Source organism: Cherax quadricarinatus, chromosome 23 (genome assembly GCF_038502225.1).
Source record: "Cherax quadricarinatus isolate ZL_2023a chromosome 23, ASM3850222v1, whole genome shotgun sequence".
NCBI classification, from domain to species: Eukaryota; Metazoa; Arthropoda; class Malacostraca; order Decapoda; family Parastacidae; genus Cherax; species Cherax quadricarinatus.
The window spans coordinates 25,012,320-25,084,408 of NC_091314.1; positions in this window are offsets into that span (position 1 = coordinate 25,012,320).

Genomic DNA, 72,089 nt, shown 5'->3' on the forward strand with positions numbered 1-72,089 from the left:
AGAGAGGTTAGGAAGTATTTCTTCAGTCATGGAGTTGTCAAAAAGTGGAACAATCTAGAGAGTGATGTAATGGAGGTAAGATCCATACACAGCTTTAAGAAGAATCAAGATAAAGCTCACGGACACAAACACAAACACACACACACAGATCTTGGGGTGAGTATAACACCGAGCATGTCTCCGGAAGCACACATCAATCAGATAACTGCTGCAGCATATGGGCGCCTGGCAAACCTGAGAACAGCATTCCGATACCTTAGTAAGGAATCATTCAAGACACTGTACACCGTGTATGTCAGGCCCATACTGGAGTATGCAGCACCTGTTTGGAACCCGCACTTGATAAAGCACGTCAAGAAACTAGAGAAAGTACAAAGGTTTGCGACAAGGTTAGTTCCAGAGCTAAGGGGAATGTCCTATGAAGAAAGATTAAGGGAAATCGGCCTGACGACACTGGAGGACAGGAGGGTCAGGGGAGACATGATAACGACATATAAAATACTGCGTGGAATAGACAAGGTGGACAAAGACAGGATGTTCCAGGGAGGGGACACAGAAACAAGAGGCCACAATTGGAAGTTGAAGACACAAATGAGTCAGAGAGATAGTAGGAAGTATTTCTTCAGTCATAGAGTTGTAAGGCAGTTGAATAGCCTAGAAAATGACGTAGTGGAGGCAGGAACCATCCACAGTTTTAAGACGAGGTTTGATAAAGCTCATGGAGCGGGGAGAGAGAGGGCCTAGTAGCAACCGGTGAAGAGGCGGGGCCAGGAGCTAGGACTCGACCCCTGCAACCACAAATAGGTGAGTACAAATAGGTGAGTACACACACACACACACACACACACACACACACACACCCCGCAACCTCAACTAGGTGAGTACACACACACACATACACACACACACACACACACATACACACACACACACACACAAGCAAACACACGAACACACACACGCGCACACACACACACGTATTTACACACGCGCACAAGCATAATATATATATATATATATATATATATATATATATATATATATATATATATATATATATATATATATATATATATATATATATATATATATATATGTCGTGCCGAATATGTAAAACTGGTCAATTAGCAAGAACTCATTTAAAATTAAGTCGTTTCTAAAATTTTATCTTATACATTTAAAGAAATATTTTTTTCATTAATGTTGATGTAAAAACTTATAAATTTGCTCCAAAAATAACTTAGAAAACTTACCTAACCTTATTATAACAAGAACAATTGATTTTAGCCCAATCCAACTAAATATATTTTAAATACTTTTACAGTAATTTAATACTAAACAAACACAATGAAATATATTTTTTTCGTTAGGTTCAGAATGATACTTGCGAAATTATTGCATACACAAATTTTCACTTTTCCTATATGGCAAGATGAGCGTTGCTATTTAAGCCAAGATCGCAAGTTCTGCCTATTCGGCACGACATATATATATATACATATATATATATATATATATATATATATATGTATATATATAGACATATATATATATATATATATATATATATATATATATATAGAGAGAGAGAGAGAGAGAGAGAGAGAGAGAGAGAGAGAGAGAGAGAGAGACAGAGAGACAGAGAGAGACAGAGAGACAGAGAGACAGAGAGAGACAGAGAGACAGAGAGAGAGAGAGAGACAGATATAACGCCGGGAGCAATGGGCTAGTAACCCCGTCTCTTTAATTTACTAAAATTAATAATAATAAGAAAAACTTTTTAAAGCTGGGATGTTTGAATGTGCGTGGATGTAGTTCAGATGATAAGAAAGAAATGATTGTCAGTGTTATGAATGAAAAGAAGTTGGATGTTCTAACTCTAGTCGAAACAAAGCTGAAGGGGGTAGGGGAGTTTTAATGGGGAGAAATAAATGGGATTAAGTCAGGAGTATCTGAGAGAGACCTAAGGAAGGGGTAGCAATAATGTTAAAGGATCAGTTATGGACGGAGAAGAGCGAATATAAATGAGTAAATTCAAGGATTATGTGGAGTAAAATAAAGGTCGGAAGCGAAAACTGGGTTATAGTAAGTTTTTATTCACCCGGAGAAGAGAGAGAGAGAGAGAGAGAGAGAGATTTTGGGAGTGTTTAGGAACTTTTAAAGCAGGTGAGAGAGTAATTGTGGTAGAGGATCTAAATGCTAAAGTGGGAGAAACGGTTAGAGAGGGTGTGATGGGTAAGTTTGGGGTGCCAGGTGTAAATGATAATGGGGACCCTTTGATTGAACTTTGTATAGAAAAGGGTTTGGTAGTAGGTAATACATATTTAAAAAAAACGATTGATAAGTATAAAAGATATGATATATTGGGCGTAATGACAGTAATTTGTTGGATTATGTACTGGTAGATAACTGAGTGGTGGACAGGCTTTAGGATATTCATGTTTATAGAGGGGCCACAGATATATCAGATAATTTTTTACTTGTAGCTACAGTGAGAGTAAAATATAGATGGGATACAAGAAGAATGGAATCAGCAAGTAAGAGAGAGGTGAAAGTTTATAAAATATAGGAGGAGGCAGTTAGGGTAAGATATAGACAACTATTGTAATTAATATCATAAAAAGGAGCGACAAGTATTGGAAGAAAGATGGGCTAGTGAGATTATAGGTGAAATTAATAAGTGGAGAAAGCCTAGGGAATGAATGGATTTGACAGTTAAAAATAAGAGAGGAGAGTTATTATATGGAGAATTGGAGGTACCTCGAAGACGGAGGGAATATTTTGAGGAACTGTTGAATGTTGATGAAGATACGGAAACTGTGATTTCGTGCATTGGGCAGGGAGGTATAACATCTTGTAGGAGTAAAGAAGAGGCAGTTGTGAGTGTGGGGGAGGTGCGTGAGGCAGTGGGTAGAATGAAAGGGGTAAAGCAGCTGGGATTGATGGGATAGAGATAGAAATGTTAAAAGCAGGTGGGGATATAGTTCTGGAGTAGTTGGTGCTCTTATTCAATAAATGTATGGAAGAAGGTAAGGTACCTAGATATTGACAGAGGTCGTGCATAGTCCATTTCTATAAAGGGAAAGGGGACAAAAGAGAGTGCAAAAATTAAAGGGAAATAAGCCTGTTATACTTGGTAAAGTGTATGGTAGAGTTATTATTGAAAGAATTAAGAGTAAGATGGAGAGCAGGATTGCAGATGAACAAGGAGGCTTTAGGAAGGGTAGAGAGTTTGTAGACCACGTTTTTACACTGAAACATACAGGTGACCAGTATTTAGCTAAGGACAAAGAGGTTTTTGTTGCATTTGGGTATTTAGAAAAGGCGTATGATAGGGTAGATAGGGGTCAGTGTAGCAGATGTTGAAATGTGTCGAATAGGAGGTAGGCTACTGAAGGCAGTGAAGAGTTTTTTTACGAGGATAGTGAGGCTCAGGTTAGAGTACGTAGGAGAGAGAGAGATTAATTCCCCGTAAAAGTAGGCTTTAGAACAACCATGTCACCATGAGTCAATATATTTATAGATGGGGTTGTAAGAGAAGTGAATGCTCGGGTGTTTGAACTCGGTTTGGGATTAGAAGATGAAGAATCTAACACAAAGCGGGAGTTGTCACAGTTGCTTTTTGCTGCTGACACTGTTCTTTAGGGAGATTTTGAAGAGAAGTTGCAGTGGTTGGTGGATGAGTTTGTAAGGGTGTGTAAAAAGTGAACATAGGAAAGAGTAAGGTGATGAGAATAACAATAAATTTAGGTAATTAAGGACGGGATATCAGATCGGAAGGAGGGAGTAGGAAAGAAGTGAATGTATTCAAATATTTGGGAGTGGACTTGTCAGCAGATGGGTCTATGATAGACGAGGTGAATCATAGAATTGATGAGGGGGAAAAAGTGAGTGGTGCACTGAGGAGTCTCTGGAGACAAAGAACGTTAGTCTTGGAAGCAAAGAGGGGAATATGTGAGTGTATAGTTATACCAACGCTCTTATGTGGGTGTGAAACATGGGTGGTGAATGTTGTAACAAGGAGAAGGCTGGAGGTAATGGAGATGTCGTATGTGAGGGCAATGTGCCGTGTGACTATAATGCAGAGAATCTGTAGTTCGAAAATTAGGAGTAGGTGTGGGGTTACTAAAAGTATTATCTAGAGGGCTGAGTAGGGGTTACTTAGGTGGTTCGGACATTTAGAGTGAATGGAACAAAATAGAACGACTTGGAGTGGAGGGAAGGCGGGGTAGGAGTCGTCCTAGGAAAGGTTGGAGGGAGGGGGGTAAAGGTGGGTTTGTGTTCGAGGGGTTTGGACTTCCAGCAAGCATGCATGAACGTGTTAGATAGGAGTGAGTGTAGACGAATGGTTTTTATGGCTTGACGTGCTGTTAGAGTGTAAGCAAAGTAACATTTATGAAGGGATTCAGGGAAACCGGCAGGCCGGACTTGAGTCCTGGAGATGGGAAGTACAGTGTCTGCACTCTGAAGGAGGGGTGTTAATGTTGCAGGATTTTTAACTGTAATGTAGGCCCGCCTCTGGCAAGACATTGATGGAGTGAATGGTGATGAAAGTGTTTCTTCATTTTCGGGTCACCCTGCCTTGGTGGGAAACTGCCGATGTGTTGATAATATATATATATATATATATATATATATATATATATATATATATATATGTGTGTGTGTGTGTGTGTGTGTGTGTGTGTGTGTGTGTGTGTGTGTGTGTGTGTGTGTGTGTGTGTGTGTGTGTATGTATATGTATTGAGAGAGAGAGAGAGAGAGAGAGAGAGAGAGAGAGGTGGAAAGCTAAGGATGGCTGGGTTCACAGGAGTTTTGTCACATAGTGACCAGTGTACTACTAAATTCAACATCGAGAGACACTTGTGGGACACAGAGTATACTTGTATATCAGAGTATGCCTGTATATCATAGTATACTTGTATATCAGAGTATGCCTGTATATCATAGTATACTTGTATATCAGAGTATGCTTGTATATCATAGTATACTTGTGTAACAGAATATACTTGCGTAACAGAGTATACATGTGTAACAAGAGTATACATGTGTATCAGAGAGTATATATGTGTATCAGAATATACATGTATACCAGAGTATACATGTTTACCAAAGTGTATGCATGTATACCAGACTATACATATGTACCACAGAGTATACATGTGTATCACAGACTATACTTGTGTACCACAGAGTATACATGTGTAACAAAAGTATACATGTATATCAGAGAGTATATATGTGTATCAGAATATACATGTATACTAGCGTATACATGTATACTAGCGTATACATGTTTACCACAGTGTATGCATGTATACCAGAGTATACATATGTACCACAGAGTATACATGTGTACCATAGAGTATACATGTGTACCATAGAGTATACATGTGTACCATAGAGTATACATGTGTACCACAGACTATACTTGTGTACCACCGAGTATACATGTGTAAGGAGAGTATACATGTGTACCACAGAGTATACATGTGTACCACAGACTATACTTGTGTACCACCGAGTATACATGTGTAAGGAGAGTATACATGTGTACCACAGAGTATACATGTGTACCACAGAGTATACTTGTGTACCACCGAGTATACATGTGTAAGGAGAGCATACATGTGTACCACAGAGTATACTTGTGTACCTCCGAGTATACATGTGCAAGGAGAGTATACATGTGTACCACAGAGTATACATGTGTACCACAGAGTATGTAAGACACACCTAACATTATAGCTAAAGATTATAAATATGTGTGAAGGTAATAAATCCTCTGGCATATATAAATTATAATGTCATTATCGACATATACATTGATGTTCATTATCCTGGAGCAGAATACGTTTACAACCGCTGAGTTAATCCATTACTCCACCACTCGAATCCATTAATCCTCCTTCATTTCAGTCCACTTTGCTTCATTAATCAGTCACCTCATTCCATTAATCCGGCATTTTAGTTCATTAATCCCTCGATTTAGTCGATTAATCTCCTGTTTTCATCAATTAATCCATCTCATTAGTTCATTAATCTTGTGTTTAATCCCTTAATCCGTCACTTTAATTCATTAATCCGTCACTTTAATTCATTAATCTGTCACTTTAGTTCATTAATCCGTCACTTTAATTAATGCATCCGTCACTTTATTTCATTACTCACTCAGCTTAATTCATTAAACTGTCACTTTGATCAATTAATCCGTCACTTTAGCAAATCCGTTGCATTAGTCAACTAATCCCTCACTAATCCATTAATCTGCCACTTTACTACACATTAAATCAACGACAGAAACATTGCATTTTTCTGCTATAAAAACTCTATCTTTATCGACAATTTATATATTCTATATATACTGAAAATAAATTATATATATATATATATATATATACATAGCAACAATTCAATAGACTTAACTAATTCTTTTTCCAGGGAAACAATAACCACAAGTAAAATTTAGAGGCCTTTTAATGTCACATTGTTTCTTAAGTTAGAAACATATAAATTATAAGTCATTTGCGTATCTCTCGTATCTTACGAGTGCAAGAATATATATACAGAAGTATTTAAATGACCTTGAAGTATCACCACCATTCATACTTGTAAACTTACGTTAGGTTATTATTATTATTAAAGATTCGCCGGTATTCTCCCGGCCCGGGCCTTTTCCAAGTGGTGGCCCGGCCCTTACGTTAGGTAACCTCACAGTGTTCTTCAGACCGCCTGTGAGTAATCAAGATAATTTAACACGGGACGTAAAACACACGTTTGTCACCTTCGAGTTCCATCTATCGTATTCTCAAAGGAATAGGGTTCTGTTGCAACAGAGATAATGACCAGCTGCTACTGCTTGCTGTGAGGAAGTGCGACCTGAAATGAAGTGGGTCATTTCAGGTACCCGAGACTGGTCGTTACTCAAGCACTTTACAATACCCGCACTGTTACTCCTAACCTATGATGTTAAGTCAACTTACAATACACATAAATTGAAAATGATTCCGTTTAGTAAGGTACTATGACCCCAGATAATAAGATATAATCGGACTTCTTTATTTTAGATATTAATAAGGAAGTTCGCAATATGGTATTAAGTGATATTTCGGCCCAGAGTAATGTGGAAGGTGAGCAGCTGTAACTATATAAATTCTGTGTTCAGCATTTCATCAATATTCTCTATAAACATCGACTCTCTTTCCTGAACCATTGAATGGAGGTGAAGGGCTCTCGATCCAAGGGATTAGATCTATCCTCCTCTCCCACGAATCAGACCTGTCTGCCCCCGCCCCCAGGGGCTTCATTACCCCTACTGGTTTAGCGCTTCCCATAATTATAATAATCTTGAATATAATACTCAATTAACTTTAGAGATTAATGCTGTAATTTCTTGTTTTATAGTAACAATTATAAGCAATAATAATCCGTTAACAATTATTAATAATAATTCATTGGCAATTAAGTTACTGATAATTAGCCATTATATCTCTGTAATGGCTAATGAAACCTGGCTAAAGTACTCCTTGATTGTTGTTGTGGTGGTGGTTGTTGTGGTGGTTGTTGTGGTGGTGGTTTTTGTTGTGGTGATGGTGGTTGTTGTTGTGGTGGTAGTGGTTGTTGTGGCGATGGTGGTGGTGGTTGTTGTTATGGTGATGGTGGTTGTTGTTGTGGTGGTAGTGGTTATTGTGGTGATGGTGGTGGTGGTTGTTGTTGTGGTGAGGGTGGTGGTGGTTGTTGTTGTGGTGATGGTGGTTGTTGTTGTGGTGGTAGTGGTTGTTGTGGCGATGGTGGTGGTGGTTGTTGTGGTGGTGGTGGTTGTTGTTGTGGCGATGGTGGTTGTTGTTGTGGTGGTAGTGGTTGTTGTGGCGATGGTGGTGGTGGTTGTTGTGGTGGTGATTGTTGTTGTGGTGATGGTGGTGGTTCTTGTGGTGGTGGTGGTGGTTGTTGTTGTGGTGATGGTGGTTGTTGTGGTGGTGGTAGTGGTTGTTGTGGTGGTGGTTGTTGTGGTTGTGGTGGCGATTGTTGTTGTGATGATGGTGGTGGTAGTTGTTGTGGTGGTTGTTGTTGTGGTGATGGTGGTTGTTGTTGTGGTGGTAGTGGTTGTTGTGGCGATGGTGGTGGTGGTTGTTGTGGTGGTGGTGGTTGATGTTATGGTGATGGTGGTTGTTGTGGTGGTGGTGGTTGATGTTATGGTGATGGTGGTTGTTGTGGTGGTGGTGGGGGTGGTTGTTGTGGTGATGGTGGTGGTTGTTGCTGTGGTGGTGGTGGTTGTTGTTGTGGTGATGGAGATTGTTGTTGTGGTGGTGGTGGTTGTTGTTGTGGTGATCGTGGTTCTTGTTGTGGTGGTGGTGGTTGTTGTTGTGGTGATGGTGGTTCTTGTTGTGGTGGTGGTTGTTGTTGTTGTGGTGGTGGTTGTTGTTGTGGTGATGGTGGTGGTTGTTGTTGTTGTGGTGGTTGTTGTTGTGGTGGTAGTGGTTGTTGTGGTGATGGTGGTGGTTGTTGTGGTGGTGGTTGTTGTAGTGGTGGTTGTTGTTGTGATGGTGATGGTGGTTGTTGTGGTGGTGGTGGTTGTTGTGGTGGTGGTTGTTGTGGCGATGGTGGTGGTGGTTGTTGTGGTGGTGGTGGTTGTTGTTGTTGTGGTTGTTGTGGTGGTGGTTGTTGTGGTGATGGTGGTGGTTGTTGTTTTGATGGTGGTGGTTGTTGTGGTGATGGTGGTGGTTGCTGTTGTGGTGGTGGTGATTGTTATGGTGGTGGTTGTTGTGGTGGTGGTTGTTGTTGTGGTGGGTGTTATTGTGGTGATGGTAGTTGCAGTAGTGGTGGTGGTGGCGGCTGTGGTGGCTGTTGTGGTGATGGTGGTGGTGGTTGTTGTGGTGGTGGTTGTTGTTGTGGTGGTGGTGGTTGTTGTGGTGGTTGTTGTTGTGGTGATGGTGGTGGTTGTTGTTGTGGTGATGGTGGCGGTTGTTGTTGTGGTGGTGGTGGTTGTTGTGGTGATGGTGGTAGTTGTCGTTGTGGTGGTGGTTGTTGTTGTGGTGATGGTAGTTGCAGTAGTGGTGGTGGTGGTTATTGTGGTGATGGTGGCTGTGGTGGTTGTTGTGGTGATGGTTGTGGTGGTGGTTGTTGTGGTGGTGGTGGTTGTGGTGATGGTGGTGGTTGTTGTGGTGATGGTGGTGGTTGTTGTTGTTGTGGTGGTGGTGGTTGTTGTTGTGGTGATGGTAGTTGCAGTAGTGGTGGTGATGGTGGTTGTTGTGGTGATGGTTGTAGTGGTGGTTGGTGTGGTGGTTTTTTGTGGTGGTTGTTGTGGTGGTGGTTGTTGTGGTAATTGTGGTGGTTGTGGTAGTAGTTGTGGCTGTTGTGGTGGTGGTGGTTGTGGTTGTGTTGGTTATGATAGTTGGTGTGGTGGTGGTGGTTGTTGATGTAGTGGTTGTTGTTGTGATGGTTGTTGTGGTGTGGTTGTGGTAATTGGTGTGGTGGTGGTTGTTGATGTGGTTCTTGTGATGGTTGCTGTGGTGGTTGTGTTGGTTGTGGTAGTTGGTGTGGCGGTGGTTGTTGATGTGGTGGTTGTGGTGGTTGCTGTGGTTGTTGTGATCGTGGTGGATTGTGGTTATTGTGGTTATTGCTGTTATGGTGGTAGTGGTTGTGGTTGTTTTTGTTATTGTTGTGTTGGTTGTGTTTGTTGGGTGGTGGTTGTTGTAGTGGTGGTGGTTGTTGTAGTTGTGGCGGTTACTGTTGTTGTGTTCGTGGTTGTAATGGTTGTTGTGGTGATAGTGGTTGTTATGGTTGGGGTTGTTTTTGTAGTGGTGTTGGTGGTTGTGGTAGTGATTGTTGTGGTGGTGGTGATTGTGGTTGTTGTTGTGGTTGTGGTTGTTGTGGTGGTTTTAATCGTGCCTTAGGCGTGTTGTTATGGTGATTATGGTTGTGGTATATTAGGGGGAGTGATGGTGTGGTGATCGTAGTTGTAGTGGTGACAGTTACTCTGTTGATGGTGGTTGTGGTGGGGTGATTGTGGTTGTGGTGATGGTTGATGTGTTGATCGTCGTTGTGCAATGGTGGTCGTGAATGTTGTAGTGATGGTGTTTCTGCAACAGTGACTACTGCAGCAGCTCCAGTGACTGATGCAACTGCTACAGTGATTGCGAGAACAGCTACAATGACTGCTACAACAGATACAGTGACTGCTACAACAGATACAGTGACTGCTACAACAGATACAATGACTGCTACAACAGATACAGTGACTGCTACAACAGCTACAGTGACTGCTACAACAGATACAGTGACTGCTGCAACTACTATACTGACTGCTAAAACAGCTGCAGTCAATGCTACAAGAGATACAGTGGCTGTTTTAGCAGCTACAATAGCTACAGTGACTACTGCAACAGCTATAACGCCTGTTTCAGCAGCTACAGTGACTGCTGAAACACCTACAGTGACTGCTACAACAGCTACAGTGAGTGCTGTAACAACAACTGTGGCCACAACAATGACAGTAGCTGCTACGGCAGCTACAGTGACTGCTACAGCAGCTATAGTGACATACCACATTTACAGTGACTTGTAAAACAGCTACAGTGAATGCTACAGCATCTACAGTGACCGGTACATCAGTTATAGTGACTGCTATAACAGCTCTGAAGTTAAAGTGACAGCAGCTGCAGCAACAGTGACAACAGCTTCAGAAGTAGTGACTGCTGCAACAGTAACAGTGGCTACAGTAACAGTGACAGCAGCTGCAGCAAAAGGGACAGCAGCTGCAGCAACAATGACAGCAGCTGCAGCAACAGTGACAGCAGCTACAGCGACAGCAGCTGCAGCAACAGTGACTGCAGCAACAGTGACAGCAGCTACAACGACAGCAGCTTCAGCAACAGTGACAGCAGCTGCAGCAACAGTGATAGCACCTGCAGCAACAGTGACAGCAGCTGCAGCAACAGAGACAGCACCTGCAGCAAGTGACTGCAGTAATAGCAACAGAAACTGCAGGTGCAGCAAGTGACTTGTAACAGCAAAAAGTAACAGCACCTGCAGCAAGTGGCTGCTGTACAGCAACAGCAACAGAAGGTGCAACAACAGTGACAGCACCTGCAGCAACAGAGACAGCACCTGCAGCAAGTGACTCCTGTAACAGTAACAGGAGCTTCAACAAGTGACTGCTGTAACAGTAACAGCAGCTACATCAAGTGACTGCTGTAACAGCAACAGTAATCACAGCTGCAGCAACAATAACGGCAGTTGCAGCAACATTGACTGCAGCAACAGTATCAGCAGCTGCAAAAACAATAACTGCTGTAGCAGTAGCAGCAGCTGCAGCAGCAGTAACAGCAGCTGCAGCAACAGTGACAGCAACTGTAGCAACAGTAACATCAGCTGCAGCAACAGTAACAGCAGCTGCAGCAACAATAACAGCAGCTGCAGCAACAGCAGCACAAGCTGCAGCAACAGTGACAGCACCTGCAGCAACAGTAACAGCAGCTGCAGCAACACTGACAGCACCTGCAACAACAGTAACAGCACCTGCAGCAACAGTAACAGCAGCTGCAGCAACAGTGACAGCACCTGCAGCAACAGGGACAGCACCTGCAGCAACAATAACAGCACCTGCAGTAACAGCACCTGCAGCAACAGTAACAGCAGCTGCAGCAACAGTGACAGCACCTGCAGCAACAGGGACAGCACCTGCAGCAACAATAACAGCACCTGCAGTAACAGCAGCTGCAGCAACAGTAACAGCAGCTGCAGCAACAGTGACAGCACCTGCAGCAACAGGGACAGCACCTGCAGCAACAATAACAGCACCTGCAGTAACAGCAGCTGCAGCAACAGTAACAGCAGCTGCAGCAACAGTGACAGCACCTGCAGCAACAGGGACAGCACCTGCAGCAACAATAACAGCACCTGCAGTAACAGCAGCTGCAGCAACAGTAACAGCAGCTGCTGGTGTTGTGTTGATTATTTTGTTCTTGTCATCAAGTAAATCACATTAACGTCGTGTTAATTATTATTCCATTATGTAAATTGTAAGGTTGGGGAGGTAGGTGGGGAGGCCGCCCCCCCTCCCCACCCTCAAGTTCATGGGGAGGCCGCCCCCTCCCCACCCTCAAGTTCATGGGGAGGCCGCCCCCTCCCCACCCTCAAGTTCATGGGGAGGCAGCCCAGGACAAAAATGGTAACAAACTAACAGAAACAGACACACACACACACACACACACACACACACAAACCTAACCTAACCTAACACATTAGCTCATAAATCCCCCCACCACACACACACACATTTTTACGATAAGCTGAAGCAGCTAGAACATCCCAACAGGATAAAAACAAAATGGGCTCTCAAAAGGGAGGACGTAAAGATAAGGGAACCGATGATGGCTGCTCGGAAAAAGAAGAATGGGTAGAACGGCTCAAGAACAAAATGGAACAACAATGGGAGAAAAGGTTAAACGAGCTTTGCAATAATATGTTAGAGCAAATATCTGCAGAGAGCAAGAAATAGGAATCACAAGCTGTAGTAGCTGAGGCAAAGGTACAGAGATTGGAGGAAGAAATGGATATGCTGAAGAAGGATCTAAAGATGAGGTCCGAAAGGAGCAAGATGACTGAAATGGGAGCATCAGCAGACAGCGAGGGGACTGAAGGAGGGGATGGATCTAAGCAGTCTTTTGCAGCAGTAATTTCAGGCCATCATGGTGTTTGGGAGATGACTACGGAAACAGCAAAGGAGATGCTTAAATCAGATCCAGAGATACAGAGGGAAAAGAAATGGGAAGAGGACAGGGAGAGGTCAATAATTATTCATGGGTTTCAGGAGGCTGAAGGGCAGACCTATGCTGAAAGAATGCATTGGGATAAAACAGAGATTAAGAACATCATTGCAATAACAGGAGAGAGGGACATGTCTCAGGTAGAAAATTTTCACAGACTTGGGGGGTATTCGAGGGAAAAAAATCGACCAATCAGATTAACATTCAAAACAGATGTGGTAAGGAACAGGATACTACAACAGAAACCACTGTTAAAGGACTCTCCAGATTATCAAAAAGTGTTCCTCAATCGAGATAGAACACGAAAGGAAAGGGAACAACTGAAAGTGAGGGCAAGACAGAACCAGTGGAAGGAAAGGGAGATAGGACAGGCAACGACAGACAGGAAAACTCAGACTTTGGGGGAACATCAAACACAAATGCTTACAGAAACCTCTCAACCCCTGTCACCACATATCAGCCAAACACAGTAAACAGAACCGAACCTCACTCCATAGCCACCATCCCCTAAGCACTAATTCCACAATCACAGCGGCCTCCCATAATATTGTGCCTTGCCTCCCACCCTCCCAGCCTGCACCTTCCTCTTCCATCTCCCAAAATACAGTAATGGAAAGGAAGCTAAAGGTATGGTACACCAATGCAGATGGAATAACAAATAAGAGTGAAGAGTGGCAAGAACGCATCATTGATGCATCACCTGATATCATAGGACTAACAGAGACAAAGCTTACAGGGATGATAACAGATGCAATTTTTCCACTTGGATATCAGATTATGAGGAAAGACAGAGAGAACAGAGGAGGGGGAGGAGTAGCATTGCCCATAAAAAAACCAGTGGAGTTTTGAGGAGATGGGAGGAATGGAAATAAGGGAAACAGACGACTTCATTGTAGGAACACTTCCGACTGGTGGTCCAAAGGTGATGATAGCAGTGATGTATAACCCACCACTTAACAACAGGAGAACAAGAGAAGAGTATGATGTGTGCAATAGGGCAATGGTGGATACACTAGCTGAAGTGGCCAAGAGGGCTCATATGGGTAAGACAAAATTGCTTATAATGGGGGATTTCAATCATAAAGAGATTGACTGGGAAAACCTAGAGCCACATGGGGGACCAGAAACATAGAGGGCTAAGATGTTGCAGACTGTATTGGAGAACTTCATGCATCAACATGTTAGGGATACAACCAGAGAGAGTGGAGAGGATGTTGCAGCAAGGCTGGATCTCATATTCACCTTGAATAGTTCTGACATAAGGGATATCACCCACGAAAGACCCCTTGGCGGTAGTGATCATGATGTCCTGAGTTTTGAATATCTTGTTGAGTTAACAGTGGAGAATGCAGCAGCACGAGAACAAAGAGAGACACCAAACTTCAAAAAAGGGGACTACATCGGAATGAGAAGTTTTCTGCATGAAGTGCAGTGGGAAAGAGAACTGGATGGAAAGACAGTAAATGAAATGATGGAAATAGTGACCACTAAGTGCAGGGAGGCAGAGGAGAGGTTCATACCAAAGGGCAACAGAAAAAAATGGTAAGACCAGAGTGAGCCCATGGTTTAACTGGAGGTGTAAAGAGGTCAAAGCCAAGTGTGCTAGAACATGGAAAAGGTATAGAAGGCAAAGGACTCAAGAAAACAAGGAGCTGAGCAGAAGAACCAGAAACGAATATGCAGGGATAAGGAGAGAGGCCCAGAGGCAATACGAGAACGACATCGCATCAAAAGCCAAATCTGAACCAAAGTTGTTATACAGTCACATTAGGAGAAAAACAACAGTCAAGGACCAGGTAATCAGACTGAGGAAAGAAGGAGGGTAGCTGACGAAGAGTGACCAAGAAGTATGTGATGAACTAAACAAAAGATTTAGAGAAGTATTCACAATAGAGTCAGGAATGCTTCCAGCAAACTGTGGAGGTAGGGTGCACCAGCAGGCGCTGGACACAATACACATAACCAAGGTAGAGGTGAAGAAACTGCTAGACGAACTCGATACCTCAAAGGCGGTGGGCCCAGATAACATATCTCCATGGATACTGAGAGAGGGAGCAGAGGAACTGTGTGTGCCATTAGCAGCAATATTCAGTAAATCTATCGAAACAGGGCAGTTGCCTGAGGCGTGGAAGACAGCACATGTAGTTCCAATTTTTAAGAAAGGAGACAGACAGGCAGCATTAAACTACAGACCAGTGTCACTGACTTGTATAGTATGTAAAGTCATGGAAAAGATTATCAGGAGAAAAGTAGTGGAACACATTGAAAAGATTGCGCTCATACATGACAGTCAGCACGGCTTCAGAGATGGGAAATCCTGTGTCACAAATTTACTTGAGTTCTACGATAAGGTAACAGAAGTAAGACAGGAGAGAGAGGGATGGGTAGATTGCATCTTTTTAGACTGCAAGAAGGCTTTTGACACAGTACCACACAAGAGACTGGTGCAAAAATTAGAGGAGCAGGCAGGAATAACGGGGAAAGTACTGCAATGGATCAGGGAATACCTGACAGGAAGGAAACAACGAGTGTTGGTACGTGCTGAAGTGTCGGAGTGGGCGAATGTGTCGAGTGGGGTTCCACAAGGTTCAGTCCTAGGCCCGGTGCTGTTTCTTGTATACGTGAATGACATGGTGGAAGGAATAGATTCAGAAATGTCACTGTTCGCTTATGATGTGAAACTGATGAGGAGAATACAAGTGGGCGAGGATCAGTTAAGATTACAAGGGGATCTGGACAAACTACAAGTATGGCCTGACAAATGGCTCCTGGAGTTTAACCCCAGTAAGTGTAAGGTCATGAAGATTGGGGAAGGACACAGAAGACCGCAGACGGAGTGCAGGTTAGGAAACCAACAGCTGCAAACGTCAGTTAAATAAAAGGATCTTGGGGTAAGCATTATAACGAACATGTCCCCCTGAGGCACACATCAATCAAATAACTGCTGCAGCAAATGGGAGATTGGCAAACGTGAGATTGGCGTTTAGACATCTGAGTAAGGAGTCATTCACGACATTGTACACAGTGTACGTAAGGCCTATACTGGAATATGCAGCGCCAGTATGGAACCCTCACTTAGTCAAACACGTCACGAAATTGGAGAAAGTACAAAAATTTGCAACACGATTAGTCCCAGAACTGAGAGGTATGTCTTATGAGGAGAGGTTAAGGGAACTCAACCTGATGACACTAGAGGATAGGAGGGATAGAGGGGACATGATAACAACGTATAAAATACTAAGAGGCATTGACAAGGTGAACAAGGATCGAATGTTTCAGAGATGGGATGCAGAAACAAGGGGACACAATTGGAAACTGAAAACCCAGATGAGTCATAGGGATATTAGGAAGTATTTCTTTCGTCTTAGAGTTGTCAGGAACTGGAATAATCTGGAGAGTGAAGTAGTGGAAGCAAGTTCCATAAACAGGTTTAAGAAGAGGTATGACAAATATCATGGAGCAGGGAGAGAGTGAATTAGTATCGACCAGTGAAGAGGCGGGGCCAGGAGCTATGACTCGACCCTGCATCCACATATAGGTGAGTACATATAGGTGAGTATACACACACACACACACACACACACACACACACACACACACACACACACACACACACACACACACACACACTCGCAGGAATCAGGGATCAGATGACAATGATACTGGTAGGGAGGAATGGATGGAGGAGTAGTGGAAAAGGATAGAACAAGAATGGGAGAGAAAATTAGGAGAGCTTTCTGAAAAAATGGAGAAAGAGCTCTCTGTGAAATGGGAAAAGAGGTTGGAGAAGGAGACGAAGAATTGGGAGGCACAAGTCGATACTGCAGTAGCCAGGGTAAAGGTCCTAGAATTTGAGGTAAACAGGCTGAAGCAAGTCTCAGGGGTAGTGACCAGAGAAGACACACCATACGAAGCTGAGAGGCTGAACAGGAAGGAAGGAGATATGAAATATGCTAAGGTCCTATCAGCCTGCAAAGAAGGGCCAGGGAGTGGAAGGGAAGAGCAGATGGGTGCAGATGGAGAGGGAGATAAGTCGAATGCTGAGGCACAACCATGCTACCAAGAGCCACTGGAAAAATCAAGGGAGAAAATGGCCACATACAGACAGGAACCAGAGTCACAGAGGGAGAGGCAATGGGAGGAGGAAAGGGCAAAATCAGTGTTTATCCATGGGCTTCGGGAGAGAGAGGAAAGGACACACACTGAAAGACGGCAGGAAGAAAGAAAGGAGATTGAGAAAATCATCACGGAAATAGGGGGAGAAGACATGGACGAGATTGTAAATTTTCAGAGAATAGGGGGGTACTTGAAGGGGAGAAACCGACCGATCAAGCTGATTCTCAGGACAGAAACAGTGCGGAACAGGATCCTCCAAGAAAAACCACGGTTGAGAAGCTCGGAAGAGTACAAAAAGGTGTTCCTAGACAGAGACAGAACACAAAAAGAGAGACAGCAGCTGAGGGAGAGGACAAAAAAGCGAAAGGAGCTAGGAAAGGAGACAAGGATGGAACCAGCAGAGGTCAGTCAGAGCAGAACAGAGCAGCAAGAGCAAGCACACACACAACTATCCTCAGAACCCCACAACCTATCACACCATCCCAACACACAATACAATCCATACCCACAGCTTCCACCCAACCCCCAACCATAGAATCCCACAGTATACTACCAGGTCTCCCACCCCCACAGGCTCCCCAAACCACAGTGTTGGAAAGGAAACTGAAGGTATGGTACACAAATTCTGATGGAATAACAAACAAGTGGGAGGAGTGGCACAAAAGAATCAAAGAGGCATCACCAGACATCATAGCAATCACAGAAACCAAACTTACAGGTATGATAACAGATGCCATCTTCCCAACGGGATACCAGATCCTGAGGAAAGACAGAAGGAACAGGGGGGGGGGGAGGAGTGGCATTGCTGATCAAACACCGATGGAATTTTGATGAGCTGGAGAGAGGAGACAGCGGAGAAGAAAGTGATTGTATAGCGGGAACGCTTCACTCTGGAGGTCCCAAGGTGATAATTGCAGTGATGTATAACCCACCACAGAACAGCAGGAGGCCAAGGCAAGAGTATGACGAGAGCAATAGAGCGATGGTTGACACACTGGCTGCAGTGGCCAGAAGAGCTCATACATGTAGGGCAAAGCTCCTGATCATGGGCGACTTTAACCACAAGGAGATCGAATGGGAGAACTTGGAGTCACATGGGGGCCAAGATACATGGAGGGCTAAGATGATGGAGGTGGTACTGGAAAACTTCATGTACCAACACGTAAGGGACACTACAAGAGAGAGAGGAGAGGATGAACCAGCAAGACTGGACTTAGTATTCACCTTGAGTAGTGCAGATATTGAGGACATCACATATGAAAGACCCCTTGGGGCCAGCGATCATGTGGTTTTGAGCTTCGAATACACAGTAGAGCTACAAGTGGAGGGGGAAGCAGGAAGGCCAGGACGAATGAAACCAAACTACAGGAAAGGGGACTACACAGGAATGAGGAACTTCCTGAATGAGGTTCAGTGGGACAGAGAACTGGCAGGGAAACCAGTTAATGAGATGATGGAATATGTAGTCACAATGTGCAAGGAGGCTGAGGAGAGGTTTGTACCCAAGGGTAACAGGAATAATGAAAAAGCCAGGATGAACCCATGGTTCACTCAAAGATGCAAGGAGGCAAAAACCAAGTGTGCTAGGGAATGGAAGAAATATAGAAGGCAAAGGACCCAGGATAATAAGGAGAGCAGTCGTAGAGCCAGAAACGAATATGCACAGATAAGAAGGGAGGCCCAACGTCAATATGAAAACGACATAGCAGCAAAAGCCAAATCTGACCCGAAGCTGTTATACAGCCACATCAGGAAGAAAACAACCGTCAAAGACCAGGTAATCAGGCTAAGGAAGGAAGGAGGAGAGACAACAAGAAATGACAGTGAAGTATGTGAGGAACTCAACAAGAGATTCAAAGAAGTGTTCACAGAGGAGACAGAAGGGGCTCCAGAAAGACGGAGAGGTGGGGTACACCACCATGTGCTGGACACAGTACACACAACCGAGGAAGAAGTGAAGAGGCTTCTGAGTGAGCTAGATACCTCAAAGGCAATGGGGCCAGATAACATCTCTCCATGGGTCCTGAGAGAGGGAGCAGAGGCGCTATGTGTACCCCTAACAACAATATTCAATACATCTATCGAAACAGGGAGATTGCCTGAGGCATGGAAGACAGCAAATGTAGTCTTAATCTTTAAAAAAGGAGACAGACATGAAGCACTAAACTACAGACCAGTGTCACTGACATGTATAGCATGCAAAATCATGGAAAAGATTGTCAGGAGAAGAATGGTGGAACATCTAGAAAGGAATGATCTCATCACCAGCAGACAACATGGTTTCAGAGACGGGAAATCCTGTGTCACAAACCTACTGGAGTTCTATGACATGGTGACAGCAGTAAGAGAAGAGAGAGAGGGGTGGGTGGATTGCATTTTCTTATACTGCAAGAAGGCGTTTGACACAGTACCACACAAGAGATTAGTGCAAAAACTGGAGGACCAAGCAGGAATAACAGGGAAGGCACTGCAATGGATCAGGGAATACTTGTCAGGAAGACAGCAGAGAGTAATGGTACGAGGCGAGGTGTCAGAGTGGGCACCTGTGACCAGTGGGGTCCCACAGGGGTCAGTCCTAGGACCAGTGCTGTTTCTGGTATTTGTGAACGACATGACGGAAGGAATAAACTCCGAGGTGTCACTGTTTGCAGATGACGTGAAGTTGATGAGAAGAGTTCATTCGATCGAAGACCAGGCAGAAATACAAAGGGATCTGGACAGGCTGCAGACCTGGTCCAGCAACTGGCTCCTGGAGTTCAATCCCACCAAGTGCAAAGTCATGAGGATTGGGGAAGGGCAAAGAAGACCGCAGATGGAGTACAGTCTAGGGGGTCAGAGACTACAAACATCACTCAAGGAAAAAGATCTTGGGGTGAGTATAACACCAGGCACATCTCCTGAAGCGCACATCAACCAAATAACTGCTGCAGCATATGGGCGCCTGGCAAACCTCAGAACAGCATTCCGACATCTTAATAAGGAATCGTTCAGGACCCTATACACCGTGTACGTTAGGCCCATATTGGAGTATGCGGCACCAGTTTGGAACCCACACCTAGCCAAGCATGTAAAGAAACTAGAGAAAGTGCAAAGGTTTGCAACAAGACTAGTCCCAGAGCTAAGAGGTATGTCCTTTGAGGAGAGGTTAAGGGAAATCAACCTGACGACACTGGAGGACAGGAGAGATAGGGGGGACATGATAACGACTTACAAAATACTGAGAGGAATTGACAAGGTGGACAAAGACAGGATGTTCCAGAGACTGGACACAGTAACAAGGGGACACAGTTGGAAGTTGAAGACACAGATGAATCAAAGGGATGTTAGGAAGTATTTCTTCAGCCACAGAGTAGTCAGGAAGTGGAATAGTTTGGGAAGCGATGTAGTGGAGTCAGGATCCATACATAGCTTTAAGCATAGGTACGATAAAGCTCATGGTTCAGGGAGAGTGACCTAGTAGCGACCAGTGAAGAGGCGGGGCCAGGAGCTTGGACTCGACCCCTGCAACCTCAACTAGGTGAGTACAACTAGGTGAGTACACACACACACACACACACACACACACACACACACACACACACACACACACACACACACACACACACACACACACACACACACACACACACACGCACAAGCACACACACACACACACACACACACACACACACACACACACACACACACACACACACACACACACACACACACACACACACACACACACACACACACATACACACACACACACACACTTCAGTCTGGGGAACACAAAGTTGTCATTGCAGTGATGTATAATCCACCACAGAAATGCAGGAGGCCAAGAGAGGAATATGAAGAGAGCAACAGAGCAATGGTGGACACACTTGCTGAGGTGGCAAGAAGACCTCATTCCAGCAGAGCAAAGTTGCTGGTTATGGGGGATTTCAACCACAGGGAGATCGACTGGGAAAACCTGGAGCCACATGGGGGTCCCGAAACATGGAGAGCCAGGATGTTGGACGTGGTGCTGGAAAACCTCATGCACCAACATGTTAAGGACACTACCAGAGTGAGAGGGAAGGATGAACCAGCAAGATTGGACCTTGTGTTCACCCTGGGCAGCTCAGACATTGAGGACATCAAGTATGAGAGTCCCCTAGGAGCTAGCGACCACGTGGTTCTGTGCTTTGAATACATTGTAGAGCTGCAAGTGGAGAGAATAACAGGAGTTGAATGGGAAAAGCCTGACTATAAAAGAGGGGACTACATAGGGTTGAAGAACTTCCTGCGGGAGGTCCAGTGGGACAGAGAACTGGCAGGAAAACCAGTAAATGAAATGATGGAATATGTAACTACAAAATGCAAGGAGGCAGTGGAAAAGTTTATTCCCAAGAGCAACAGTAACAACGGGAAGACCAGAACGAGCCCCTGGTTTACCCGACGGTGTAAGGAGGCAAAAACAAAGTGCAATAGAGAATGGAAAAAGTACAGAAGGCAGAGAACACACGAAAATAGGGAGATCAGTCGCACAGCCAGGAATGAGTATGCACAGGTAAGGAGGGAGGCCCAGCGACAGTATGAAAATGACATAGCATCGAGAATCAAGACTGACCCGAAACTGTTGTATAGCCACATCAGGAGGAAGACAACAGTCAAAGACCAGGTGATCAGATTAAAGACAGAAGGTGGAGAACTCACAAGAAATGATCAGGAGGTATGTGAGGAGCTGAACAGGAGATTTAAGGAAGTTTTTACAGTAGAGACAGGAAGGGCTGTGGGAAGACAGCACAGAAGGGAACATCAAGAGGGAACATCAAGAGTGTTGGATGACATACGAACAACTGAGGAGCAGGTGAAGAAGCTCTTAAGTGACCTTGACACCTCAAAGGCGATGGGACCGGACAACATCTCCCCATGGATCCTTAGAGAAGGAGCAGAGATGCTGTGCGTGCCTCTAACCACAATCTTCAACACATCCCTTGAAACTGGGCAACTACCTGAGAAATGGAAGACAGCTAATGTAGTCCCCATATTTAAGAAAGGAAACATAAACGAGGCACTAAATTACAGACCTGTGTCTCTGACATGTATTGTGTGCAAAGTCATGGAGAAGATTATCAGGAGGAGAGTGGTCGAACACCTGGAAAGGAACATGATTATAAATGAAAACCAGCATGGGTTCACGGAAGGCAAATCCTGTATCACAAACCTCCTGGAGTTTTATGACAAGGTAACCGAAGTAAGACACGAGAGAGAGGGGTGGGTAGATTGCGTTTTCCTAGACTGCAGGAAGACCTTTGACACAGTTCCCCACAAGAGATTAGTGCAGAAGCTGGAGTATCAGGCGCATGTAAAAGGGAGGGCACTGCAATGGATAAGGGAATACCTGACAGGGAGGCAGCAACGAGTCATGGTACGTGAAGAGGTATCACAGTGGGCGCCTGTTACGAGCGGGGTCCCACAGGGGTCAGTTCTAGGACCAGTGCTATTTTTGATATATGTGAACGACATGATGGAAGGAATAGACTCTGAAGTGTCCCTGTTCGCAGATGACGTGAAGTTGATGAGAAGAATTAAATCGGATGAGGATGAGGCAGGACTGCAAAGAGACCTGGACAGGCTGGACATGTGGTCCAGTAACTGGCTTCTCGAATTCAATCCAGCCAAATGCAAAGTCATGAAGATTGGAGAGGGGCAAAGAAGACCGCAGACAGAGTATAGGCTAGGTGGACAAAGACTACAGACCTCACTCAGGGAGAAAAACCTTGGGGTGACCATAACACCGAGCACATCACCGGAGGCACACATCAACCAAATAACTGCTGCAGCATACGGGCTCCTGGCAAACCTGAGAATAGCGTTCCGATACCTTAATAAGGAATCGTTCAAGACACTGTACATTGTGTATGTTAGGCCCATACTGGAGTATGCAACACCAGTCTGGAACCCACACCTGGTCAAGCACGTCAAGAAGTTAGAGAAAGTACAAAGGTTTGCAACACGGCTAGTCCCAGAGCTCAAGGGAATGTCGTACGAGGAAAGGTTAAGGGAAATCGGACTGACGACACTGGAGGACAGAAGGGTCAGGGGAGACATGATAACGACATACAAGATACTGCGGGGAATAGACAAGGTGGACAGAGATAGGATGTTCCAGAGAGGGGACACAGGGACAAGGGGTCACAACTGGACGCTGAAGACTCAGACGAGTCACAGGGACGTTAGGAAGTATTTCTTCAGTCATAGAGTTGTCAGCAAGTGGAATAGCCTAGCAAGTGAAGTAGTGGAGGCAGGAACCATACATAGTTTTAAGAAGAGGTATGACAAAGCTCAGGAAGCAGAGAGAGAGAGGATCCAGTAGCGATCAGTGAAGAGGCGGGGCCAGGAGCTGAGTCTCGACCCCTGAAACCACAATTAGGTGAGTACAATTAGGTGAGTACACACTCACACACACACACACACACGCACACACACTCACACACACACACACACACACACACACACACACACACACACACACACACACACACACACACACACACACACACACACACACACGTGTGTGTGTGTGTGTGCGTGTGTGTGTGTGTGCGTACACGAGGACACCTTGGGGTGCACACACCTGCCTGGCGCTCACTCTTCATAAAGGTGATGTTCCTGTCAATCACACCTGTCTCTGTACTGTTCTTCCCAGGGTGTGCCCTCTCTCTCATGCTTGCTCTCTCTCTCTCTCTCTCTTTCTGTATCTGCCTGTCTGTCTGTCTCTCTCTCTCTCTCTCTCTCTCTCTCTCTCTCTCTCTCTCTCTCTCTCTCTCTCTCTCTCTCTCTCTCTCTCTCTTTACACAGGGTTTGACAAGGTTAGGTTAAGGATCCCTAGCTTTATTGACAACCTAAGAGCTATTACCTACATCAGCTCATTTGAAAGCATTTTTATTGTTTCGAGACATACAAGTAGGGAACAGGATGAAGTTGGAGCCATCCGTGGGCCAGCATTTTCATTAGATCAACTGACTTTATCTCGTTGACATCATTATGCTGTACGAATGTGTTCCATACTCGAGTCATCCTGGGTATGTATGATCTCAGATGGGGTGATGTTCTGGAGAAGGGTACAGCCAGAGTGAATTTGTTGCTTTCTGCCCGTCTTGTGGCATAAGAGCTTGTTTCACGCTGTCCTCGAAGTGGATGCAAGTGTGGTACTTAGACAATATTGGCCTTATACATAACAGTAAGGCCACCCACATCCTTCCTGTGTTGAAGACTCTGTTGAAATGACAGATCTATCCAGGATGGGTCCAGGCGAGAGATGAGACGTCTTGCTCTGTTTTCTACTCTGTCAAGCAGTCGCAGATGAGAGGGGGGCAGGCAAACCAAGAAAGTGGAGCATACTCAAGGTGTGAGCGTACTTATGCCTCGTACAGAATCTTGCAACCCCTACTGTCAAGCAGATGCGAGATACGGCAAAGTGCTGTAAGCTTCCTGACTGCCTTGTTTGCAAGATTTACATGGTTCTTCATGGTTAGTTTGGAGTTAAATTTCACCCCAAGGATATCAACTTCTTCCCCAGGTACCAACACTCTCCCATTCATACTTACTGCTGCTCCTTCATTACCATCATGGCGCCTAGAGACTATCATCATTTGTGTTTTCTCAGGTGCAAATGTTACTTGCCATCGGTTTCCCCAAGCTGATATAGCTCTTAGCTGGTGATTGATGTAGCTTAGAGCAGGTGGCATTTCTTCTCTCTCTCTCTTTCTCTCTCGCTCTCTTGTTCTATCTGTTTCTCTCTTGTTTTCTTGCTTTCTCTTGCTCTCTCTCTCTTTGCTCTCCCTCTTGCTCTCTCTCTTGCTCTCTTTTGCTCTCTTTTGCTCTCTCTCTCTCTCTCTCTCTCTCTCTCTCTCTCTCTCTCTCTCTCTCTCTCTCTCTCTTTTTCTCTCTCCCTCTCTTTGTCTCTTTTATTCTCTTTCTCTCATTCTATTTCCCTCTCTCCCTTCTCCCTCTTCTCCCTTCCCCTGCTCACTGTCCCTGCTTTCTTAGCTGCCTTCTCCCTGCTCCATACAAGGCTTCCCCAACTGGTCCCTCATCTCACTCCTGCTTCGTCCCACTCCCAGTGCCTTGCTTCCTCCCCCTCCCCTGCCTTGTGTCCTGCGCCTCCTCCTACCTTGTTTCCTCCCCCTCCCACTGCCTTGCTTCCTTCTACTCCCCCTGCCTTGCTTCCTCCCCCTGCCTTGCTTCCTTCTCTTCTCCCTGCTTTGATTCCACCCCCATCACGTACCGTATCACTAATCATTCGTCTCCTACACTAAGATCACCAGATTAAAATCACTCAAGACTGATGGTGCATCATTTCTATCTGGCAGCTGTCCCGCCCTCATTGGCGGCTGTCCCACCCTCCCAGCCGGCTGTCCCGAACTTCCTGGCAGCTGTCTCCGCCCTTCCTGGCAGTTGTCCTCGTCCTTCCTGGCAGCTGTCCTCGTCCTTCCTGGCAGCTGTCCCCGCCCTTTCTGGCAGCTGTCCTCGTCCTTCCTTGCAGTTGTGCTCGTCCTTACTGGCAGCTGTCCTTGTCCTTCCTGGCAGCTGTCCTCGTCCTTCCTGGCATCTGTCTCCACCCTTCCTGGTAGCTGTCCTCGTCCTTCCTGGCAGCTGTCCTCGTCCTTCCTGGCAGCTGTCCCCGCCCTTTCTGGCAGCTGTCCCCGTCCTTCCTGGCAGCTGTCCTCGTCCTTCCTGGCAGCTGTCCCCGCCCCTCCTGGCAGCCGTCCTCGTCCTTCCTGGCAGCTGTCCCCGCCCCTCCTGGCAGCTGTCCTCGTCCTTCCTGGCAGCTGTCCTCGTCCTTCCTGGCAGCTGTCCTCGTCCTTCATGGCAGCTGTCCTCGTCCTTCCTGGCACCTGTCCTCGTCCTTCCTGGCAGCCGTCCTCGTTCTTCCTGGCAGCTGTCCTCGTCCTTCCTGGCAGCTGTGCTCGTCCTTCCTGGCAGCTGTCCCCGCCCTTCCTGGCAGCTGTCCTCGTCCTTCCTGGCAGCTGTCCCCGCCCCTCCTGGCAGCTGTCCTCGTCCTTCGTGGCAGCTGTCCCCGCCCTCCCTGGCGGCCGTCCTCGTTCTTCCTGGCAGCTGTCCCCGTACTTCCTGGCAGCTCTCCTCGTCCTTCCTGGCAGCTGTCTCCGCCCTTCCTGTCAGCTGTCCTCGTCCTTCCTGGCAGCTGTCCCCTCCCTTCCTGGCACCTGTCCCCTCCCTTTCTCTCAGCTGTCCCCGCCCTTCCTGGCATCTGTCCCCGCCCTTCCTGGCAGCTGTCTCCGCCCTTCCTGGCAGTTGTCCTCGTCGTTCCTGGCATCTGTCCCCGCCCTTCCTGGCAGCTGTCCCCGTCCTTCCTGGCAGCTGTCCCCTCCCTTCCTGGCAGCTGTCCACGCCCTTCCTGGCAGTTGTTCTCGTCCTTCCTGGCATCTGTCCCCGCCCTTCCTGGCATCTGTCCCCGCCCTTCCTGGCAGTTGTCTCCGCCCTTCCTGGCAGTTGTCCTCGTCGTTCCTGGCATGTCCCCGCCCCTGCTGGCAGCTGTCCCCGTCCTTCCTGGCAGCTGTCCCCGCCCTCCCTGGCAGCTATCCCCGCCCTTCCTGGCAGCTGTCCCCGCCCTTCCTGGCAGCTGTCCTCGTCCTTCCTGGCAGCTGTCCCCGTCATTCCTGGCAGCTGTCCCCGCCCTTCCTGGCAGCTGTCCCCGTCATTCCTGGCAGCTGTCCCCGCCCTTCCTGGCAGCTATCCCCGCCCTTCCTGGCAGCTGTCCTCGTCCTTCCTGGCAGCTGTCCCCGTCATTCCTGGCAGCTGTGCCCTTCTTGGCAGCTGTCCCCGCCCTTCCTGGCAGCTGTCCTCGTCCTTCCTGGCAGCTGTCCCCGTCATTCCTGGCAGCTGTCCCCGCCCTTCCTGGCAGCTGTCCCCGTCATTCCTGGCAGCTGTCCCCGCCCTTCCTGGCAGCTATCCCCGCCCTTCCTGGCAGCTGTCCCCGCCCTTCCTGGCAGCTGTCCTCGTCCTTCCTGGCAGCTGTCCCCGTCATTCCTGGCAGCTGTCCCCGCCCTTCCTGGCAGTTGTCCTCGTCCTTCCTGGCAGCTGTCCCCGCCCTTCCTGGCAGCTGTCCCCGTCATTCCTGGCAGCTGTCCCCGCCCTTCCTGGCAGCTGTCCCCGTCATTCCTGGCAGCTGTCCCCGTCATTCCTGGCAGCTGTCCCCGTCATTCCTGGCAGCTGTCCCCACCCTTCCTGGCAGTTGTCCTCGTCCTTCCTGGCAGCTGTCCTCGTCCTTCCTGGCAGCTGTCCCCGTCATTCCTGGCAGCTGTCCCCACCCTTCCTGGCAGTTGTCCTCGTCCTTCCTGGCAGCTGTCCCCGCCCTTCCTGGCAGCTGTCCCCGTCATTCCTGGCAGCTGTCCCCGCCCTTCCTGGCAGCTGTCCCCGTCATTCCTGGCAGCTGTCCCCGTCATTCCTGGCAGCTGTCCCCGCCCTTCCTGGCAGCTGTCCCCGTCCTTCCTGGCAGCTGTCCCCGCCCTTCCTGGCAGCTGTCCTCGTCCTTCCTGGCAGCTGTCCCCGCCCTTCCTGGCAGCTGTCCCCGCCCTTCCTGGCAGCTGTCCCCGCCCTTCCTGGCAGTTGTCCTCGTCCTTCCTGGCAGCTGTCCCCGCCCTTCCTGGCAGCTGTCCCCGTCATTCCTGGCAGCTGTCCCGGCCCTTCCTGGCAGCTGTCCCCGCCCTTCCTGGCAGCTGTCCCCGCCCTTCCTGGCAGCTGTCGTCGTCCTTCCTGGCAGCTGTCCTCGTCCTTCCTGGCAGCTGTCCTCGTCCTTCCTGGCAGCTGTCCTCGTCCTTCCTGGCAACTGTCTCCGCCCTTCCTGGCAGCTGTCCCCGCCCTTCCTGGCAGCTGTCCCCGCCCTTAATGGCAGCTGTCCTCTTCCTTCCTGGCAGCTGTCCACGTCCATCCTGGCAGCTGTCCTCGTCCTTCCTGGCAGCTGTGTCCCTGGCAGCTGTCCCCGTCCTCCCTGGCAGCTGTCCCCGCCCTTCCTGGCAGCTGTCCCCGCCCTTCCTGGCAGCTGTCCCCGCCCTCCCTGGCAGCTGTCCCCGTCCTTTCTGGCAGCTGTCCCCGTCCTTCCTGGCAGCTGTCCCCGCCCTTCCTGGCAGCTGTCCCCGCCCTTCCTGGCAGCTGTCCCCGCCCTCCCTGGCAGCTGTCCCCGTCCTCCCTGGCAGCTGTCCCCGCCCTTCCTGGCAGCTGTCCCCGCCCTTCCTGGCAGCTGTCCCCGCCCTCCCTGGCAGCTGTCCCCGTCCTTTCTGGCAGCTGTCCCCGTCCTTCCTGGCAGCTGTCCCCGCCCTTCCTGGCAGCTGTCCCCGCCCTTCCTGGCAGCTGTCCCCGCCCTCCCTGGCAGCTGTCCCCGTCCTCCCTGGCAGCTGTCCCCGCCCTTCCTGGCAGCTGTCCCCGCCCTCCCTGGCAGCTGTCCCCGCCCTTCCTGGCAGCTGTCCCCGCCCTCCCTGGCAGCTGTCCCCGTCCTTCCTGGCAGCTGTCCCCGCCCTCCCTGGCAGCTGTCCCCGCCCTTCCTGGCAGCTGTCCCCGCCCTCCCTGGCAGCTGTCCCCGCCCTTCCTGGCAGCTGTCCCCGCCCTTACTGGCAGCTGTCCTCTTCCTTCCTGGCAGCTGTCCTCGTCCTTCCTGGCAGCTGTCCTCGTCCTTCCTGGCAGATGTCCCCGCCCTTCCTGGCAGCTGTCCCCGTCCTTCCTGGCAGCTGTCCCCGCCCTCCCTGGCAGCTGTCCCCGCCCTTCCTGGCAGCTGTCCCCGCCCTCCCTGGCAGCTGTCCCCGTCCTTCCTGGCAGCTGTCCCCGCCCTTCCTGGCAGCTGTCCCCGCCCTTCCTGGCAGCTGTCCCCGCCCTTCCTGGCAGCTGTCCCCGCCCTTCCTGGCAGCTGTCCCCACCCTTCCTGGCAGCTGTCCTCGTCCTTCCTGGCGGCTGTCCCCGCCCTTCCTGGCAGCTGTCCCCCCCCTTCCTGGCAGCTGTCCCCCCCCTTCCAGGCAGCTGTCCCCGCCCGTCCGGGCCGCTGTCCCCACCCGTCCTGGCAGCTGTCCTCGCCCTTCCTGGCGGCTGTCCCCGTCCTTCCTGGCAGCTGTCCCCGCCCTTCCTGGCAGCTGTCCCCGCCCTTCCTGGCAGCTGTCCCCACCCTTCCTGGCAGCTGTCCACGCCCTTCCTGGCAGCTGTCCCCGCCCTTCCTGGCAGCTGTCCCCACCCTTCCTGGCAGCTGTCCTCGCCCTTCCTGGCGGCTGTCCCCGCCCTTCCTGGCAGCTGTCCCCGCCCTTCCTGGCAGCTGTCCCCGCCCTTCCTGGCAGCTGTCCCCACCCTTCCTGGCAGCTGTCCTCGTCCTTCCTGGCGGCTGTCCCCGTCCTTCCTGGCAGCTGTCCCCGCCCTTCCTGGCAGCTGTCCCCACCCTTCCTGGCAGCTGTCCCCGCCCTTCCTGGCAGCTGTCCCCGCCCTTCCTGGCAGCTGTCCCCACCCTTCCTGGCAGCTGTCCTCGCCCTTCCTGGCAGCTGTCCCCGCCCTTCCGGGCAGCTGTCCTCGTCCTTCCTGGCGGCTGTCCCCGCCCTTCCTGGCAGCTGTCCCCACCCTTCCTGGCAGCTGTCGTCGCCCTTCCTGGCATCTGCCCCCGCCCTTCCGGGCAGCTGTCCTCGTCCTTCCTGGCAGCTGTCCCCGTCCTTCCTGGCAGCTGTCCCCACCCTTCCTGGCAGCTGTCGTCGCCCTTCCTGGCATCTGCCCCCGCCCTTCCGGGCAGCTGTCCTCGTCCTTCCTGGCGGCTGTCCCCGCCCTTCCTGGCAGCTGTTCCCGCCCTTCCTGGCAGCTGTCCCCGCCCTTCCTGGCAGCTGTCCCCGCCCTTCCTGGCAGCTGTTCCCGCCCTTCCTGGCAGCTGTCCCCGCCCTTCCTGGCAGCTGTCCCCGCCCTTCCTGGCAGCTGTCCTCGCTCTTCCTGGCAGCTCTCCTCTTCCTTCCTAGCAACTGTCTCCGCCCTTCCTGGCAGCTGTCCCCGCCTTTCCTGGCAGCTGTCCCTGCCCTTCTTGGCAGCTGTCCCCGCCCTTCCTGGCAGCTGTCCTCGTCCTTCCTGGCAGCTATCCCCGCCCTTCCTGACAGCTGTCCTCGTCCTTCCTGGCAGCTGTCCTCGTCCTTCCTGTCAGCTGTCCCCGCCCTTCCTGGCATCTGTCCTCGCCCTTCCTGTCAGCTGTCCTCGCCCTTCCTGTCAGCTGTCCCCGCTCTTCCTGGTAGCTGTCCCCGCCCTTCCTTTCAGCGTCCCCGCCCTTCCTGGCAGCTGTCCTCGTCCTTCCTGGCAGCTGTCCTCGTCCTTCCTGACAGCTGTCCCCGCCCTTCCTTTCAGCGTCCCCGCCCTTCCTGGCAGCTGTCCTCGTCCTTCCTGGCAGCTGTCCCTGCCCTTTCTGGCAGCTATTCTCGTCCTTCCTGGCAGCTGTCCTCGTCATTCCTGGCAGCTGTCCCCGCCCTTCCTGGCAGCTGTCCTCGTCCTTCCTGGCAGCTGTCCTCGTCCTTCCTGGCAACTGTCTCCGCCCTTCCTGGCAGCTGTCCCCGCCCTTCCTGGCAACTGTCCCCGCCCTTCCTGGCAGCTGTCCCCGTCCTTCCTGGCAGCTGTCCCCGTTCTCCCTGGCAGCTGTCCCCGCCCTTCCTGGCAGCTGTCCCCGCCCTCCCTGGCAGCTGTCCCCGTCCTTTCTGGCAGCTGTCCCCTCCGTCCCTGGCAGCTGTCCCCGCCCTCCCTGGCAGCTGTCCCCGTCCTTACTGGCAGCTGTCCTCGGCCTTCCTGGCAACTGTCTCCGCCCTTCCTGGCATCTGTCCCCGCCCTCCCTGGCAGCTGTCCCCGTCCTTCCTGGCAGCTGTCCTCGTCCTTCCTGGCAGCTGTCCCCGCCCTTCCTGGCAGCTGTCCCCGCCCTTCCTGGCAGCTGTCCCCGCCCTTCCTGGCAGCTGTCCCCGCCCTTCCTGGCATCTGTCCCCGCCCTTCCTGGCAGCTGTCCTCGTCCTTCCTGGCAGCTGTCCCCGTCCTTCCTGGCAGCTGTCCTCGTCATTCCTGGCAGCTGTCCCCGCCCTTCCTGGCAGCTGTCCCCGTCCTTCCTGGCAGCTGTCCTCGTCCTTCCTGGCAACTGTCACCGCCCTTCCTGGCATCTGTCCCCGCCCTCCCTGGCAGCGGTCCCCGTCCTTCCTGGCATCTGCCCCCGCCCTTCCTGGCAGCTGTCCCCGCCCTTCCGGGCAGCTGTCCTCGTCCTTCCTGGCGGCTGTCCCCGCCCTTCCGGGCAGCTGTCCTCGTCCTTCCTGGCAGCTGTCCCCGTCATTCCTGGCAGCTGTCCCCGCCCTTCCTGGCAGCTGTCCTCGTCCTTCCTGGCAGCTGTCCCCGTCCTTCCTGGCAGCTGTCCCCGCCCTTCCTGGCATCTGCCCCCGCCCTTCCTGGCAGCTGTCCCCGCCCTTCCGGGCAGCTGTCCTCGTCCTTCCTGGCGGCTGTCCCCGCCCTTCCTGGCAGCTGTCCTCGTCCTTCCTGGCAGCTGTCCCCGCCCTTCCTGGCAGCTGTCCCCGCCCTTCCTGGCAGCTGTCCCCGCCCTTCCTGGCAGCTGTCCCCGCCCTTCCTGGCAGCTGTCCTCGTCCTTCCTGGCAGCTGTCCTCGTCCTTCCTGGCAACTGTCTCCGCCCTTCCTGGCATCTGTCCCCGCCCTCCCTGGCAGCTGTCCCCGTCATTCCTGGCAGCTGTCCCCGCCCTTCCGGGCAGCTGTCCTCGTCCTTCCTGGCAGCTGTCCCCGCCCTTCCTGGCAGCTGTCCCCGCCCTTCCTGGCAGCTGTCCCCGCCCTTCCTGGCAGCTGTCCCCGCCCTTCCGGGCAGCTGTCCTCGTCCTTCCTGGCGGCTGTCCCCGCCCTTCCTGGCAGCTGTTCCCGCCCTTCCTGGCAGCTGTCCCCGCCCTTCCTGGCAGCTGTCCCCGCCCTTCCTGGCAGCTGTCCTCGTCCTTCCTGGCAGCTGTCCCCGCCCTTCCTGGCAGCTGTCCTCGCTCTTCCTGGCAGCTCTCCTCTTCCTTCCTAGCAACTGTCTCCGCCCTTCCTGGCAGCTGTCCCCGCCTTTCCTGGCAGCTGTCCCTGCCCTTCTTGGCAGCTGTCCCCGCCCTTCCTGGCAGCTGTCCTCGTCCTTCCTGGCAGCTATCCCCGCCCTTCCTGACAGCTGTCCTCGTCCTTCCTGGCAGCTGTCTCCGCCCTTTCTGGCAGCTGTCCTCGTCCTTCCTGGCAGCTGTCCCCGCCCTTCCTGGCATCTGTCCTCGCCCTTCCTGACAGCTGTCCCCGCCCTTACTGGCAGCTGTCCCCGCTCTTCCTGGTAGCTGTCCCCGCCCTTCCTTTCAGCGTCCCCGCCCTTCCTGGCAGCTGTCCTCGTCCTTCCTGGCAGCTGTCCCCGCCCTTCCTTTCAGCGTCCCCGCCCTTCCTGGCAGCTGTCCTCGTCCTTCCTGACAGCTGTCCCCGCCCTTCCTTTCAGCGTCCCCGCCCTTCCTGGCAGCTGTCCTCGTCCTTCCTGGCAGCTGTCCCTGCCCTTCCTGGCAGCTGTCCTCGTCCTTCCTGGCAGCTGTCCTCGTCCTTCCTGGCAACTGTCCCTGCCCTTCCTGGCAGCTATTCTCGTCCTTCTTGGCAGCTGTCCCCGCCCTTCCTGGCAGCTGTCCTCGTCCTTCCTGGCAGCTGTCCTCGTCCTTCCTGGCAACTGTCTCCGCCCTTCCTGGCAGCTGTCCCCGCCCTTCCTGGCAACTGTCCCCGCCCTTCCTGGCAGCTGTCCTCTTCCTTCCTGGCAGCTGTCCTCGTCCTTCCTGGCAGCTGTCCGCGTCCTTCCTGGCAGCTGTCCCCGTCCTTCCTGGCAGCTGTCCCCGCCCTTCCTGGCAGCTGTCCTCGTCCTTCCTGGCAGCTGTCCCCGTCATTCCTGGCAGCTGTCCCCGCCCTTCCTGGCAGCTGTCCTCGTCCTTCCTGGCAGCTGTCCCCGTCCTTCCTGGCAGCTGTCCCCGCCCTTCCTGGCATCTGCCCCCGCCCTTCCTGGCAGCTGTCCCCGCCCTTCCGGGCAGCTGTCCTCGTCCTTCCTGGCGGCTGTCCCCGCCCTTCCTGGCAGCTGTCCTCGTCCTTCCTGGCAGCTGTCCCCGCCCTTCCTGGCAGCTGTCCCCGCCCTTCCTGGCAGCTGTCCCCGCCCTTCCTGGCAGCTGTCCCCGCCCTTCCTGGCAGCTGTCCACGCCCTTCCTGGCAGCTGTCCTCGTCCTTCCTGGCAACTGTCTCCGCCCTTCCTGGCATCTGTCCCCGCCCTCCCTGGCAGCTGTCCCCGTCATTCCTGGCAGCTGTCCCCGCCCTTCCGGGCAGCTGTCCTCGTCCTTCCTGGCAGCTGTCCCCGTCCTTCCTGGCAGCTGTCCCCGCCCTCCCTGGCAGCTGTCCCCGCCCTTCCTGGCAGCTGTCCCCGCCCTTCCGGGCAGCTGTCCTCGTCCTTCCTGGCGGCTGTCCCCGCCCTTCCTGGCAGCTGTTCCCGCCCTTCCTGGCAGCTGTCCCCGCCCTTCCTGGCAGCTGTCCCCGCCCTTCCTGGCAGCTGTCCTCGCTCTTCCTGGCAGCTGTCCCCGCCCTTCCTGGCAGCTGTCCCCGCCCTTCCTGGCAGCTCTCCTCTTCCTTCCTAGCAACTGTCTCCGCCCTTCCTGGCAGCTGTCCCCGCCTTTCCTGGCAGCTGTCCCTGCCCTTCTTGGCAGCTGTCCCCGCCCTTCCTGGCAGCTGTCCTCGTCCTTCCTGGCAGCTATCCCCGCCCTTCCTGACAGCTGTCCTCGTCCTTCCTGGCAGCTGTCACCGCCCTTTCTGGCAGCTGTCCTCGTCCTTCCTGGCAGCTGTCCCCGCCCTTCCTGGCATCTGTCCTCGCCCTTCCTGACAGCTGTCCCCGCCCTTACTGGCAGCTGTCCCCGCTCTTCCTGGTAGCTGTCCCCGCCCTTCCTTTCAGCGTCCCCGCCCTTCCTGGCAGCTGTCCTCGTCCTTCCTGGCAGCTGTCCCTGCCCTTCCTGGCAGCTGTCCACGTCCTTCCTGGCAGCTGTCCTCGTCCTTCCTGACAGCTGTCCCCGCCCTTCCTTTCAGCGTCCCCGCCCTTCCTGGCAGCTGTCCTCGTCCTTCCTGGCAGCTGTCTCTGCCCTTTCTGGCAGCTATTCTCGTCCTTCTTGGCAGCTGTCCTCGTCCTTCCTGGCAGCTGTCTCTGCCCTTTCTGGCAGCTATTCTCGTCCTTCTTGGCAGCTGTCCCCGCCCTTCCTGGCAGCTGTCCTCGTCCTTCCTGGCAGCTGTCCTCGTCCTTCCTGGCAACTGTCTCCGCCCTTCCTGGCAGCTGTCCCCGCCCTTCCTGGCAACTGTCCCCGCCCTTCCTGGCAGCTGTCCTCTTCCTTCCTGGCAGCTGTCCTCGTCCTTCCTGGCAGCTGTCCTCGTCCTTCCTGGCAGCTGTCCCCGTCCTTCCTGGCAGCTGTCCCCGCCCTTCCTGGCAGCTGTCCTCGTCCTTCCTGGCAGCTGTCCTCGTCCTTCCTGGCAGCTGTCCTCGTCCTTCCTGGCAGCTGTCCCCGCCCTTCCTGGCAGCTGTCCCCGCCCTTCCTGGCAGCTGTCCTCGTCCTTCCTGGCAGCTGTCCCCGCCCTTCCTGGCAGCTGTCCTCGTCCTTCCTGGCAGCTGTCCCCGCCCTTCCTGGCAGCTGTCCCCGTCCTTCCTGGCAGCTGTCCCCGCCCTCCCTGGCAGCTGTCCCCGCCCTTCCTGGCAGCTGTCCCCGCCCTCCCTGGCAGCTGTCCCCGTCCTTTCTGGCAGCTGTCCCCTCCGTCCCTGGCAGCTGTCCCAGCCCTTCCTGGCAGTTGTCCTCGTCCTTCCTGGCATCTGTCCCCTCCCTTCCTGGCAGCTGTCCACGCCCTTCCTGGCAGTTGTCCTCGTCCTTCCTGGCATATGTCCCTGCCCTTCCTGGCAGCTGTCCCCTCCCTTCCTGGCAGCTGTCCCCTCCCTTTCTGGCAGCTGTCCCCGCCCTTCCTGGCAGTTGTTCTCGTCCTTCCTGGCATCTGTCCCCGCCCTTCCTGGCATCTGTCCCCGCCCTTCCTGGCAGCTGTCTCCGCCCTTCCTGGCAGTTGTCCTCGTCGTTCCTGGCATCTGTCCCCGCCCCTCCTGGCAGTTGTCTCCGTCCTTCCTGGCAGCTGTCCCCGCCCTCCCTGGCAGCTGTCCCCGCCTTTCCTGGCAGCTGTCCCCGCCCTCCCTGGCAGCTGTCCTCGTCCTTTCTGGCAGCTGTCCCCTCCGTCCCTGGCAGCTGTCCCTTCCCTTCCTGGCAGTTGTCCTCGTCCTTCCTGGCATCTGTCCCCTCCCTTCCTGGCAGCTGTCCACGCCCTTCCTGGCAGTTGTCCTCGTCCTTCCTGGCATATGTCCCCTCCCTTCCTGGCAGCTGTCCACGCCCTTCCTGGCAGCTGTCCCCTCCCTTCCTGGCAGGTGTCCCCTCCCTTTCTGGCAGCTGTCCCCGCCCTTCCTGGCAATTGTTCTCGCCCTTCCTGGCATCTGTCCCCGCCCTTTCTGGCAGCTGTCTCCGCCCTTCCTGGCAGTTGTCCTCGTCGTTCCTGGCATCTGTCCCCGCCCCTCCTGGCAGCTGTCCCCGTCCTTCCTGGCAGCTGTCCCCGCCCTCCCTGGCAGCTACCCCCGCCCTTCCTGGCAGCTGTCCCCGTCCTTCCTGGCAGCTGTCCCCGCCCTCCCTGGCAGCTACCCCCGCCCTTCCTGGCAGCTGTCCCTGCCCTTCCTGGCAGGTGTCCTCGTCCTTCCTTGCAGTTGTCCTCGTCGTTCCTGGCAGCTGTCGTCGTCCTTCCTGGCAGCTGTCCTCGCCCTTCCTGGCATCTGCCCCCGTCCTTCCTGGCAGCTGTCCCCGCCCTTCCTGGCAGCTGTCCCCGCCCTTCCTGGCAGCTGTCCTCGTCCTTCCTGGCAGCTGTCCTCGCCCTTCCTGGCATCTGCCCCCGTCCTTCCTGGCAGCTGTCCCCGCCCTTCCTGGCAGCTGTCCCCGCCCTTCCTGGCAGCTGTCCTCGTCCTTCCTGGCAGCTGTCCTCGTCCTTCCTGGCAGTTGTCCTCGTCCTTCCTGGCAGTTGCCCCGCCCTTCCTGGCAGCTGTTGATATCTGGTTACTACGAGAGAACAATAATACTGAGATACCAGACACCATGAGAGATGAATGGAAAACATAAGAAAGTAGGAACACTACAGCAGGCCTACTGGCCCATGCGAGGCAATGACCCACCTAGTTGGGTCAGGTCTCATTCACTTATGGAAGGGGCACGGCATCAGACCTACTAGCACAAGCTAGTCAGGTCCAACTCAACCACCCACACCCACTCATGTATTTATCTTACCTATTTTTAAAACTACACAATGTCTTAGCTTCTATGATGGTACTCAGGAGTTTGTTCCACTCATCCACAACTCTATTACCAAACCAGTGCTTTCCTATATCTTTCCTGAATCTGAAATTTTCCAACTTAAAACCATTGCTGGGAGTCCTGTCTTGGCTAGATATTTTTAGCACGCTATTTACATCCCCTTTATTTAGTCATGTTTTCCATTTATACATCTCAATCAAATCCCCCCCCCCCAATTCTACGCCTTTCTAGAGAGTGCAGTTTCAGGGCCCTCAGTCTATCCTCATAGGGAAGGTTTCTGATACATGGGATCACCTTTGTCATCCTCCTTCGTACATTTTCCAGAGCATTTATATTCATTCTGTAATACGGTGGCCAAAACTGTGCAGCATAATCTAAATTAGGCCTAACCAAGGATATACAGAGTTGAAGAACAACCTGAGGACTTCTATTGTTTATGCTCCTTGATATGAAGCCAAGAATTCTGTTAGCTTTATTGCGAACACTTATGCACTGTTGTCTTGGTTTTAGATTACTGCTAACCAGAACTCCTAAATCCTTTTCACAATCAGAATATTAAGATCTACATTATTTAGTTTATATGTGGCATGGTTATTTTCTTGTCCAGTGTTTAGAACTTTGCATTTGTCTATATTAAACTGTATCTGCCACTTCTCCGACCACTGCATCAGTCTATTCAAATCTTCTTGGAGTGATCTAATTTGAATGAATTAGGCGACCTATTGTGGTGTCATCAGAAAACTTGCTTATGTCGCTATTTATTCCCTCATCAATGTTATTTATATAAACTGTGACCAACAAACGGCCCAACATTGACCCCTGAGGAACACTGCTTGTGACGTGCCCCCACTCTGATTTCTCCCCATTGATGCAAACTCTCTGCTGCCTATCTGTCAACCATGCCTCTACCCAGGAAAAAATTTCTCCTCCTATTCCGTGTGCCTTAATTTTCCTCAATAGCCTCTGATGTGGAACTCTGTCAAGTCTTACTGAAGTCCATATACACAATATCATATTCATTAGCATGATCTGCCTCCTCAAATACCTTAGTGAAGAAAGTTAGTAAATTCGTAAGACAGGAACGCCCCTTTGTAAAACTGTGCTGAGATTCAGTAATCAGTTTATGCCTATCAAGATAGCTACGAATTGCCTCGACAGTTATTGATTCCATAAATTTTCCTACTATGAAGGTAAGGTTTATTGGTCTATAGATCGAAGCTAAGGACCTGTCACCTGCTTTGTAAATAGGCATTACATTTGCCATTTTCCACTTGTCAGGCACTATGCCAGTTTGTAGTGATATGTTGAATTGACTAGGCAAAGGTTTGCTAAGTTCCTTTTTACAGTCCTTTAAAACCCTTGCAAACAGTTCATCAGGGCCTGGGGATTTGTTAGGTTTTAATTTATTTTTTCTGAGGACCATGTCACTAGTTACCCTAATCGTGCATAATTTATTATCGTCCTGTTCTACATAATTTATCATTTCTGAAATTTCACTAGTATATTCCTGCGTGAAAACTGAGAGGAAATATGAGTTAAAAATTTCACACATTTTCTTATCACTGTCAGTGTTCTGACCTGAATTACTTCTGAGTGGGCTAATCTTGTCCCTAATCTTACTTCCATGTACCTGTATACCTTTTGGGTTAGTCTTTGAATCCCTTGCCACTTAGCCTCATAATCTCTTTTAGCTTTTCTTATTCCCTTTTTTATTTCTCTTTAATTAAATATATTGATTTCTTAATTGCTCCTCTCCTCTTTTGATACGCCTATATAGATGCCTCTATTTTGACTAGTGAGATGTTTTAATCTATTGTTTATCCATTTGGGATCAATTTTGTTGATCTGATTTCCCTACTTGGAACATAAGTTGTCTGGGCGGCTAGAACTATGCTCTGAAAAGCGTCATATTGGCAACCAACACCACCTACCTGACCCATAGTCAGGTCATTCCAGTTTAGCCCACCCAGGTAGTTTCTCAGTCGAGAGACTTGATTGCAGTTATTTGGGTAATTCCATGATACAGTGGAACCTCTGGTCACAACCCGAACCTATTATTATTAATTATTATTATTAAAGATTAGCCGGTATTCTCCCGGCCCGGGCCTTTTCCAAGTGGTGGCCCGGCCTTGGCTCCCTCTAGGGAGTGTCTGAGACCTAAGTCTCCCATGGGAGGAGGCACAAGTACTTCCTCATCTTTGGGACCAACTGTCCCCAGGCCTAGCCACAAGCTAGGCCTCTCTGGTCTGCCATCCCCGCCCCAAGGAGGCTAATGGGAATGACAGTCTTATGAGCTAAAAGCTCGGACTCAGGCACCTACCCTACCCTAGAAGGGTTAGGCATGGTGTCGATGGTGTCGACCTAGTTAGTTAGTTAGTTAAAGATTAGCCGGTATTCTCCCGGCCCGGGCCTTGTCCAAGTGGTGGCCCGGCCTTGGCTCCCTCTTTAGGGAGTGTCTGAGACCTAAGTCTCCCATGGGAGGAGGCACAAGCACCTCCTCATCTTTGGGACCAACTGTCCCCAGGCCTAGCCACAAGCTAGGCCTCTCTGGTCTGCCATCCCCGCCCCAAGAGGGCTAATGGGAATGACAGTCTTATGAGCTAAAGGCTCGGGCTCAGGCACCTACCCTACCCTAGAAGGGTTAGGCATGGTATCGATGTGTGTCGACCTTATTATTATTATTAAAGATTAGCCGGTATTCTCCCGGCCCTTGCCTTTTCCAAGTGGTGGCCCGGCCTTGGCTCCCTCTTTAGGGAGTGTCTGAGACCGAAGTCTCCCATGGGAGGAGGCACAAGTACCTCCTCATCTTTGGGACCAACTGTCCCCAGGCCTAGCCACAAGCTAGGCCTCTCTGGTCTGCCATCCCCGCCCCAAGGAGGCTAATGGGAATGACAGTCTTATGAGCTAAAGGCTCGGGCTCAGGCACCTACCCTACCCTAGAAAGGTTAGGCATGGTGTCGATCTGTGTGTACCTAGTTAGTTAGTTAAATATTAGCCGGTATTCTCCCGGCCCGGGCCTTTTCCAAGTGGTGGCCCGGCCTTGGCTCCCTCTTTAGGGAGTGTCTGAGACCTAAGTCTCCCATGGGAGGAGGCACAAGTACCTCCTCATCTTTGGGACCAACTGTCCCCAGGCCTAGCCACAAGCTAGGCCTCTCTGGTCTCCCATCCCCGCCCCAAGGGGGTAAATGGGAATGACAGTCTTATGAGCTAAAGGCTCGGGCTCAGGCACCTACCCTACCCTAGAAGGGTTAGGCATGGTGTCGATCTATGTACCTAATTTCCCCATTGGATTGTATGTAAATATGATTAATCCATACCAGACCCCTATGAACTGTACGTAAATATTGTTTTTTTTTTAGATTTTTAAGCACAAGAACGGTTAGTTATTCCATAGAATACCGTGTAATAATAAACTAAATGTAAAAACCTTGAATAACACTGAGAAAACCTTGAACAACAGAGAAAACTAACATTGCACGAGTCCGTCCTAGACTCCTACTAACCGTTCGCTGTAAATAATTTTTTTTTAAGAGTTTAAAGAGATGTCTAATTGCTGAGAAGTGAACTACGTTATTTATCGTTCGATTTCTTTCATTTTTGGTGTACTTTAAGAAGCATCTATCCATCATACATTGCCAAAGTTTCAATAAGATACCCAACAAACAACTGAGAAAAAAATATTTACCAAAAATCAAACCCTAGCCGGGTACTGGCACTGCGAGAAGCTGTTTGTGTACTACCTGCTGATAAAACATTGCTAATCCGAATTTATCATGGTCCTTATTTCTGTAATTTATGAATAACTTACTTCTGAAATAATCAATGATAACGAGCGTGCACCGAAAAAAAAATCAAGAAAATAAGTCCTTCTCTCTGACTTTTTTGGGTTATCCTAGGTTCTCTAGGCATATGCTGCTATGTATGATAATCTATGTAACTGTATTTGTGTATACCTGAATAAACTTACTTCGTTTTATGGTGCATTACGAATGTATATCACAGTTAGCACTGTACTACACTACGTTTTCTCTAAGTACCCAGGAGGGGATAAGAGGATGGTACTTTATCCCTTATCCTAGAGTTCACAGTGAATGAACGCACGTCTGACTGAGACAGGCTACGAAGCGAGGGTCTTTGTTAAGTGTACACAAAGAACAGGATGTGGGGAAAATTGGCGCATGCAAAAAAATGGCACGGAATGTGAAAATTGGCACGGCTGTGCTCGGCACCCGATTATGTGTTCGTGACCAGATGCAAAAATGTTGGCAAATTTTTTGGTCGTGAACCGATTTGTTTGTTTGGAAGTGTTCATGTCCAGAGGTTCCACTGTACATTGAAACTAAGTGATTTGTGATCGCTTTCCCCAAGGTCATCATTAGCCTCAAGATTATTAATTAGTGATTCCTTGTTGGAAAGAACCAAGTCTAGCAGATTGTTTCCTCTGGTTGGTTCTGTCACAAACTGTTTTAAAAAGCAATCCTGAATCGTTTCAAGAAAGTTACTAGATTCAAGATTTCCTGTTACATCGTTCTAATCAATTTGTCTAAAGTTAAAATCTCCCATTAACACAACATTTTCATATCTGGACGCCTTATGATTTTCGTCCCTTAGCAGCTTATTGTACTCCCTGTCAAGATTTGGGACCTATAAATCACACATAAAATTTATTTGTTACGACCCTCGAGAAACTGTGGCCAAACACATTCTGTGTCCAATGCTTCTAATCTTATATATTGTCTAACACAACATTTTAAATTATCTCTGACTTACATCGCCACTCCACCACCCTTCCTGTTGACCCTATCGGTGTGGAATATTTGTAGCCTTGTAATATCATTCGGAAGCCATTTCTCTATCTTTCAGGTTCATCCAGGTCTCTGTTATAGCAATAATATCTATATTATCTGCACATGCAAGTATTCTTAGCTCATCTATCTTGTTTCTTAGACTCCTACTAATAGTTAAGTAAACCTTAAGGGAGCTAGTCACTCTCTGCCCTCTACTGTCTCTCCTCTTTGTTGATCAAATGCTTTGTGTTTACTAGCAACTTTATTTTGAATATTGTCTATTAAACATATACCTGAGGTATCCTGGTAATATCTGCTGTTTTCAACCCTTGTACTGCAGCTAAACTGTTTCCTACACACAACCATACCTCTATAATCTATCAGTTTAAAGTCCTAGACAAGTCAGCAATGGCCCTCTCAATCGAGTTGGCTAATGCAATTACTCCGATCCCTGAGAGATGTACCCCATCCCTTGCATACATATCACGTTTGCCATAAAATATGTCCCAGTTATCAATGACGGGAATTGCAAATTCCTTGCAGTAACTCTCTAGCCAGCAGTTAACACCATTTGCCCTAGACATCCATTCATTGCCCACTCCCCTTCTAGGCAAGATGCTACATATGATTGGGACCCCTCCCTTAGACATAATTACATCTATGGCTGAATTGTACTTATCCACCAGCTCTAGTCTCCTGATATCATTTCCACCAGCACTAAGACACATGATGGGCTTGTTCCCATTACCTGACATAATATTATCCAACCTGTTGACTATGTCATCAACACCAGCTCCTGGAAAGCACACTCTCTGTCTAACATTCCTATCTCTGTTACAGAAAGCACAGTCCATATATCTTACCTGTGAGTCACTCACTACCAGAATGTTCTTACCTTGATTAGCAGGGGAGTTAGTGGTACTTTTAACCTCGCTAGCCACTGAAGTACACCCATCCTGGGGAACAGGTAATTGATTTCCTACCTTCAGATCTTGTCTATTAAGCTTCCCTATCTTGATACTTCTACCTTCAGTAGAGACCACATTCCACTTGAAGCGGCTGCCACTCTACAACTTACTGTTGGTTACCTTTTTCTCTACACCGACTCCACCCTTCGCACACTCACTCCTAAATCCATTTAGGCGAATTTTCATCCTCCTATTTTCCTCTTGGAGAAGTAGAACCTCCTCCTTCAACATTTTAACTTGAGATTCCAAAACAGTACAACAAGCCATGGTGCTCTATAACGCTCCACACTAATCCCCAAGACAGCTAGGACAGGATGACCTTACGTGACCACTGACCTCAGCGTACTGACGTGATCACTGACCTCAGATACAGTGAGAGACGAGAGACACCGTGAGAAACGAGAGACCATGAGAGATGAGAAACACCATGAGAGACAAGATACACCATGAGAGATGAGAAACACCATGAGAGATGAGACACCATGAGAGGTGAGAAACACCTTGAGAGGTGAGAGACACCATGAGAGACGAGAGAACATGAGAGATGAGAAACCCCCCTGAGGGACGAGAAACACTGTGAGAGATGAGAAACACAATGCAAGCAAAAACCCTCATACATACATATACTGGGGATACAATGATAATGAGGTGCACCCAGGCTGCTGTACATGCCACCAAGTAGCCCCAGGAGCTGCACAACAACTATCGTCCTTCACACTCATCTTCAGTAAACTGTCCTTCTTTTTCTTCTTCTTGTTCTTCTTCTTCTGCTGCTGCCGCCGCTGCTGCCGCTGCTGCTGCCGCCGCTGCTGCCGCCGCTGCTGCCGCTGCTGCTGCCGCCGCTGTTTTGCTGCGTGTAGAGCTTTAGGACATTAGTTCTACACAGAATTAAACTTTGTCTCAATAACATTTTGTTTTACAACCTGTGTAGGTTCCTAAGCAGCACTGTACTGCTTGTGTTCCGCCACGGTGCACACGGGAGATAACCGAAGTCTTGTATGGCGGCCGGGTATTAAATATACTCCCCGTGCCCAGACATGGGGGGCATAATAAGAAAGAATTATTACAACAATCCGGTAAAAGATGTCAAAATGTAGCTTTCTCTGCATGCGATAACGTAGTTATCGTAAGATGAAGTGTCCCAGGAGCATGAACTGAGCCAACCTGCCCCATCAACCCATCCCACGCTATCATGATATCATGGGGTTGTGAGTTTACTCTTACTGTTACTCCGTACTGGAATAAATGAGGGTGTCGTAAAAGTTACATCGGATATATTGACCAGGGTGGCCAGTACGTATCATTACCATGATGGTGTACCGTAGGGACAAGATGAGGAACTAGACACATGTACAATACCTGGGGGATCTTTATTTGAAGACGTTTCGCCTATCAGTGGCTTTTATTCACTGAATATGAGTCGACAGTATTATAGATGAGGTCAACAGTCCCTCAACCTGGAAGTTGGTTTGTAAATACGATAGTCTTGATGAGTACGATGTCTTGGACAATATATGAAGAATTAGACACATGTGCGACATCTGGATGTCTTTATTCGTAAACGTTTCACCATCCAGTGGCTTTATCAATACAATACAAGGACATTATGTGCAGACTGTACATCTACGTATATACAAAAGATGAGGTAATCCTGTATATATAGTTCTACTGTCTTCCCATTATGATGAAGACACTGGAGGGTCAAACATCTACTTCCAGATGTCGTACATGTGTCATGGGGGAATTCCATTAGTGTTGAGGTTACATATATTGGACAAACGTAAAGCTTTGTAAAACTTATGTTAGCTCAGCTGCCAGGTACCACAACCTGCTCTCATATATCTTAATACATTTTTGCAAAAAAAAAAAAAAAAAAAAAAAAAAAATAGCGCATGGAGTTTTTGAACACCTTGTACTGTGTACTGACCTAATTGTGGTTGCAGGGGTCTATATTCAGCTCCTGGCCCCGCCTGTTCATTAATCGCCGCTAGGTCCTCGCTCTCTCTGCTCCCTGAGCTTTGTCATACTACGTCTTAAAGCTATGTATGGTTCCTAACGTCCCTTTGACTCGTCTGAGTCTTCAGCTTCAAGTTGTGACCCCTTGTTTCTGTGTCCCCTCTCTGGAACATCCTGTCTCTGTCCACCTTATCTATTCCACGCAGTAACTTGTATGTCGTTATTATGTCTCCCCTGACCCTCCTGTCATCCAGGGTCGTCAGGCCGATTTCCCTTAACATTTCTTCGTAGGACATTTCCTGAGCTCCAGAACTAACCGTGTTGAAAATCTTTGCAGTTTCTCTAATTTCTTGACGTGTTTGACCAGGTGTGGGTTCCAAACTGGTGCTGCATACTCCAGTATGGGTCTGACGTACACGGTGTACAGTGTCTTGAACGATTCCTTACTAAGGTAACGGAACCCTATTCTCAGGTTTGCCAGACGCCCATATGCTGCAGTAGTTATCTGGTTGATGTGTGCCTCCGGAGACGTGCTCGGTGTTATGGTCACCCCAAGATCTTTCTCCTTGAGTGAGGTTTGCAGTCTTTGGCCACCTAGCCTATACTCTGCGGTCTTCTTTGTCCAGTTGCGTGACCACGTGTTAAGCCTATCCAGGTCTCTTTGTAGTCCTGCCTGATCCTTATCTGATTTAATTCTCCTCATTAACTTTACATCATCTGCGAACAGGGACACCTCTGAGTCTATCCCTTTCATCATGTCATTCACATATACCAAAAATGACACTGGTCCTAAGACTGACCCCTGTGAGACCCCGCTCGTCACAGGCGCGTACTGTGATACCTCATCACGTACCATGACTCGTTGTTGTATCCCTGTGAGGTATTCTCTGATCCATTGCAGTGCCCTTCCTGTTATATGCGCCTGATCCTCTAGCTTCTGCAGTAATCTCTTGTGAGGAACTGTGTTAAAGGCCTTCCTGCAGTCCAGGAAAATGCAGTCTACCCACCCCTCTCTCGTGTCTTACTTCTGTTACCTTGTCATGAAACTCCAGTAGGTTTGTGACACAGGATTTGCCTTCCGTGAATCCGTGCTGGTTGTCGTTTATAATCTTGTTCCGTTCCAGGTGCTCTACCACTCTCCTCCTGATAATCTTCTCCATGACTTTGCATACTATACACGTCTGTGACACTGGTCTGTAGTTTAGTGCCTCGTTTCTGTCTCCTTTTTTAAAAACTGGGGACTACCTTGTACTGTGTGCACACCTTGTACTATGTGCACACACATTGTACTATGTCCACACATTGTACTGTGTGAATACCTTGTGCTGTGTGCACACATTGTACTGTGTACACATTGTACTGTGTGCACATCTTGTACTGTATGTTCACCGAGGACGATGTATCAGCAAACAGTTTTCCGCAGATCTCCTTTTTTTGATGTCGGTGAAGAGCTCTTGATCCAAGGACTGAACCTAAACTCCTCCTATTCCCCGGATTTAGTGCTTTCCACTCCCCTGGTTAGAATGGAAATAAAAATCTGTAAATCTGGGAGAGGAAAAGAGAGGTGGGGGAGAGGGGGGAGGGAGGGAATTGAAAGGTAGAAAGATGGAGACAGGAAATAGAGAAAGTGAGGAGAAAGAATGTAGTTTTGAGAGGAGTGCTGGTGTCTGGAGGGACGAGCTGAGAGAGGAAGCAAGTTCTCCACGGAGACCTGGTGGTGCTTGAGGCAGTACAAGGTATTGTCTCAGGTATGTCAGACCTGGTGATGCTTGTGAGGCAGTACAAGGTACTGTCTCAGGTGTGTCAGACCTGGTGATGCTTGTGAGGCAGTACAAGGTACTGTCTCAGGTGTGTCAGACGTGGTGATGCTAGTGAGGCAGTACAAGGTACTGTCTCACAGAGGTGAGGCAGTACAAGGTACTGTCTCAGGTGTGTCAGACCTGGTGATGCTGGTGAGGCAGTACAAGGTACTGTCTCAGGTGTGTCAGACGTGGTGATGCTGGTGAGGCAGTACAAGGTACTGTCTCAGGTGTGTCAGACCTGGTGATGCTGGTGAGGCAGTACAAGGTACTGTCTCAGGTGTGTCAGACCTGGTGATGCTGGTCAGGTGTGGTGATGCTAGTGAGGCAGTACAAGGTACTGTCTCAGGTGTGTCAGACCTGGTGTCTGGTGAGGCAGTACAAGGTACTGTCTCTGGTGAGGCAGTACAAGGTATGCTCAGGTGTGTCAGTGAGGTCTCAGTACAAGGCAGTAGGTACTGTCTCAGGTGTGTCAGACCTGGTGATGCTGGTGAGGCAGTACAAGGTACTGTCTCAGGTGTGTCAGACCTGGTGATGCTGGTGAGGCAGTACAAGGTACTGTCTCAGGTGTGTCAGACGTGGTGATGCTGGTGAGGCAGTACAAGGTACTGTCTCAGTTGTGTCAGAGAGAGAGAGACTGACAGACATAAAGAGGGAACTTGAGGTAGAGTTCGCCACGCCTACTGTGGTGGGAGATTCATCTGTACATACTTACATTTGTGGTCACAGTGGTGGCCCCTGCTAACCTTTCTATGGTGTATGCACATACCTAGTTGGATGAATCAAATTGTAGGCAGCTAGCACAGTGGTTTACGCACTGGCCTGGAGTTTTAAGACTCACTTGCCACGGGTTCTAACCCCACCCGTACCGTGCTTTAACCTCAGATCATTTGATCAAGTAATGCAACAAATCACCCTCAATTTTTTTTAGAGTAATTCCTAAACTAACACGAGAACAGCTCATTAGGTGTTTGCAGAGTTGCTTGTCATTGCATGTAATCACAGCTAATTTGACTCTGGAGTTGATTTTACTGCAGCGTTAAAGAGAGAGTGAGAAAAAAGAGAGCTAGTTTTCGAGTCACTTTAAAATTAGCGGCGACTCAAAAGTAATTGGGTCTGGTTTACGCAGCTGCTCGTTATCACACGTTATCACAACTGCGTTTTTTTTGGAGAGGCGACGGCAGCGGCGATCATATAAAATAATTTGAGTATCGGGAACAAAGGAAGTGGATGATGCGGTGGACGGCGGCGCTGGACCAAGATTCTGTCGACAAGTGAGCATCAAGAGGAAGTTGTTGCGAGGAACTTGTGCGTGTGGTGGGTGAGTCTTGTTCGTGTCCGTTGCGTGTTTGCCTCCTCCGTTGTCTTGTTTCTGTCCGTTGCGTGTTTGTCTCGTCCGTTGTCTTTTTGCTTCCGTTATGTTTTACGTCTTTTATGCCCTTTTCCAGCCAGTTATCTTGATAAAAATTATTATTATTATTATTATTATTATTATTATTATTATTATTATTATTATTATTATTATTATTATTATTATTATTATCATATTCAGAAAAGCACTACAACTTAAGGTCACACACAACCTGAGGAATTCGAAGTAACCAGGGGAATTCCATTAAACCAGGGTGCCATGGGGAATTCCATTAACCAGGGTGCCATGGGGAATTCCATTAAACCAGGGTGTCATGGGGAATTTTATATTAAACCAGAGCATCATGGGGAATTCCATTAAACCAGGGTTTCATGGGGAATTCCATTAAACCAGGGTGTCATGGGGAATTCCATTAAACCAGGGTATCATTGGGAATTCCATTAAACCAGGGTGTCATGGGGAATTCCATTAAACCAGGATGTCATGGGAATTCCATTAAACCAGGGTGTCATGGGGAATTCCATTAAACCAGGGTGTCACGGGGAATTCCATTAAACCAGGGTGTCATGGGGAATTCCATTAAACCAGGGTGTTATGGGGAATTCCATTAACCCAGGGTGTCATGAGGAATTCCATTAAACCAGGGTGTAATGGGCAATTCCATTAAACCAGGGTGTCATTGGGAATTCCATTAAACCAGGATGTCAAGGAGAATTTCATTAAACCAGGGTGTCATGGGAATTCCATTATACCAGGGTGTCATAGGGAATTCCATTAAACCAGGGTGTCATGGGAATTCCATTAAACCAGGATGTCAGGGAGAATTTCATTAAACCAGGGTGTCATGGGAATTCCATTATACCAGGGTGTCATAGGGAATTCCATTAAACCAGGGTGTCATGGGAATTCCATTAAACCAGGGTGTCATGGGAATTCCATTAAACCAGGGTGTCATAGGGAATTCCATTAAACCAGGGTGTCATGGGATTTTCATTAAACCAGGGTATCATTGGGAATTCCATTAAACCAGGGTGTAATGGGGAATTTCATTAAACCAGGGTGTCATGGGGAATTCCATTAAACCAGGGTGTCATGGGAATTTCATTAAACCAGGGTGTGATGGGAATTCCATTAAACCAGGGTATCATAGGGAATTCCATTAAACCAGGGTGTCATGGGAATTTCATTAAACCAGGGTATCATTGGGAATTCCATTAAACCAGGGTGTAGTGGGGAATTACATTAAACCAGTGTGTCATGGTGGAATATCCATTAAACTAGGGTGTAATGGGGAATTTCATTAAACCAGGGTGTCATGGGGAATTTCATTAAACCAGGGTGTCACGGGGAATTTCATTAAACCAGGGTTTCAGGGGGAATTCCAATAAACCAGGGTGTCATGGGGAATTCCATTAAACCAGGGTGTCATGGGAATTCCATTATACCAGGGTGTCATTGGGAATTCCATTAAACCAGGGTTTGATGGGAATTCCATTAAACCACGGTGTCATGGGGAATTCCATTAAACCACGGTGTCATGGGAGAATTCCATTAAACCAGGGTTTCATTGGGGAATTCCATTAAACCAGGGTTTCATGGGGAATCCCATTAAACCAGAGTGTCATGGGGGAATTCCATTAAACCAGGGTGTTATGGAATTCCATTAAACCAGGGCGTCATGGGGGAATTCCATTAAACAAGGGTGTTATGGGAGAATTTCCTTAAACCAGGGTGTCATGGGGGAATTCCAATAAACTAAGGTGTCATGGGGAATTCCATGAAAACAGGGTGTCATGGTTAATTCCATTAAACTAGGATGTCATGAGGAATTCCATTAAACCAGGGTGTCATCGGGAATTCTATTAAACCTGGGTTTCATGGGGAATTCCATTAAACCAGGGAGTCGTGGGGGAATTCTATTAAACCAGAGTGTCATGGGTTTATTCCATTAAACAAGTGTGTCATGGAGGCATTCCATTAAACCAGGGTCTTATGGGGAATTTCATTAAACCAGTGTGTCATGGGGAATTCCATTAAACCAGGGTGTCATGGGGGAATTCCATTAAACTAGGGTTTCATGTGGGAATTCAATTTAAAGGGTGTCATCCAGAATTCCATTAAACCAGGGTGTCATCTGGGGATTCCATTAAACCAGTGTGTCATGGGGAATTCCATTAAACCAGGGTGTCATGGGGAATTCCATTAAATCAGGGTTTCATGGGGAATTCCATTAACCCAGTGTGTCATTGGGGAATTCCATTAAACCAGGGTGTCATGGGGAATTCCATTAAACCAGTCTGTCATGGGGAATTCCATTAAACCAGGGTGTAATGGGGAATTCCATTAAACCAGTCTGTCATTGGGAATTCCATTAAACCATGGTGTAATGGGGAATTCCATTAAACTAGTGTGTCATGGTGGAATATCCATTATGCCAGGGTGTCATGGGGAATTCCATTAAACCAGGGTGTCATGGGGAATTTTATATTAAACCAGAGCATCATGGGGAGTTCCATTAAACCAGGGTTTCATGGGGAATTCTATTAAACTAGAGTGTCATGGGGGAATTCCATTAAACCAGGGTGTCATGGGGAATTCCATTAAACAAGGGTTTCATTGGGGAATTCAATTAAAAGGGTGTCATGGGGAATTCCATTAAACCAGTGTGTCATGGGGGAATTCCATTAAATCAGGGTGTCATGGGGAATTCCATTAAACCAGGGTGTCATGGGAAATTCCATTAAACCAGGGCGTCATGGGGAATTCCATTAAACCAGGGTTTCATGGGAAATTCCATTAAACCAGGGTGTTATGGGGAATTCCATTAACCCAGGGTGTCATGGGAAATTCCATTAAACCAGGGTGTCATGGGGAATTCCATTAAAAATGGTGTCATGGGGTATTCCATTAAACCAGGGTGTCATGGGGAATTTCATTAAAAAAGGGTGTCATGGGAATTCCATTAAACCACGGTGCCATGGGGAATTCCATTAAACCACGGTGTCATGGGGGAATTCCATTAAACCAGGGTGTCATTGAGGAATTCCATTAAACCAGGGTTTCATGGGGAATCCCATTAAACCAGGGTTTCATGGGGAATCCCATTAAACCAGTGTGTCATGGGGGAATTCCATTAAATCAGGGTGTCATGGGGGAATTCCATTAAACAAGGGTGTTATGGGAGAATTTCCTTAAACCAGGGTGTCATGGGGGATTCTGTTATATCTGAGCGGCCGCTGTCCTTCCCGTCTATCACCCAGTGATGGTTCACCCAGTGATGGTTCACCCAGCGATAGTTCAGAAAGCGATGGTTCACCCAGCGATAGTTCACAAAGCGCTGGTTTACCCAGCGATGGTTCACCTAGCGATAGTTCACAAAGCGATGGTTCACCCAGTTATGGTTCACCCAGCGATAGTTCAGAAAGCGATGGTTCACCCAGCGATAGTTTACAAAGCGACAGTTCACCCAGTGATGGTTCACCTAGCGATAGTTCACAAAGCGATGGTTCACCCAGCGATGGTTCACCTAGCGATAGTTCACAAAGCGATGGTTCACCCAGTGATGTTTCACCCAGCGATAGTTCACAAAGCGATGGTTCACCCAGCGATGGTTCACCTAGCGATAGTTCACAAAGCGATGGTTCACCCAGTGATGTTTCACCCAGCGATAGTTCACAAAGCGATGGTTCACCCAGCGATAGTTCACAAAGCGATGGTTCACCCATCGATAGTTCACAAAGCGATGGTTCACCCAGTGATGGTTCACCCAGCGATAGTTCACAAAGCGATGGTTCACCCAGTGATGATTCACCCAGCGATAGTTCACAAAGCGATGGTTCACCTAGTGATGGTTCACCCAGCGTTAGTTCACAAAGCGATGGTTCACCCAGCGATGGTTCACCCAGCGATAGTTCACAAAGCGATGGTTCACCCAGTGATGTTTCACCCAGCGATAGTTCACAAAGCGATGGTTCACCCAGTGATGTTTCACCCAGCGATAGTTCACAAAGCGATGGTTCACCCAGTGATGTTTCACCCAGCGATAGTTCACAAAGCGATGGTTCACCCAGTGATGTTTCACCCAGCGATAGTTCACAAAGCGATGGTTCACCCAGCGATGTTTCACCCAGCGATAGTTCACAAAGCGATGGTTCACCCAGTGATGTTTCACCCAGCGATAGTTCACAAAGCGATGGTTCACCCAGTGATGATTCACCCAGCGATAGTTCACAAAGCGATGGTTCACCCAGTGATGTTTCACCCAGCGATAGTTCACAAAGCGATGGTTCACCCAGTGGTGGTTCACCCAGCGATAGTTCACGAAGCGATGGTTCACCCAGTGATGTTTCACCCAGCGATAGTTCACAAAGCGATGGTTCACCCAGTGGTGGTTCACCCAGCGATAGTTCACGAAGCGATGGTTCACCCAGCGATGGTTCACCCAGCGATAGTTCACGAAGCGATGGTTCACCCAGCGATGGTTCACCCAGCGATGGTTCACCCAGCGATAGTTCACGAAGCGATGGTTCACCCAGCGATGGTTCACCCAGCGATGGTTCACCCAGCGATAGTTCACGAAGCGATGATTCACCCAGCGATGGTTCACCCAGCGATGGTTCACCCAGCGATAGTTCACAAAGCGATGGTTTACCCTTATGACTCCCTCAGAAAACTCTGACTTATTTCGTAAGATAAGATAAGATAAGATTTCGTTCGGATTTTTAACCCCGGAGGGTTAGCCACCCAGGATAACCCAAGAAAGTCAGTGCGTCATCGAGGACTGTCTAACTTATTTCCATTGGGGTCCTTAATCTTGTCCCCCAGGATGCGACCCACACCAGTCGACTAACACCCAGGTACCTATTTGCTGCTAGGTGAACAGGACAACAGGTGTAAGGAAACGTGTCGAAATGTTTCCACCCGCCGGGAATCAAACCCCGGCCCTCCGTGTGTGAAGCGGGAGCTTTAGCCACCAGGCCACCGTAAGTGAGTTAATAAGTCAGTGTTTTTTGCATATGATTAATTAAACGTGAACGAAGAATGCACTGGACGGTATGTTAATATATGAAAGGTTACGTGACTTGACTATGTCTGGTCATCTATGTTAGTAACCTCATCAGGCTTGTTTCCTAGTAGACACCCACGTTTGTAGCCTTCTCTGAGTGGTCTCCCTTGCTAGCCTTGTTTGCAAGAGAAGAGACAGAAAGAGAAAGAGCAAGCAAGCAAGCAAGCAACAGCAGTTGAGTGAGTGCATAGTGGTGATGAACACTGGTGCTTGCTGGGGCACCAGCTTCACAACAGAGTGTTATCAGCGTTCATCACAGTAACCCTCTAGATGTGGGATGGAGACTGTAGCAGATAGTTGGAAAGAATACCTTCCTAAGGTACGGTATGGGAATAATCACTACACTCACAAATATTACGTCTCCCATTACCGTGGCAGCAACCATTTCTGAACGGGACAAGAGTACACACGCTAGACACACCAGTCGCTCTGACTACACTGTATGTTCATACTGCCATTATGACTACAACCCTCTTTACACCTTTGATTGTAGAGAATAGGACACATATGCCGTTCCTGAGTCTATTATACATACGTCTCGACAGCCATTGCCTTATTTTTTTAATTCGGTACAGAGGTAAAATCTGGAGGACAGTAGAAAGTGAGGTAGTTAGTTCCTCAGCCTACAAGAAAGTGTTTAGTCCCTTAGTGTTGATTATCTTACATTGATCTTTTTACTGAATTGATAAAGAATCACTAAGTGGCATAACGTCTTTATAATAAAGAGAGCCGGGTGTTGCCCGTCTTATTAATCCGTCTTTGCAGTAAAGATGCGCATGTGTTTTATTTACCAATTTGCCTGTATTATGTATCATTTATGTGATGACACCGTTGAATGTACAGGATGATACCTGATATCGTAACTCAGCTTCTTGCAGATCCCTATTTAAGTATTCCTAACTCTTTTCCTTCCTCCCTCCAGAACGCCACCCCAGTGCTCAATTACCTCACATGTACCTGTTTAGTACTAGGTGCGTATATGAACCAGTGTAGTGCTAGGTGAATACATGTACCTGTGTAGTGATGGTGAATACATCTACCAGTGTAGTGATGGTGAATACATGTACCAGTGTAGCGACGGTGAATAAATGTACCTGTGTAGTGATGGTGAATACATGTACCTGTGTAGCGATGGTAAATACATTTACCTGTGTAGTGATGGTGAATACATGTACCTGTTTAGTACTAGGTGAATATATGTACGGGTGTAGTGCTAGGTGAATACATGTACCTGTGTAGTGATGGTGAATACATGTACCTGTTTAGTATTACGTGAATATATGTACGGGTGTAGTGCTAGGTGAATACATGTACCTGTGTAGTGATGGTGAATACATATAACAGTGTAGTGATGGTGAATACATGTACCAGTGTAGTGATGGTGAATACATATACCTGTGTAGTGCTAGTGAATACATGTACCTGTGTAGTGATGGTGAATACTTGTACCTGTATACTGATGGTAAATACATGTACCTGTGCAATGATAGTGAATAAATGTACAAGTGTAGTGATGGTGAATACATGTACTAGTGTAGTGATGGTGAATACATGTACCTGTGTAGTGATGGTGAATACATGTACCTGTGTATAGTGATGGTGAATGCATGTACCTGTGAAGTGATGGTGAATACATGTACCTATGTAGTGCTAGGTGAATAAATGTACCTGTGTAGTGCTAGGTGAATACATGTACCTGTGTAGTGATGGTGAATACATGTACCTGTGTAGTGATAGTGAATACACGCACCTGTGTAGTGCTAGTGAATACGTGTACCTGTGTAGTGATAGTGAATACATGTACCTGTGTAGTGATGGTGAATACACGTACCAGTGTAGTGATAGTGAATACAAGTACCTGTGTAATGATAGTGAATACATGTACCTGTGTAGTGATGGTGAATACATGTACCAGTGTGGTGATAGTGAATAGATGTACCTGTGTAATGAGAGTGAATACATGCACCAGTATAATGATGTAGTGATGGTGAATACATGTACTAGTGTAGTGATGGTGAATACATGTACCTGTGTAGTGATGGTGAATACATGTACCTGTGTATAGTGATGGTGAATACATGTACCTGTGAAGTGATGGTGAATACATGTACCTATGTAGTGTTAGGTGAATAAATGTACCTGTGTAGTGCTAGGTGAATACATGTACCTGTGTAGTGATGGTGAATCCATGTACCTGTGTAATGATAGTGAATACATGCACCTGTGTAGTGCTAGTGAATACATGTACCTGTGTAGTGATAGTGAATACATGTACCAGTTTAGTGATGATGAATAAATGTACATGTGTAGTGATGGTGAATACATGTACCAGTGTAGTGATAGTGAATACAAGTACCTGTGTAATGATAGTGAATACATGTACCAGTATAATGATGGTGAATACATGTACCAGTGTAGTGATGGTGAATACATGTACCTGTGTAGTGATGGTGAATACATGTACCAGTGTACTGATGGTGAATGCATGTACCTGTGTAGTGATGGTGAATACATGTACCTGTGTAGTGATGATGAATGAATGTACCAGTGTACTGTATAGTGAATACATGTACCTGTGTAGCGATGGTGAATACATGTACTTGTGTAGTGATGGTGAATACATATACCTGTGTAGTGATGGTGAATACATATACCTGTGTAGTGATGGTGAACACATGTACCTGTATACTGATGGTAAATACTTGTACCTGTGCAATGATAGTGAATAAATGTACAAGTGTAGTGATGGTGAATACATGTACTAGTGTAGTGATGAATACATGTACCTGTGTAGTGATGGTGAATACATGTACCAGTGTATTCACCATCACTACACAGGTACATGTATTCACATGTACCTGTATACTGATGGTAAATACATGTACCAGTGTAGTGTTGGTGAATACATATACCTGTGTAGTGCTAGTGAATGCATATACCTGTGTAGTGATGGTGAATACATGTACCTGCATACTGATGGTAAATACGTGTACCTTTGTAATGATAGTGAATAAATGTACAAGCGTAGTGATGGTGAATACATGTACTAGTGTAGTGATGGTGAATACATGCACCTGTGTAGTGATGGTGAATACATGAACCAGTGTAGTGATGGTGAATACATGTACTAATGATGATTACACGTTCCAGTGTAGTGATGGTGAATACATGTACCTGTTTAGCGATGGTGAATACATATACCTGTGTAGTGATGGTGAATACATATACCTGTGTAGTGATGGTGAATACATGTACCAGTGTAGTGATGGTGAGTACATGTACTAATGATTAATACATGTTCCAGTGTAGTGATGGTGAATACATGTACCTGTGTAGTGATGGTGAATACATGTAGCAGTGTAGTGATGGTGAATGCATGTACTAATGTAGTGATGATGAATGAATGTACCAGTGTACTGATGGTGAATACATGTACCTGTGTAGCGATGGTGAATACATGTACTTGTGTAGTGATGGTGAATACATATACCTGTGTAGTGATGGTGAATACATATACCTGTGTATTGATTGTGAACACATATACCTGTGTAGTGATGGTGAATACATGTACCAGTGTAGTGATGGTTAATACATATACCTGTGTAGTGCTAATGAATACATGTAACTGTGTAGTGATGGTGAATACATGTACCTGTATACTGATGGTAAATACATGTACCTGTGCAATGATAGTGAATAAGTGTACAAGTGTAGTGATGGTGAATACATGTTCTAGTGTAGTGATTGTGAATACATGTACCTGTGTAGTGATGGTGAATACATGTACTAATGATGATTACATGTTCCAGTGTAGTGATGGTGAATACATGTACTTGTGTAGTGATAGTGAATACGTGTGCCAGTATAGTGATGGTGAATACATGTACTAATGATGATTACATGTTCCAGTGTAGTGATGGTGAATACATGTACCTGTGTAGCGATGGTGAATACATGTACCTGTGTAGTGATGGTGAATACATATACCTGTGTAGTGATGGTGAACACATATACCTGTGTAGTGATGGTGAATACATGTACCAGTGTAGTGATGGTGAATACATATACCTGTGTAGTGATGGTGAATACATATACCTGTGTAGTGATGGTGAATACATGTACCAGTATACTGATGGTAAATACATGTACCTGTGCAGTGATAGTGAATAAATGTACAAGTGTAGTGATGGTGAATACATGTACTAGTGTAGTGATGGTGAATACATGTACCTGTGTAGTGATGGTGAATACATGTACCTGTGTAGTGATGGTGAATACATGTACCTGTGTATAGTGATGGTGAATACATGTACCTGTGAAGTAATGGTGAATACATGTACCTATGTAGTGCTAGATGAATAAATGTACCTGTGTAGTGCTAGGTGAAAACATGTACCTGTGTAGTGATGGTGAATACATGTACATGTGTAGTGATAGTGAATACACGCACCTGTGTAGTGCTAGTGAATTCGTGTACGTGTGTAGTGATAGTGAATACATGTACCAGTGTAGTGATCGTGAATAAATGTACCTGTGTAGTGATGGTGAATACATGTACCAGTGTAGTGATGGTGAATACATGTACCTGTGTATATCGTAAGGGTTCTTAAATGGAGATAACGTAGGTTGAAGGTAGACACACTTGTTGGATGGTAACTTATATTGTCAGACTGAGATGATGAGGGATGGAGCCCGCTGCCTTGCCTGTCTGCTGAATGGTCTGCCGCCGAGTGAGAGCGGGGCAGAGGTATGAGCCTACACATGTGCATCCCGTGACGTCACACAAAGCCACAGGCCTACAAGGGATCTCGTATCTAAAGCACATGGATGATACTAATATGCTATGCTATATAATACAGGGAATACAGGGATCAGCAACTATGCTGACAGCTCGGTCATGTTACGTATGTCATCCCGACATACACTACTATACTATAGGCTGAACAGGCAGGCGGTTCTGGGCTGATTCTATACAATAACAAATTCATATATAACTTAGAACTAATGGATAGTACAACATGATTTTGACATAATGGGTGTTAACGTAATGAGTTTTAATGTAATGCATTACAAACTATAAGAACAAGTCATTATACAATATGGATGGAATTGATCGATCGATCTGTATTCATGCACTCTACGGATTCTGAGGAAGAATAAATATATATATATACAAGGTGAAATTAACAGCAAAAGCATCTGGTGCGCTCAGACTATTACTGTCAAATTCTCAGAATACGGAGGGAACGTGAACACGAAAATTTCTGACAAACTGATGAGCTAATAACAAAACACACAGTTGATAATTTCATTCATCTCGGACATCTAATTATACAGGCTGTTTACACTTAAACCCAATTCTGCGAGGGTAAGGTTTACATATGCAGAATGGTTATCATCTCTGGGAGGATCGAATTCCTCTGCAATGGCTAACACATGCCTTGACTGAGGACAGTCTGAACGAGTATCTACGAAAGATACAGCTACAATCACTAATGACTGTGGAATTACTAATTCGTCTGCTAGGAGTACTCAACTCAACTATTCGATACAGTAATTTTTGGCTCATTACAAAGTCACTAATGGGTGCTAGTGGCTTCACAGTAAGAATAAGATCTTCCTGGAGCAGGAATCGAATCACACCAGAACACAAGGGATTGGTTCTTTGGGCATTTTTGACATCCTCGACAGTAAATGGAGGATCTGCAGTAACTACACTAACGTGTCGCAATAACGCATCTGCGACAACATTCGACTTGCCAGGTAAATGTTCAAAAGTGGGATTGAACTCTTGGATAGTCAAGGTCCATCTGGCTAACCTTCCAGTAGGCTGTTTGTTCTGGAATAAAGGTAACAGTTCTTTCTTACTGGAGGAAAGAACAAACTCGGTGGAGTGGATGACTCCCCCCGGTTGAAAAAATTAACGCTATAACACGCAATATGAGCAAGGGAGAACGAATCTACTATCTCAAACTGCAAGCACAGGAGAAAAAAAATGAGCACGGTGAACAATGCTGATATTCAATCTGAGTCGCACACAGTGACACGAGGTATCAGCTATAAAGAAACTACACTTACAAACGTTAACATGTGAAAGTTACTCGAGAAATAACTTCTTACATTGCACTGATTACTGTCAACTAGGATGGGATCACCATCTGGAACACAAGGAACAACAACAGACACTCCAGTGAGAACACTAGCTGTAACAGAGACGTCTTTCTGCAGACAGCATGTCACATCAACAAGAGATGGCATTACTAGTTTCAAGTAATCATTTTCTGACAAGGCATCCCCTGTGGAGAAACTACTACTCGAACTAGCAGTCATTGCAGGGATAGGCTGTGCACTCAAGGCAGTCTGAGTGTCCCCGGACACTTGAGGCAACGGAACACTATCTTGCAAGTCTGAAGGTGTAGGTGGAACACAGATGGGAGTGACAGAGTTACTAGTGCCTGACCGCTCGGCTACGTTAATAAGTAATTCACGGATCTATAGGAACTTAATCTGAACTTCACATTTCGCAGCACTTTAACAAATCTCAGATACAAGCTGTGAGAACAAACACATTGCTCAAGGGCTAGGTATTGTCTTTCAGTCAGTAAGGGAATGTTAGTACTGTGGACTGATTCATATTGACTTTGACTGGAATGATACACTAAGACTAAGTGAACGTTCAAAAGTGACTGGGACATCTTCTCAGTGAAAATACTGAAGGGCATAAGTCAAAAAAAAAAAAAATAGAGAGAATGACACAGTAAGCTTAAATGGAAGAAAATTCTTAACTATTCTGCATAAGTAATTAAAAATTGACAGGTTACACAGTAAGCAAAGAACTCACACAAGAAAAATATGCAACTGAAATAAACAACACTTTGAAAATCAAGAGAAATTGTACTTTGCTCAAATCTAATTTGCTCAACTTTTACTTTAAATTGAAAGGATGGCACAGTGAGTTGTCTTTACTTTCAATGCAACAAGGAAATACACAATAAAATGATAAAATGGACTCAATAAACTTGTGCAAAAATTAAAACATACACACAATTCACTGAAATAAAAATAAAATGACACAGACAGAATAAAATACTATGCACAGAACAGAGCATAAGAAACTGCACTGTAATAAACTGTAGCAATATATCAAATTAACAATTGCTAATCAACAAGTACTTCATAAAATTTTCTGCAAGGAAACTTTAATGGCAACACAATATTTGCACAAGAATTATTACAAAATGAGTCAATGTGCAATAATAAAAAAATTATTACACACACAAGAAAAGAAATATATCAAGGAATGAACACTTTAACTCTTAACTGCACTTAAACAACACTTAACAAGCAAAAGAACAATTTACTTTAAAGGAAGAACTTAAAAATTGCACTAAGAGTGAATTTGTTCAATAAAACATGAAAAATAATAGGTGCTAAAAACACATAACAAAAAAAGTTTGAACACTTACAGTGATGCAGAACACAACACATCAACAAACACAGTACTAGAATTTTCTTGCAATGAAACTTGATGTGTGAAAATTTTTTTGTAAGAAATGATTTCTTGCTTGCACAAAATAATGGCACTATTGTTTGTGGAAATAAGACAAATTAGACACTGGCTGAATGAAAAGAATATGAACACAAGAATGTTCAACACACAGGGAACAAAACAAAAATACACAAATGCTAGGAAGGAAAAAAAAACAGACAACAGAGTTGTGATGCAGAATATGAGGTGAAAAATTACTGAAATACTTCACTGGAATACTGAGAACACAAGGTGATTCTGAAGTGTACACACAAGTTCTATATTGCTCATATGTTGCACACACAACAAGGAAAAACACTAAGTACTTACTTCAAGTGTATAAAAAGACACACAACAAAACAGATATAAGATAATGCACGAAAATTAACACTGAATTAAGGAGATTAAAAGAAATTAATGCAATCAGTACATGATAAACACTGAGTCTGATCAAGAGTCACTGAATGTCACTAAGAGAAAAATCACTGGAAACACAAAAGAAATGTCTCAACACTCGCAAATGTCTCTAAAAAAAATTATTATTGCTTTAACGACTTGAAGAATGAGGTTGATGGATTGTTTATATGGTCTTGCTGCTGTCCTCTGCACAGGTGATCGTAGAATTTCGCTTACATCGGCGATAGACTTCACACAGGAGGCTTTATAAAGGTGGCGCGAACACACTCTAGCTCTTGACCCCCTGTGTGGTCCTTAAAATATGGTGCTGCAACCCTTAGCAGTGCACCAAAACACTGATGAAGTAGGTGAGTGGGTAATGGCTGACTTTAGTTGGGTTTGTGGGTTAACAGGGCTGAGACCGGCAATGGTGCGACACACATGGTCGTGGGTGGCTGGGCTTATGGGTTGAACGGCGTAAGTCTCACTGAGAACACCCACACTGCCGCGAAGATAATTCTAGGCCGGTTGGCTTAAAATAAACCCACGAAATACTACAACACCACAAGGATGAAAAAGAGCACTCAGAATGGCTTGGAGCTTGAATCACAAGCGAGGAAGACTACTCATGTGGCTTACTCGAGTACTGGGGTAAGACACCTGGGTTAGTTACTAGCTGGCTTATCATAACCCTTCACACAGAATGGCTTGATAACTTCACACGATGAGCACAGCAGGGGTGGAAGCTGGCTTGGCAGGCAAAGGAATTGGATGGGGTAGGCTAGGCTGGACTAGGACTCCGTTGTTCTGACTCCCCCACCACAGACTGGAAACTGGCTTATTTTGCACTCGGGTCAACCCCTCGGGAGTGATGCAAATAAGCAGATAAACACTAATACAAGGAGACTGACCAGTGAATAATGTAGAAGCTGGTAGGAGCTTGGGCGAGTAGCTGACTTGAGGTAGCTGGCTGGCGTTAACCACGATAGGCCTACTGGTGACACGAAATGGCCGTCTTGCTGGTCGAAAATTTATCTCCAGAAATCGCTGTAATCGTCAGAATTACAGGCCTCCGATGCCACCATTTATCGTAAGGGTTCTTAAATGGAGATAACGTAGGTTGAAGGTAGACACACTTGTTGGATGGTAACTTATATTGTCAGACTGAGATGATGAGGGATGGAGCCCGCTGCCTTGCCTGTCTGCTGAATGGTCTGCCGCCGAGTGAGAGCGGGGCAGAGGTATGAGCCTACACTTGTGCATCCCGTGACGTCACACAAAGCCACAGGCCTACAAGGGATCTCGAATCTAAAGCGCATGGATGATACTAATATGCTATGCTATATAATACAGGGAATACAAGGATCAGCAACTATGCTGACATGTAGTGATGGTGAATACAAGTACCTGTGTAATGATAGTGAATACATGTACCAGTATAATGATGGTGAATACATGTACCAGTGTAGTGATGGTGAATACATGTACTAATGTAATGATGATGAAGGAATGTACCAGTGTAGTGATGGTGAATACATGTACCTGTGTAGTGATGGTGAATACATATACCTGTGTAGTGATGGTGAACACATATACCTGTTTAGTGATGGTGAATATATATACCTGTGTAGTGATGGTGAATACATGTACAAGTTTAGTGATGGTGAGTACATATACCTGTGTAGTGATCGTGAATACATATACCTATGTAGTGCCGGTTAATGCATGTACCTGTGTAGTGGTGAATACATGTACCAGTGTACTGATAGTGAATACATGTACCAGTGTAGTGATGGTGAATACATGTACCAGTGTAGTGATGGTGAATACATGTACCAGTGTAGTGATGGTGGATACATGTACCAGTGTAGTGATGGTGGATACATGTACCAGTGTAGTGATAGTGAATGCATGTACCTGTGTAATGATAGTGAATACATGTACCTGTGTAGTGGAAGAGGAATACATGTACCTGTGTAGTGCTAGGTGAATACATGGACCTGTGTAGTGCTAGGTGCCATTATACAATTATCAGTGCCACTGTACATTTATCAGTGCCACTCTACAATTATGAGTGCCACTGTACAATTATCAGTACCCCTATACGATTGTCAGTGCCACTGTACAATTATCAGTGCCGCTGTACAATTATCAGTGCCACTGTGCAATTATCATTGCCACTGTACAGTTGTCAGTAACACGGTACAATTATCAGTGCCACGGTACAATTATCAGTACCACGGTACAATTATCAGTGCCACGGTACAATTATCAATGCCACGGTACAATTATCAGTACGACGGTACAATTATCAGTACCACGGTACAATTATCACTACCACGCTGCAATTATCAGTACCACGGTACAATTATCAGTACCACGGTACAATTATCAGTACCACGCTACAATTATCAGTACGACGGTACAATTATCAGTACCACGGTAAAATTATCAGTACCACTGTACAATTATCAGTACGACGGTACAATTATCAGTACCACGCTACAATTATCAGTACGACGGTACAATTATCAGTACCACGGTACAATTATCAGTACGACGGTACAATTATCAGTACCACGCTACAGTTATCAGTACGACGGTACAATTATCAGTACCATGGTACAATTATCAGTGCCACGCTACAATTATCAGTACGACGGTACAATTATCAGTACCACGCTACAATTATCAGTACGACGGTACAATTATCAGTACCACAGTACAATTATCAGTACCACGGTACAATTATCAGTACCACGGTACAATTATCAGTACCACGGTACAATTATCAGTACGACGGTACAATTATCAGTACCACGCTACAATTATCAGTACCACGGTACAATTATCAGTACCACGGTACAATTATCAGTACCACGGTACAATTATCAGTACCACGCTACAATTATCAGTACCACGCTACAATTATCAGTACCACGGTACAATTACCAGTACCACGGTACAATTATCAGTACCACGGTACAATTATCAGTACCACGGTACAATTATCAGTACGACGGTACAATTATCAGTACCACGCTACAATTATCAGTACCACGGTACAATTATCAGTACCACGCTACAATTATTAGTACGACCATACAATTATCAGTACCACGGCACAATTATCAGTACCACGGTACATTTATCAGTACCACGGTACAATTATCAGTACCACGGTACAATTATCAGTACCACGGCACAATTATCAGTACGACGGTACAATTATCAGTACGACGGTACAATTATCAGTACCACGGTACAATTATCAGTACGACGGTACAATTATCAGTACCACGGTACAATTATCAGTACCACGGTACAATTATCAGTACGATCGTACAATTATCAGTACCACGGCACAATTATCAGTACCACGGTACAATTATCAGTACGACCGTACAATTATCAGTACCACGGTACAATTATCAGTACGACCGTACAATTATCAGTACCACGGCACAATTATCAGTACCACGGTACAGTTATCAGTACCACGCTACAATTATCAGTACGACCGTACAATTATCAGTACCACGGCACAATTATCAGTACCACGGTACAATTATCAGTGCCACGGTACAAGTATCAGTACCACGGTACAATTATCAGTGCCACGGTACAATTATCAGTGCCACGGTACAATTATCAGTACCACGGCACAATTATCAGTACCGCGGTACAGTTATCAGTACGACGGTACAATTATCAGTACGACGGTACAATTATCAGTGCCACGGTACAATTATCAGTACCACGGTACAGTTATCAGTACGACGGTACAATTATCAGTGCCACGGTACAATTATCAGTGCCAGGGTACAATTATCAGTTTGACGGTACAATTATCAGTACCACGATACAATTATCAGTACCACGGTACAATTATCAGTGCCACGGTACAATTATCAGTGCCACGCTACAATTATCAGTACGACGGTACAATTATCAGTACCACGGTACAATTATCAGTGCCACGGTACATTTATCAGTGCCACGGTACAATTATCAGTGCCACGGTACATTTATCAGTGCGACGGTACAATTATCAGTACCACGGTACAATTATCAGTTCCATGGTACAATTATCAGTGCCACGGTACAATTATCAGTGCCACGCTACAATTATCAGTACGACGGTACAATTATCAGTACCACGCTACAATTATCAGTACGACGGTACAATTATCAGTACTACGGTACAATTATCAGTGCCACGGTACAATTATCAGTTCCACGGTACAATTATCAGTGCCACGGTACAATTATCAGTACCACGGTACAATTATCAGTACCACGGTACAATTATCAGTGCCACGGTACAATAATCAGTGCCACGATACAATTATCAGCGCCACGGTATAATTATCAGTGCCACGGTGCAATTATCAGTGCCACGGTACAATTATCAGTGCCACGGTACAATTATCAGTGCCACGGTACAATTATCAGTGCCACGGTACAATTATCAGTGCCACGGTACAATTATCAGTGCCACGGTACAATTATCAGTGCCACGGTACAATTATCAGTGCCACGGTACAATTATCAGTGCCACGGTACAATTATCAGTGCCACGGCACAATTATCAGTGCCACGGTACAATTATCAGTGCCACGGTATAACAATCAGTGCCACAGTACAATTATCAGTGCCACGTTACAATTATCAGTGCCACGGTACAATTATCAGTGTCACGGCACAATTATCAGTGCCATGGTACAATTATGAGTGCCACAGTACAATAATCAGTGCCACGGTACAATTATCAGTGCCACGGTGCAATTATCAGTACCACGGTACAATTATCAGTGCCCCGGTACAATAATCAGTGCCGCGGTACAATTATCCGTGCCACGGTACAATTATCAGTGCCACGGTACAATTATCAGTGCCACGGTACAATTATCAGTGCCACGGTACAATTATCAGTGCCACTGTACAGTTATCAGTGCCACGGTACAATAATCAGTGCCGCGGTACAATTATCAGTGCCACGGTACAGTTATCAGTGCCACGGTACAATTATCAGTGCCCCGGTACAATAATCAGTGCCGCGGTACAATTATCCGTGCCACGGTACAATTATCAGTGCCACGGTACAATTATCAGTGCCACGGTACAATTATCAGTGCCACGGTACAATTATCAGTGCCACTGTACAATTATCAGTGCCACGGTACAATAATCAGTGCCGCGGTACAATTATCAGTGCCACGGTACAGTTATCAGTGCCACGGTACAATTATCAGTACCACTGTACAATTATCAGTGCCACGGTACAATTATCAGTACCACTGTACAATTATCAGTGCCACGGTACAATTATCAGTGCCACGGTACAATTATCAGTACCACTGTACAATTATCAGTACCACTGTACAATTATCAGTGCCACGGTACAATTATCAGTACCACTGTACAATTATCAGTGCCACGGAACAATTATCAGTGCCACTGTACAATTATCAGTACCACTGTACAATTATCAGTGCCACGGTACAATGATCAGTACCACTGTACAATTATCAGTGCCACGGTACAATTATCAGTACCACTGTACAATTATCAGTGCCACTACAATTATCAGTGCCACTACAATTATCAGTGCCACTACAATTATCAGTGCCACTACAATTATCAGTGCCATCATTATATATTCTTTACCGGAAAGGTCAAAGGTCGAGAGGTCATGTGACTGCCATTTCCTCCGACTTGTTTTCGTATATTTCCGTAACGATCAACTAGATTGGTTTTGTTTACTTTTTTGTGAGCGAAATATTAGAAAAATGAACGATCATTTAAGGAAAAATTCCGTTTCTTTTCTGTTTTCTTTTCTGAGTATTTTTTAAGGCAATCAAATTTGTTTTTACAACACTTGTTTAATTAAGTAATTCTGTCTTTGTTTAAGACAGCTTAGTGTTTGCTTAATTGTAATTCTGTCTTTGTTTAAAAGAGCTTGGTGTTTGTTTAAGTAATTCTGTTTTTTTAAGACAGTTTAGTGTTTAAGTAACTTGCTGACGGGTTACCACACCAGTGTCTTATGTGCAAACTAATACATATTTCTTCCCATCATTCACTTGCATAGCACTCTCATATTCACTCATTTTCTTATAATATCACCTTCCAAGCATTCATTTTCACTCATTTTCACATAATGTCACCTGCGAAGCACTCGTTTTCGCTCATTTTCTTTAAATATTACTCCATATATTTATATGATAGTCACATCACGTACACTCATTAACTAGCCACACAGGTACACTCATCAACTAGCCACACAGGTACACTCATCAACTAGCCACACAGGTACACTCATCAACTAGCCACACAGGTACACTCATCAACTAGCCACACAGGTACACTCATCAACTAGCCACACAGGTACACTCATTAACTAGCCACACAGGTACACTCATCAACTAGCCACACAGGTACACTCATCAACTAGCCACACAGGTACACTCATTAACTAGCCACACAGGTACACTCATCAACTAGCCACACAGGTACACTCATCAACTAGCCACACAGGTACACTCATTAACTAGCCACACAGGTACACTCATTAACTAGCCACACAGGTACACTCATCAACTAGCCACACAGGTACACTCATTAACTAGCCACACAGGTACACTCATTAACTAGCCACACAGGTACACTCATTAACTAGCCACACAGGTACACTTATTAACTATCCACACAGGTACACTAATTAACTAGCCACACAGGTACACTTATTAACTAGCCACACAGGTACACTCATTAACTAGCCACACAGGTACACTTATTAACTATCCACACAGGTACACTAATTAACTAGCCACACAGGTACACTCATCAACTAGCCACACAGGTACACTATTAACTAGCCACACAGGTACACTCATTAACTAGCCACACAGGTACACTCATTAACTAGCCACACAAGTACACTCATTAACTAGCCACACAGGTACACTTATTAACTAGCCACACAGGTACACTCATTAACTAGCCACACAGGTACACTCATTAACTAGCCACACAGGTACACTCATTAACTAGCCACACAGGTTGTGGCATGCAAAGAGTACGTAACCTTTATTCGGCGCATGGACACACCCTCATTTACAGGCGATCTCCCCCAACCAGCGAACCAGGTTGCTAAGAGTTGGTGATGGGGCCCCATCGTTCAACTAGTGACCAAGTTCTAGCCAATAAGAAGGTGGGATTGGCAATCGCAGAGGTTATGTGGATACCGCTCTCCTGTCTGCCCTTGTCATTCCCATTCTAGAGCTGGTTGAAGCACGGTCTGCTATCTTGTGGCTTCTATTTCTGCCTTGCTTACCGTGACGTGCACTATACTTATTACTGTACATAGTGTACATATTGCTGTTCTAAATTGGTGAAGGATAATATAAGTCTAAACTTTTTCTGCTGTGTTTCTTTTGCTCCCATTACACCTGGGATAACAGGCCTTTGAAATCCTAGGTTGTAATACAGGTACACTCATTAACTAGCCACACAGGTACACTCATCAACTAGCCACACAAGTACACTCATTAACTAGCCACACAGGTACACTCATCAACTAGCCACACAGGTACACTCATTAACTAGCCACACAGGTACACTCATCAACTAGCCACACAGGTACACTCATCAACTAGCCACACAGGTACACTCATCAACTAGCCACACAGGTACACTCATCAACTAGCCACACAGATACACTCATCAACTAGCCACACAGGTACACTCATCAACTAGCCACACAGATACACTCATCAACTAGCCACACATGTACACTCATCAACTAGCCACACAGGTGCACTCATCAACTATCCACACAAGTACACTCATCAACTAGCCACACAGGTACACTCATCAACTAGCCACACAAGTACACTCATCAACTAGCCACACAGGTACACTCATCAACTAGCCACACAGGTACACTCATCAACTAGCCACACGTGTACATTCATCAACTAGCCACACAGGTACACTCATCAACTAGCCACACAAGTACACTCATCAACTAGCCACACAGGTACACTCATCAACTAGCCACACAGGTACACTCATCAACTAGCCACACAGGTACACTCATCAACTAGCCACACAGGTACACTCATTAACTAGCCACACAGGTACACTCATTAACTAGCCACACAGGTACACTCATTAACTAGCCACACAGGTACACTCATTAACTAGCCACACAGGTACACTCATTAACTAGCCACACAGGTACACTCATTAACTAGCCACACAGGTACACTTATTAACTAGCCACACAGGTACACTCATTAACTAGCCACACAGGTACACTCATTAACTAGCCACACAGGTACACTCATTAACTAGCCACACAGGTACACTCATTAACTAGCCACACAGGTACACTCATTAACTAGCCACACAGGTGCACTCATTAACTAGCCACACAGGTACACTCATTAACTAGCCACACAGGTACACTTATTAACTATCCACACAGGTACACTAATTAACTAGCCACACAGGTACACTTATTAACTAGCCACACATTTACACTCATTAACTAGCCACACAGGTACACTCATTAACTAGCCACACAGGTACACTCATTAACTAGCCACACAAGTACACTCATTAACTAGCCACACAGGTACACTTATTAACTAACCACACAGGTACACTCATTAACTAGCCACACAGGTACACTCATTAACTAGCCACACAGGTACACTCATTAACTAGCCACACAGGTACACTCATTAACTAGCCACACAAGTACACTCATTAACTAGCCACACAGGTACACTTATTAACTAACCACACAGGTACACTCATTAACTAGCCACACAGGTACACTCATTAACTAGCCACACAGGTACACTCATTAACTAGCCACACAGGTACACTCATCAACTAGCCACACAGGTACACTCATCAACTAGCCACATAGGTACACTCATCAACTAGCCACACAAGTACACTCATTAACTAGCCACACAGGTACACTCATCAACTAGCCACACAGGTACACTCATCAACTAGCCACACATGTACACTCATCAACTAGCCACACAGGTACACTCATCAACTAGCCACACAAGTACACTCATCAACTAGCCACACAGGTACACTCATCAACTAGCCACACAGGTACATTCATCAACTAGCCACACAAGTACACTCATCAACTAGCCATACAGGTGCACTCATCAACTAGCCACACAGGTACACTCCTCAACTAGCCACACAGATACACTCATTAACTAGCTACACAGGTACACTTATTAACTAGCCACACAGGTACACTCATTAACTAACACACAGGTACACTCATCAACTAGCTACGCAGGTACACTCATCAAGTAGCTACAAAGGTACACTCATCAACTAGCCATACAGGTACACTCATTAACTAACACACAGGTACACTCACCAACTAGCTATATAGGTACACTCATCAACTAGCTACAAAGGTACACTCATCAACTACCTAGACAGGTACACTCATCAACTAGTCTACAGAGGTACACTCATCAACTACCTACACAGGTACACTCATCAACTAGCACAGGTACACTCATCAACTACCTACACAGGTACACTCATCAACTAGCACAGGTAAACTCATTAACTAGCCACACAGGTACACTCATTAACTAGCTACACAGGTACACTCATTAATTAACCACACAGGTACACTCATCAGCTAGCCACACAGGTACATTCATTAACTAGCCACACCAGGCAGTCAAAAAATCTTTCAAACTACGGCTGGAATTTCTGGTTATTGACAAAAGTGAGTCACCTTGGCTTGCTCTCCGCCCGTAATGACATTTTTAACGATGTTCGAATTTCAATTTTTTTTTCTTCTTGCAACGGTTTGTATATTTTTTTTTCAGAGAATATTTTGTTTATAATTTCGCGACAGTTGTAGAAATAATTTACTGTGTAGCTGAATTATATATTTTTTCACACACACACACACACACACACACACACACACACACACACACACACACACACACACACACACACACACACACACACACACACACACACACATACGCACACGCACACGCACGCACACGCACACACACACACACACACACACACACACACACACACACACACACACACACACACACACACATTGACAACAATTTGAACGAGCTTTGTTGTGACGATGGGAAAAGAGGTTTGTAAAGACCAGCGATGAGGAGGTCGCCGTTGGTGGCCTATCTTTTAACATATCTGGGTCCAGTGTGTCACCGGTCTGAAACTCACGTGAAATTTCCTGTTAGCCTGATATGTAGCACAGTGAGCCAGGAAATTCATACCACCAGTTCAGTCCTCTGTTTTTATATTTGTGGAACGCAGTTCATGCAGTAACTAATAGTCATCATTGCAAATAAATGTTTACGTATTTTCTTATATATATATATATATATATATATATATATATATATATATTATATATATATATATATATATTATATATATATATATATATTCTTCTTCTTTCAACGTACCAGCCGTATCCCACTGAGGTGGGGTGGCCCAAAAGAAAAAACTGAAGTTTCTCCTTTTAAATTTAGTAATATATACAGGAGAAGGGGTTACTAGCCCCTTGCTCCCGGCATTTTAGTCGCCTCTTACGACACGCATGGCTTACAGAGGAAGAATTCTGTTCCACTTCCCCATGGAGATAAGAGGAAATAAACAAGAACAAGAATTAGAAAGAAAATAGAAGAAAACCCAGAGGGGTGTGTATATATATGCTTGTACATGTATGTGTAGTGTGACCTAAGTGTAAGTAGAAGTAGCAAGACTTACCTGTAATCTTGCATATTTATGAGACAGACAAAAGACACCAGCAATCCTACCATCATGTAAAACAATTACAGGCTTTCGTTTTACACTCACTTGGCAGGACGGTAGTACCTCCCTGGGCGGTTGCTGTCTACCAACCTACTACCTACATATATATATATATATATATATATATATATATATATATATATATATATATATATATATATATATATATATATGTGTGTGTGTGTGTGTGTGTGCTTATTCACTATTATTAAATGTACACAATTCTTAGAGATGGGAGGGATTGGAAGGGGCGACCCGACAGTCCTAAGATTAGCAGTCCGTAACACTACCATTGGGGCTACAGTTCATGATCCTCTGAACTATAACAAGAGTTAGAGATGTCCACTGGTTGTTAGTTGACTCTCGTTTCCTCATAGAAAAACTTGTAACTTTTCCACAGTGTAAGAGTCACTAACCTTCCCTGGGAACGCAGGTTCCAACTTGTGGATCCCTTACGACCCTCTTTAATCAGAGTGGTGGTACGACCTCTGGTATCTTGATATAAACAACCCCAGGAATGGCCTTGATGTACACAGCGGCGCGTGTTTACAGCTTCCGAAATAACTTTTGACACGAAATTGTGTTTAAGTGAGCCAAGGCTTCTGGTATTTTTAAGCAAATCAAAGAGTCTTGCTTAAGAAGGTTAAGCCCAGTGTATTGGAGGAAGGTATTGACTTTGTAGTTTGTGCGTCGCCGAGGTGTGGTCATGCAATGATTCATGACGTATGTGTATGAATGTGAGGTACGGCCGGAGGAGAATCATCAAAAGACCTTCCGGGACTTACCTAGATGTTATTGGAGCCCCGGGACTGGCCTTGGGGGCCATTTAAATGTAGTTAGGGACCCCTCGACTACAGTCAGAATATTCTGTACAGGTGGTAGAGACAGAGGCTGTAAACTTCAGACAAGGAAGATGAATTAGGAATAACCATAGCGCCAAGCATATCACCAGAGACGCACATTAGCCGAATTCCCTGATCGGCGTATGTTTGTCTGCCATACATTCACTTCAACAAAGACACTCACCATAAATGTGACGTAGATCAGAAATATTATATACAACAGTACACAGAACCACCATTGAACCTTCACACAAACA